Here is a 72,089-nt window from a genome sequence, read left to right on the forward strand (position 1 = left end):
GACTGAAAAGACACAGCTTAAGAACTACTGCCCCATATCATTACTTAATGTGGATTACAAAATTTTTGCAGACATTTTGGCCAAGAGATTGAAAAAAGTGTTGATGGAAGAGATTCATAAAGACCAAGCGGGCTTTCTCCTGGGTAGACACTTGTCTGACAATTTGAGGAATATAATTGATATTTTGGAAAAACTAGAAGTGAACATAAATACTAAAGCAGTTTTGATATTTGTGGACGCGGAGAAAGCCTTTGACAACATTTCTTGGAGTTTTATGAAGAAGAACCTACAGGGAATGGGGGTAGGCCAAGGCTTTGAAAACGGTATAAGTGCAATTTACTCAGAACAAAAGGCTAAATTAATTGTAAATAATGTGGTGACGGAAGAATTTAAGATAGAAAAAGGAACACGACAAGGGTGCCCAATCTCCCCACTGCTTTTTATATCGGTCCTGGAGGTCTTGCTGAACATGATTAGAAGGGACCAGTTGGTTAAAGGTATACAGGTCGGAACTAAACAGTACAAATTGAGAGCATTTGCAGATGATTTAGTATTGACGTTACAGGAGCCAGAATCTAGTACTAAAAGGGTTTTAGAACTGATTCAAGAATTTGGTCAGGTTGCAGGATTTAAATTGAATAAGTTAAAAACTAAGGTTTTAGAGAAAAATTTAACACCAATGGAGAGAGAGAGGTTTCAGAATGTGACAGGTTTAACAGTGGTTAAGAAAGTTAAATACTTGGGGATTAACATGACAGCAAAAAATGGGAATTTATTTGAAGATAACTATGAAAAATGTTGGGCTGAAGTGAAAAAAGATTTAGAAATCTGGTCAAATTTGAAGCTTTCACTGCTGGGCCGTATTGCTGCGGTAAAAATGAATGTATTGCCTAGAATGTTGTTTTTGTTTCAAACATTGCAAATTGTGGACAAAATGGACTGTTTCAAGAGGTGGCAGAGAGATATTTCTAGATTTGTCTGGCAGGGCAAGAAGCCTAGAATAAAATTTAAAATACTAACAGATGTAAAGGAGAGAGCTGGATTTGCCCTGCCAGACCTTAAACTTTATTATGAATCAGCAGCTTTTTGCTGGTTGAAAGAATGGCTGCTTCTTGAAAACACTGACATTCTGGATTTAGAAGGTTTTAACAATGTATTTGGATGGCATGCATACTTGTGGTATGATAAGGTCAAAGCACATAAAGCATTTAAAAACCATATTGTCAGGAAAGCTTTATTTAATGTTTGGATAAGATATAAGGATTTATTGAAAAATAAAACCCCAAGGTGGCTGTCACCGATGGAAGCGAAAGCCTTGAAAAAGCTCAATATGGAGGTCAAATGGCCAAAATATTGGGAAATTTTGGAACAAGAAGGAGACAAATTGAAATTGCAGAGTTTCGAGAAACTAAAAAACAAAGTGAGAGATTGGCTTCATTATTATCAGATAATGGAGGCATATAAGTTGGATAAGAAAATTGGCTTCCAGGTGGAAAAATCAAAATTAGAAACAGAACTGTTAGAACCCAAAACTAAGAATTTGTCAAGAATGTATAACTTGCTGTTGAAATGGAATACTCAGGATGAAACGGTGAAATCTGCTATGATTAAATGGGCACAAGATGTTGGACATAATATTATGTTTGCTGACTGGGAACAGTTATGGACCACAGGTATGAAGTTTACGGCATGTAATGCCTTAAGAGAGAATATTATGAAAATGATATACAGGTGGTACATAACCCCAGTCAAGCTTGCAAAAATCTACCATTTGCCTGATAATAAATGTTGGAAATGTAAAGAAACTGAAGGTACTTTTTTTCACCTTTGGTGTACGTGCCCAAAGATTAAGGCTTTCTGGGAGATGATATATAATGAATTTAAAAAGGTATTTAAATATACCTTCTTGAAGAAACCAGAGGCCTTTCTCCTGGGCATAGTCGGCCAATTGGTGTTAAAAAAGGACAGAACTTTCTTTATGTATGCTACAACAGCAGCAAGAATACTCTTCACAAAGTATTGGAAGACACAAGAGCTACCCACACTGGAGGAATGGCAGATGAAAATGATGGACTACATGGAATTGGCGGAAATGACTGGCAGAATCCGTGACCAGGGAGAAGAGTTGGTGGAAGAAGATTGGAAGAAATTTAAAGATTATTTACAGAAATATTGCAAAATTAATGAATGTTAGAGTGATGTTGGATTGAAGTTAACTGGCTTCTAGCTGTACAGGCTTCAAAGTTATAAATATATCAAGATTAAGGATTAGGATTAAAAAGGTTAAAAGAATGGAAAAATTGGTTTTTAATAGGTAAAAACTTAATGTTACAATATATTAAGATTAAGGATTGGGATTAAAAAGGAGGGAAAGTAATTGCTGGACTAACAAACTGAATTGGAATACAAAAGAGGGAGGTATGAGGAAGTCTGGGAAACAAGTAAATCTAAAAAAAAAGTTATGAAAAGACGGAATTGTTTTTAACTGTTTTTCTTTTTTCTTTTATCTTTTTGTATTTTGTATTGTGTACTTTTCTTCTTTATTTTCAGATTTTTCTTTTTTATCAATGTGATTTTATTCTTTGTGAAACTTCAATAAATATAAATTTAAAAAAAATAGAAGGAGTGGTGGGGGAATTGTCAAGTAAAATTAAAGATTTGACGGTTAGATCTAAAACAACAGAAGAGCTAGCTAAACGAACTCAGAAAGAAGTTAAGGAAAATAGAAAAGAGACAGATAGAATAAAAGAGGACCTGGTTGAGGTCAGTAAAATGCAAGAACAGACCTGGGACAATATGGCTCTGATGGATATGAAGCAGAAACAAAAAAAATTAAAATTCAGAAGTGTTGTAGAAGAGCCAAATGAGGATATTAAAACAAAAATGATTAAGGAATTGGCAAGATGGATGGATTTGAAGGAAAAAGAAATTGAGTACACAATAGAGAATGTGTTTAGAATTAAGGCGAGTTCTGTAAAAGCCAAAACCAAAAAATTACCTGGAGACTGTTTGATAATTTTTAACTCATTAGAGATGCAGAATGCAATTTTGAAAATGAGTTATAATAACAGGTTATTAATTGATGGAAGACCAATTATCATATTTAAAGAGATCCCGATTAGATTCCTTCGAAAAAGAGATGGATACAAACAACTGGTGACTTCATTGAAGAAAAATGGAATCCAACATAGGTGGGAGTTCCCTGAAGGAATCTCTTTTTATTACAAGGATAAAAAATTCAGATTAACAGATCTACAAGAGGTGAAGAAATTCTCCAGAAGATATGAGAAGGAATTAGGCAAGATGGAAGGAAGCCTTGTTGAGCCCAGATTTACCAGAGCAGACCTCTATGGGGAAGCTGAAAACAAAAAGAAGAAAAAGAAAGCACGAAATAAAGAAGAAGAGGAAGAAGAAGGAGAGGGAGAGGAAGGAGAAGGAGAAGAAGAGGGAGAAGAGGAAGAGGACGAACAGGACATTAGCAAAACCACTAGAATTTAACTTTCTCTCTCTACAAATTAAAGAGAGAAATGACATTGAAACTGATTACTTGGAATATTCATGGGTTTAATGAAAAATCTAAATGAAATAAAGTCGAACACGTTTTGAAAACAAAGAATGTTGATGTAATCTGTTTACAGGAAACTCACATTGCTAAAAAACATAGACATGTCTTGATTAATAGAAGACTGGGAAAAGAGTTTGTAACCTCCGATGTTAATAAAAAAAGAGGGGTGGTGTTATATATAAAGGAGAGATTAGATACTAAATTGATTTCCAAAGATGATGAGGGGAGAGTGATTGTGGTGCAAATTTCATTACAGGGTGAGAAGATAATTCTTGTGGGAATATATGCCCCTAATGGAAATAAAGCTGAATTTTTTGGAAAATTAGAGGAAAGATTGATGGAGTTTATAGATCAGAAAATAATTCTGATGGGGGATTGTAATGGGATGGTTAGCCCAGAAATGGATAGAATGTCAAAGAGAAAAAATATAAATGAGGGTAAACTCCCCAAAAATTTCTTTGAATTGGTTGAAAACTTTGGTTTAATAGATACCTGGAGGTGGAAACACCCAATTACAAAACAGTTCACCTTTTTCTCGGAACCTCACCAAAGCTCGAGTCGAATAGACTATGTTTGGGTTTCTAAAGAACTGGTTTCCAGAGTAAATAAAATTGAGATCACTCCATGAACTCTATCAGACCACAATTCGATTTATCTGGAATTAAAAGGTAGAGAACAATCCTCATTTAGATGGAGGATGAATGACACTTTATTTGAGAACCCAAAAATAGTAGCGAAAGTGAAAGAGACAATTAAGGATTATTTCAAATGGAATTTACATAAAGAAACCAGTCTGGACACTGTATGGGACGCGAATAAAGCTGTCATGAGAGGTTTCCTAATCCAGCAAAATAGCCATAAAAAGAAAGAAAGAGAAAGAAAAAAAGAAGAAATTCTGGTTCAACTCATGGAAAATGAGAAAAAATTGATAATAAAACCAAAAGATGAACAAATTAAACAGACTATTAAAATGCTACAAACTCAGTATTCCATGTTGGTGAATAAAGAAGTGGAATGGAAAGTAAAATTAATGAGACAAAAAATTTTTGAATCAGCAAATAAAACTGGGAAGCTTCTGGCATGGCAGCTGAGAAAACGGCAAAGTCAAAATTTATTTTAAAAAATCAGGATAGGGGGAACAGCTGACGGAAGATCCAAAAGAAATAAGAAGAGCCTTTCAAGGATTCTATAAGGAACTTTACAGGAAAGAAAAAAAAGATATAAAAGAGATAGAAAGATATTTGGAAATTTATAAAGGAAAACAGATATCATTGGAGGAAAGAGAACAATTAAATGCCCCAATAACTAATCAAGAAATCCAAAAGTCAATAAAGAAGATGAAACAAGGCAAAGCCCCAGGACCGGATGGGTTAACCTCTAAGTATTATAAATCACTTGGTGAGCAGCTAGTACCAGTTCTAGGGGAAGTAATGAATGCTATTTTACAAGGAAAAGGGAAAATACCAAACTCCTGGAAGGAGGCTTATATAACGTTGATCCCCAAACAAGATACGGACCATCAGAGTGTTAAAAATTTCAGACCGATATCATTGTTAAACAATGACTATAAACTTTTTGCGGCTATCTTGGCCAACAGATTGAAGACAATATTAAATGATTTAATTCATAAAGACCAGGGAGGTTTCTTGCCAGGTAGGCAATTGAAGGATAATGTGAGACATATTATTAATATATTGGAATACCTGGAAGTAAGAAATGATAAGCCAGCCGTACTGATGTTCATTGATGCTGAAAAAGCACTTGATAATGTATCCTGGTCATTTATGAAGAAGAGTATAGAAAAGATGGGGATCTGTGGCACCTTTTTAAAAGGAATTGAGGAAATTTACTCAGAGCAGAAAGCAAAATCAATTGTGAACAACACCTTAACAGACTCATTTGACATTACAAAGGGCACCAGACAAGGGTGCCTACTATCTCCGCTGCTTTTTATCAGTGTATTAGAAGTACTAATAAATTGCCTGAGAGGAAGAACAGAGATAAAAGGGGTCAAAATAGGCACCAAAGAATTCAAACTTAAGGCCTACACGGATGACTTGGTATTAACCTTAGAAGAACCTCAAGAAAGTGTAAAAATAGCATTGGAAGAAATGGGAAAATTTGGGCAATTGGCAGGATTTAAATTGAATAAGACAAAGACGAAAATGTTAGGCAAAAATTTAGAAAAAAGTGAAGCAGAAAGGTTAGAACAAGAAACTGAAATCAAGGTGGTCAAAAAAGTTAAATATTTGGGAATTTGGATGACGGCGAAGAACATAAACTTATTCAGTGACAATTACCAACCAGTCTGGAAGGAGATTAAAAGAGATTTAGAAATATGGGACAGACTAGAGCTGTCAATGACTGGAAGAATGTCAGTGATCAAAATGAACTTATTACCGAAAATGGTATTTTTGTTCCAGACAATCCCGATAATAAGAGGTTTAAGACAATTTAAAGAGTGGCAAAAGATTCTCTTTCGCTTTATATGGCAAGGGAGAAGACCAAGGATCAAATTTAAAATATTGACAGATAAGAAAGAAAGGGGGGGGGGGTTCGCTGTACCTGATCTGAAACTCTATTATGAAGCGGCGTGTTTATGTTGGATAAAGGAGTGGATAACCCAGGAGAACCCAGATCTGTTAGATTTGGAGGGGCACAACAATAGATGGCACTCCTATCTTTGGTATGGTAAGGCAAAAGTGCATAAAGGTTTACAAATCATGTGATAAGGGGTGCTTTATTTGAAGTCTGGGACAGAAACAAGAATTTGTTGGAAAGGAAACACTGTGGTGGGTGTCACCAATTGATATGTTAACAGTTAAAAAATTGAACATAGAAGGGAGAGGGGCCACCTATGAGGAGATTCTGATGAAGGCCGAAAAAGGTTGGAAATTGAAGCCTTATGATTGTATTGCTGGAAAATTGACAGGATGGTTGCAATATCATCAAGTCAATGATGTTTTTAAAGATGACAAAAAATTAGGATTTGAAGACAAAAAAATCGAAATTTCAAATGGACATTATAGTAAGTAGGTCTAAGCTACTTTCAAAAATGTATAATCTCCTATTAGAATGGAATACAAAAGACGAACTTATAAAAGAAGCTATGATAAAATGAGCTATTGATCTAGGACACAACATAGACTACGATGTATGGGCCAAACTCTGGAATGAGAGTATAAAATTCACCGCTTCTTCTGCCTTAAAAGAGAATTTTATGAAGATGGTCTATCGTTGGTATCTTACTCCCACCAAATTGGCAAAAATGTACAGAACTAGTAGTAAAACTTGCTGGAAATGCAAGGAAAAGGATGGCGACTTCTATCATATGTGGTGGTCATGTAATAAATTAAAAGAGTTCTGGGAATCGATTTATAATGAGTTTAAAAAGATGTTTAAGTATTGTTGTTGTTGTTTAGTCGTTTAGCCGTGACCGACTCTTTGTGACCCCATGGACCAGAGCACATGTTTAAGTATAGCTTTCCCAAAAAGCCGGAAGAATTCTTGCTAGGTTTGGTGGGAGAAGATATTAAGAAGATTGATCAAAGATTATATCTGTATGCAACAACAGCAGCTAGAGTTCTGACAGCTCAAAAGTAGAAGCAACAGGAGATGCCGACAAGAGGAGAATGGCAGATAAAGCTGGTTGAATAGGCTGAGACGGCTAAATTGACACACAGAATTCGCAATCAGGAGGAGACAAAGTACCAAAAAGAATGGTGTACATTTTTGATTTATATAAGTGAGAACTGTACAAATTTGAAAACGTTGGCAGGATTGAAGTAAATCTTATGTCATGTTGTAATATGTAATCAAAGAAACTGTGAATTATAGAATAGAATAGGAAAAATGATGGAAGGGAAGGATGGAAGTCAACAGCTCTACGGAGCATAAAGTAGGATATATGTAATAAGATATGATGTTTTATTGGTGTTGGTGGGTGTTGGTGGGTGATCTTTAATCTCAATAAAAATTATTTTAAAAAGAAAATAAAATTGTGTTTTTACTAAGAAAGAGTTAACTCAAACTTTCGTGGAACCAGAAAAAACCTGAGTCCCCCTAAAAAAAGGAGGCAAAGCTTGCTGGCTCTCTTTAACAGTGAGATCGAATTGTCTGCCTCAACATTCAGTCTGACCTGTTACATGACTGAAATGTGTCCCAGTATATGACTGTCATTGATTAATCTCCCCCAGGAATTTCAAAACGACACTTTAAGAAGGATCTGAATTTGTAGAAGAGGGAGAGGCCACAACAAACTTTAAAGTAAATGCCTTAGAATATTTACATGGTTTTGCAGAAGAAAATATGCTGCACTCATTGACTGAGTCTTAAAGAATTCCTGAAGTATTAGCTTTGGTGGGGGTTGCGCAGCACATCTGCTCTGGCACTCCCCATTTTACCTCTAGTGGCGAAATGGGATAGACCACTCTTGACAGCAAGGCAGCCCAAAGTCTGCCATTCTTCTCTGGTAGGGACTTTATCTTCCTTCCATTTCTTTTTTCTCCCCATTTTACCTTAAGTGGAGAAATGGGATGCACCACCCAAAGTCGGCTAATATTAATTGATTAAAATTGGACCTGAAAGTCTGGCCAGGGATTTCACCCCTGCCCGCTGCCAAAGCTATCTCCCATCTCCAAGCACTATTATTTTGCCAAGAAATGTTGCTTTTGGTTAAATGATACAACACACATGATTAACCATATATATTTATTTTGGACATGATTCAATGACCTGTTCGACAGTGGAATTTGCTGCCAAGGAGTGTGGTGGAGTCTCCTTCTTTGGAGGTCTTTAAGCAGAGGCTTGACAACCATATGTCAGGAGTGCTCTGATGGTGTTTCCTGCTTGGCAGGGGGTTGGACTCGATGGCCCTTGTGGTCTCTTCCAACTCTATGATTCTATGACCTCATTTGCACCTGAAAGTCAACTACAGCCTGTCTTTAAGGAGGAGCTTCTAGACTTCTAGAAAGAAAGCCTGGGTGTCCTCAGGCTGAGACCTCCCCTGCTTCAACCACTAGGCCTCCAATTTCCATAAATGGTGGCTTCTTCTGGGCTACAGTTTCTCTCAGCTACAGCTCATTGGAATCCTCGTCCATTGCTTCAGTGCACTTAAATTGAGTGATCTCAATTCCTAATGATTCAAGACCAGTCTCCAGCAACCCCTCAGTGTAGTCACAGAAACCAGCTGTTCCACAGCCTCGGAGAGCGCCTAGGATGCTGCTTCCCCCTGTTGGGAAAAACACACACATATATTTTTGGAATCCAAAACCCACTCCCTCAAACAGAAGGGTGGGCAACCTTTCTCAGACCAAGAGCCTTTTTCCAGTCTGGGTGACCTTCTGGGAGGTCCACATGCCAATGGAAACATATGTAAAATTCACCTTTACACTGCAGGCTATTTTATACATACATTCAACCCCCCCTCTCTATACTCCCTCCAGGTAACCAAGATTCAGGGGCAACAATCCAGCCAGGCCAAAGCATACAGGTAGGGTATGAAGTGGGGCTTGTGAGGGGTGTGGCCTATGGAGAGGAGGTGTGTCTAAGGAGGATCCCAAAGCCCAGAGAGAGAGAGTCCTAGAGGAATGCCTTTGGCCCCTGGGCCTGTGGGTCTCCATCCTACCCCTCCCCCCCAATTTAAAGTGCAAATTTAAAGATGTATTTTTATTTAACAAAATCTATGCTTTAAATGTATAGTACAGATGGGGCACTAGCTGCACTCCATCATGCAAGACTCACCGAAGTTCAGGCGAGCCCCAATGTAGAAGCATTGATCCTCCTCATTTCTGCAGGTGACGGTCTCATTGCCCTCACACTCGTCTGAATAGATGGAGAAGCAACTCGAGCACTTCAGCCCATTGAGCTCCCTCGTCTCACTCTCAGGCACTGGAAAACAATCACCACACCACACCAACATTGCAATTAGTCAATGTATTTCTTTTGCAGATGCAAACCACAACTTGCTGTATGTGAGGGGTGGGAATTGTGCTTCCCCTTCCAAGATGGATGCGTACCACCTTCTAGCACTTCTGCAAGTGGAGTGCTTCAGCCATGCTCCATTCATCCAGGGCTACATTAAGGCATGATGCAAGAGATTTCTGACTGGGGCCACATTCACAGCAAACATTTCAAGCACAGGGATACCACTTAAAGCAATTGGGCTTAGCACTGAGCACCACTGGGGGGCATTCTGAGAGACAAAATGGTAGCCATGGATGCACACAAATGATGATAAAATTCTACAAAATGGCCCTCGTAGAGTGGTAAAGAGAAAGAAAGCTCTTAGTAGTTTTATCCTTAAAAAACACTTCTGGGACAACATGTGCTTAGTTTTGGTAAAATCATGATTTCACCTAAGAAAAAATGCCAGCTAATAAGAGCTATTGTGTGGGGTTTGTTTGCTAATCCATAGCTCTGTGAGGGGAATAGGGGTTTTCCAATTAACTCTCCTTACCAGAGCTATAACGAGTGCCAACAACTGCTGGACAAATCACCAACTAATACGCTCCACGATGGCTATCAAATTTTACCTCAACGCCGGCTTCAAGGAAGGAAACCAAGGCGCAAAATGAACACTCAAGCCCTTCAAGATCTCATTAAGTGGGATTGCTTCCAAAGGACTCTTAAGGACCATCTGCTTTCAGAATTCCCTGATAAGATCGAGGAACACTGGACCAAGCTAAAAACATCCATTATTGCAGCCTGTGAACAAACTATTGGATACCAAACCAAGGAACACCAGAACTGGTGTGCTGTTATTCCTATCTTCCTCTGCACCTGAGGGTCTCAGGATGCAATTCATGGTAGCTCACTAAGCCAGGCTCCAGCTCAGTGCAGCTTCCAGCTTTGGGTTTCTTCGTTCAAATCCCAACTCTAGCTTCTGTCTCTAGTTTGAAAAGGATGGTGATACAGGCCTGCGTCAGCAGCTGGTATATGCCAGGAGCCTAGCCGGGGCTTACAGATTGAACCTTCGTATTAACTGTTTCAGTGAGGGCCACATTTCCTTCTAGGCAAGCTTCTCAGGGCCACATGACAGTGACAGGGCCTGTTGTGAAAGTGAGTGGAGCAACAAATGTAATTTTTTAAACTTTTTATTCTTTGCACCACCTGGTTGTTCTCCCCTTTGTGTAGATAGTGTTCCTCTATAGCTTAGTAATTAGGTGGCACTGGAGCCCATTGCATCTAATACATCTTTCTTAGCATTTGCTTTAACCTGAAGATATTAATTCCCTGAATGCAAACCTAAAAGAAATCAGTTCCTTCCTCTACAAGAAGGACAGAGGACTGTCCCACAAATATATCTCTACAAATGCAAATGCATCAAAGAAAATGGGTCACTCTAGGTTTGGGGGCTAGAACTCTGGGCAACCAATGAACCAGTGAAGTGTAGTGGTTAGAGGGTTGGACTAGAATCTAGGAGACCAGGGTTCAAATTCCACTGTAGCCATGACACTTGCTGAGTGGCCTGGGGCCAGGAACCATCTCTCAGCTTAACCTATTTCACTGGATATTTTGAGGCTAAAATGGTGAGTGGGAGCTCAAGCTTTTTGGAGGAAAGCATAGGATGTAAATACCAGAAGCAGCTGTCAGAGAGGAACTGTAAAATTATGGGAGGGGTGTTTCTAGCACTAAGGTAAAACTGTGATGCTCCCTTGTAATTTTTGCTAATAGATGCTGTATGTTATTCAGGTAATCTTCTTACTGGGATTTTGGGTTTTGTTCTATTAGTTCCAGCCACCCCCATACTATGGCTCCAATGCTTCCCTTCTGGTTCCCTCTGTCAGTGGCTCCTCCCTGTCCCACCAGTCTGAATTAGGTTTGAAATCTTCTTTCCTAGTGTCACCCTCAGGCACCTCCTGGAGTGTCTGGCTGGCACCACTCCTCCTTGTCTAGCCAGTCCTTGACATCAGGATACTGCCAAAAACTTGTTTGTCTTTCTTTGACCTCTCTCATTGCTTGAGTTTTGTGAGACCAGCTTTCCTGATGATGATACTTACTTTCAGGAGGTCCGCTGTTGCACATATCTGTCTTGCAGCAGGAGAGCTTGCTCTGGGTGTACAGTGATGAGGTTATGGAGACACTGACATAGTCTGCATCGCACAACTCTGTATTGATGCAGGACTTGAAAACCACTCTTGACCCGAAAAGTGCTATAAAAGAAAGAATTGGAATAGGAAATAACTAGACCTGGGGTTAGGGCTGGTCCACCCATGAGGCAAGGGTTGATGGTCACCTTGTGGGCAGGATCCAGAGGGGCAGGGGATCTGACCACCAAGAAAAGCATCGCCTGATGCTGCTGCCTTTGAAGCTGTGGTGTGATCCTTGGAGGCAAGATCTGCCACCTCCTCGTCAGTTCCTCTCCCCCAGTTGAGCCACCCCATGTCTCTGTTGTTCATGACAGGGACCTTGGAGCTCCTTCCTTTTTCTTTTTTAATATAATGTTTATTAAAATTTCTTTTCCCCTTTATAACAGCCAAATAAAATTTCTTCATCACATATATGTTTGCTCAAATTGAGCATTGACTACCTCCCATCCCCCTCCCTGACTTCCATATGCAATCACTTTTATTTCACATTTCTAAATCACCCTATTTACTTTTCTCCATACTTAAAAGACTTACTTCTAATATTTATAAACAGGTATCAAATCATAACCAAACAAAATATTTTAAATCAATCCTGCAAATGTTTTAAAATGTTTGCAATGTCTATTCATATATTGTACAAATCTACTCCAGTCCTTTTCAAACAGTTCGTCTCGCTGGTTTCAGATTTCCCCCATCGCAAGTTTAAAAGGTAAAGGGACCCCTGACCATTAGGTCCAGTTGTGACCGACTCTGGGGTTGCGACGCTCATCTCGCTTTATTGGCCGCGGGTGCCGGCGTACAGCTTCCGGGTCATGTGCCAGCATGACTAAGCCACTTCTGGCGAACTAGAGTAGCGCACGGAAACGCAGTTTACCTTAACGCCAGAGCGGTACCTATTTATCTACTTGCACTTTGACTTGCTTTCGAACTGCCAGGTTGGCTGGAGAAGGGACTGAGCAACGGGAGCTCACCCTGTCGCGGGGATTCAAACCACTGACATTCTGATTGGCAAGTCCTAGGCTCTGTGGTTTAACCCACAGCGCCACCTGCATCAAATACCACCTCGGAGCTCCTTTCTGAGGCTCCCTCTGCCTCGCTGGTGCCCGTGCAGGCACACTGCCTCTTTCCTTGTGGGGTGGTCATTCACAAAGCGCAGGCTGCAAAGCCACCCTACCTGTGCCTTGCAGGGCTGCCTGCACTGCCTGGCTGCCTTCGACTGGCAGAGTGGCTTCCGTCTCTCCTTCTGTGCTGAAAAAGCAGGCAGGTGGCAGCCAAGGCTGTCTCTCGCCGGAGCCTGTACTCCACCCAGGCTCTTGTAGCTGGGGAGGAGGAGCACTTTAACTGAGCCCCTGCCCCACTACTGGCTCATTTGGGGTTTCTGCAAAATTGCTTGGCTGAGGCGAGGGCAGCGGTGTGCTCTTAACCCAAGCAGTTTAAGGAGGGAGGGGAGGAATTATCTTTATAAGCCTCGTCATGCAGCTTGTTTCTCCCACTGCTGGTAGGAAGGACAGAACACGATGGTGATTTCACTCAGCGATATATCTTTCATGAAACTGCCACCCCTCCTGAGTCCCTCTGCCTCCAGCTCCAGGCTGCAGCTTGTTTTCTTTTTCCTCAGTGTGCTGGGTGCTGGAGGCAGAGGGAATCAGGATCGGCATGGTTTCCCCCACCGATTTACTGCTGAGTGAAGCTGTCATCACGGTCTGCCCCTCATACCGGTCCTGGGGTGATATATCAATAAATTGCCCAGGCCGAATCTTCAGTCACCCTTTCTTCCATGTCTGCGGGGTGGGGAACATTTTATGGTTTGCCTCAGGTATCCAATTGTCTTGAGCAGGCCCTGCTTGGAGCAGAAAGAGATTTCTCCAGTTTTATCTATTTGTTGAATGTGAGTCAGGACTGGAGAACCTTTGGCTGTTTGGAGAACCTATTTAAGTTACATTATAGTCCAAAGGCTATCCTCATCAGGAAATAAGGATTTGTTTTAAGTTTTTCTTGTGTGCTATAACTCCCTCCAGGGACGTGGGTGGCACTGTGGGTAAAACCTCAGTGCCTAGGACTTGCTGATCGTATGGTTGGCGGTTCGAATCCCCGCGGCAGGGTGAGCTCCCGTCGTTCGGTCCTAGCTCCTGCCCACCTAGCAGTTCGAAAGCACTCTTAAGTGCAAGTAGATAAATAGGTACCGCTCTATATCGGGAAGGGAAATGGCGTTTCCATGTGCTGCGCTGGTGCTGGCTTGCCAGCCGCAGCTTCGTCACGCTGGCCACGTGACCCAGAAGTGTCTGCGGACGACGCCGGCTCACTGCCTCTAGAGCGAGATGAGCACACAACCCTAGAGTCGGACACGACTGGCCAGTACGGGCAGGGGTACCTTTACCTTTACCTTTATAACTCCCTCCAAGGTATTTCTTAAAAAATCATTTAACCACATCAGTTAAGAAACATGGATACATATGCTATAATGTTATTGTTTTAGTTAAATAAATTGTTTAAATTGTTATTAATGAAATGATTATTTTTTCCTTCCAATAAAGTACAGCAGAAAAGTTGTCCAAATATAAACAGTTAGTTTATTAAACCTCACAAAAATTTCATAATTATCTGTCAATGTATTTCTAATAGTATAACCAAATCAGTAATTTTTGATATAACTGTAAAAACCACTCTGAAAATTTATTATTCCAAAAACGAAACCTTCATCTCGTAAATATTAAGATTATACCAGCAAGAATGAGTCTTTCTGTAAAAAAAAATAAAATTAAATCAAGTCTTACTGACTTGTGATTTAAATCGTGATTGAAACCAAATCCACCCTATAACTGGAGCAATGAGTGTCGATGCTGGAGCTCATAAAGGGAGCATGTACCACAAGCAATTAGGAAGGGGCAATATGTCAGTGTCAGTTTCTCTTGGTTTCTTATTTTAAATTCATTTCTCCACATTTTCATATCAGTTTCCAACTCCTCATCCCCACCATCAACATTTAGTGTGAATGTAATTTTTACTCTTAGGCCCTATCTGCAGGGTCATACTGATTTAAGCAGTCATGGTTTCCCCCTGGGGGGGGGGGCAGGATGTTTGTTGACTATATTGGCTGTGAATCCTGGCAGACTAGCTCTCTCCCTTGCAGGTCATTTTTCACTTGGCCTGGGAGATGGGAACCTGACAGACTCCAACTACAAAAGCTTGTAGGTTATTGTATGCATACTTTACCTTAGTATGTGCATTTGTCTATAGATTACATGGCTGGACAACTGAATTGCAAAAATGGGAGAAGGATGGCTTTGTTTTGCTCTGCCAATTGAGTAAACACACCTTTAAATATGAACTGACTTGAATTTCTTCCCTGCTCCTACAGGAAATGCAGAACCTAGAACACTACTTTATGAAAAGTCATGTTCCGTGGCTTGTGGCTAAGATATGGCCTTAGAAAGTGAGTCAGGGGGTTTACGTTTTGGTAATCAAAGGGGTTGAAAGTTCTTCTCACTTACACAGTTTGCCTTCTCCACTAGCAGACAAGCAGGACTGGTCACTGGACTCGTCACACTCCTCAGTGGTGGCATTTCTGCAATCTTTTCCTTGACTGAAACAAGACTCACATATCAGAGATGCCACTGCAGACAGGGGAAAAATGGGTTTAGAAAACAAGAGGCTAGACTAGATGGACCATTGTTCAGCTACATAATGCTTTCTATATATATTCCCTCTCTAGTTCTTAAACTCTGAATGGGGGTGGGCCTTGCATAGACCAGAGAATGATTGTGGAAAAGGACTCCTGCAGTCTGAGGGAGAGGACCAGTAGAGAAGGTGTGGGGAAACCTTTAACCCTCCCGAAGTTGTTGTACTACAACTCCCATCAGCACCAGCAAACATGACAGACTCTGGTAAGCACATCTGGTACCCCTGTGACCTGACTCCACTCAGAGATTGGGGTGGCATTTAACACCAGGAAACTTAAAGTTTGCACGGGGGGGCAGGGTAATTCCGCTCCAAAATATGAGAAGAATAGTGCCTATACATTGCCTCCTATCATAAACTTCTACAAATGCAAGAAACTTACTCTTTGCTTTAAATATGAGCTAGGATTCTGGTTCATCGAAGAGTGAACTACTGCCTTTCTCGCTCCCCCAATGTACTTGGGGATGCCACAGCTCTCTGTACGCATTTGGTTAAATAAAAATTGAATATTGGTAACAAAACAATATAGCATTGAGGATCCTTTGTAATCCGGCCTTGTGCTTTATTCCTCTCCCTTTCAAAGGAACCACAAGTCCTGGTTCCTTCCTCATCGTGCTTTAATTGCTGACACCCCCCCACCTCGTTCCTTCCTGGAAACATGACGAACAGACCAGCGGCTGTGGTTCTGCTCACCTGGAGGAAGCAGGGCCAAGAGGAGGCAGGAGATCAGGAGTGTCTTAATCATTCTAGAGAGCTGAAAAGGCAGGAAGGAGTTCGAGAACAGCACTGGGCCAAGCAAGGAACTGATGCATGAAGAGGCTTAGTTGGAGGAATTTATAGAGGATTGCAAGGAGTACTTTGCCAGCACCCAGGAACAATGGATTCAGGACAGTGTCATAAATTGCTAGAATTCTAATTATGCTATACCATAATGTAAAGCACAGTGTTGAAAACCAATTAAATCTCTTCCCCCTTCCAATAACTCCAAGGACACGTCCCTCCTAATCTGTGCCAGCCTCAATTTCTCAAGCCTGGATGTGGGGAAACGGGTCCCATCAGGTTACAGCACTGAAATTGGATTAGGCTTCTGGAAGCCAAGGCAGTTTCCCTGACAATATGAACTTTTTTGAAAGGGGGACAAATGTCTGTCCACAGTTTCCTTTGTGGTACAGTAATAAAATGCACAGTGACCCGGATCCCCTCCCTCCCATTAAATGCACTTGTTTGGGGTAAAGAATTGGTCCACTTGCTCTTTAAAATAAGTTGATTAGAGTTAAGAGAGTCCCATGGACTGCAAAAAGATCAAACCTATGCATTCTGAAGAAATCAGCCCTGAGTGCTCACTGGAAGGACAGATCCTGAAGCTGAGGCTCCGATACTTTGGCCACCTCATGAGAAGAGAAGACTCCCTGGAAGAGACCCTGATGCTGGGAAAGATTGAGGGCAGAAGAAGGGTACGACAGAAGACGAGATTGTTGGACAGTGTTCTCGAAGCCATTAACATGAGTTTGACCAAACTGTGGGAGGCAGTGGGTGACAGGAGTGCCTGGGGTGCTCTGGTCCAGGGGGTCATGAAGAGTTGGATATGATTAAAGAACAACAGAGTTAAGAGCAGGTGGGGGGGATTGTAGGTCTGTGTCCAGAGGAGATTGCAGATTTAAGGGACTATCTTTTACTGGGGTTGGATATACACAAGCACAGCTCCACGTCCTTTGCTTTGGTTTCTCTTGTGATGCTGATGAAACTCAAAGACATCGTGAATGATGTGGATTTGGCATTTGGACAATGAGAGATGGAGAGTGGCAGCACCACAGATGTCCTGGGAGAGTTTTCTTGCTGCAAAGTTAGTACAGTGGTACCTCGGGTTACAGATGCTTCAGGTTACAGACTCTGCTAACACAGAAATAGTACATCGGGTTAAGAACTTTGCTTCAGGATGAGAACAAAAATCAGGCGGCAGCAGCTCGGTGGCAGAGGGAGGCCCCATTAGCTAAAGTGGTACCTCAGGTTAAGAACAGTTTCTGGTTAAGAACGGACCTCCGGAATGAATTAAGTTCTTAACCAGAGGTACTACTGTATACTATATCCAATTGCTGACACAGCTTAATTAACACAACTTAACAGCATCTGCTATACTGTTTCACAGCTGTAAAACTAGGTCATGATATTTACTCTGGCCTTTAAAGAGATACACATCTTGTAAAACAATAAGGAACCTTAACATTTAAATAAACCATTCAACACAAAGAGGTTAGCTCAAATGTATAAGAATGTACCTAATAAGTGTTGGAAATGTAAATATTGCAAGGGGTCATTCTGTCACATGGGGTGGACCTGCAAGGAGGGTAAGGTCTTTTTGGAAATGTTATATAATGATTTTTAAAAAATCAAAAATCAGACTGATTTTTCCAAGAGTCCAGAACCCTTCTGGCTGGGGATATTGATGAGCAAAATTCCAAATCAAGGTATCTTTATGCTCACAGCTGGAAAGTTGTGAGAATACCCTGAAGTAAGTTCTTAACCTGAGGTACCACTGTATTATGTATATATTTGTGTAATATATAATGCTGCTACATAATTTACTGTAAGCTTAGATTCTTCACATTGTTTCTTCTAAGAAGAATGGGACTCCCAGATGTTGGTAATCACAATGGAGGGGGTCGTGAGAGTGACATTGGGCTCATGTCCTCTTCCTTCACCATCTTCTTCTTCATATTATAAGAGGGAATTATTATAAGATGATGTACCGATGTTGTTTCACTCTGAAGAGCTTAGATCGAATATATAAGAATGTACCAAAAAATGTTGGAAATGTAAGAATTGCACGGGGCCATTCTGGCACATGTTGTAGACCTGTAGGAAGGCTAAGGTCTTTTGGGGCATGATATATAATGGGGGGTGGGATTCAAACTGACTTTTCCAAGAGTCCAGAACCCTTCTGGCTGGTGTTATTGGTCAGCAAAATTCCAAACTCTGTTTATGTATGCAGCTACAGTGGCAAGGGATCTTTATGCTCAGAGGTGTAAAGTTGTGAGAATACCCTGAAAGGAAGAATGGATGGTGAAAGCCTTAGAATATGCAGAGATGGCAAAGGTAAAGCAGGAGAGGCTGCTAAAACGTAGGCCCTTCCCCACATCATGCATTGCATCTGAGGGTCAAGCAGAGGGCAAGGCCTCCCTGGGCGGCATGGAGGGGGGAGTGCAAAGAGTCTAGATTTCGCTTCTACCCCAAAAATATTTTATGTTTGTGTCCAATGTTGCCACTTTCTAAAATTTATTTATTGGTGCATGCTTTTCTCTCGTAAATGTACCAAACCTGAAATAAAATAAAACTGGGATAATGGGGTATTCTCAGGTCAGTGGAGGATGTACGTGCTGTGTCCTGTTCGTGAAGTGGTTGTGGAACTTGCCATTCTTCTGATAGAAAATGCTGTGGGGGGGGGGGCATGGGGTGGGGGACAAAAATGGGGGGAGTGTCAGTTGTGGGGAGTGAGAAATGTCCATGTTTTCATCTGAGGAATGTTGGAGGGTATGCAGTGGCTCTTGAACATCAATATGAAGCTGTTGGGAAGAGTCAATTGGAGTTTTGGAGTGAAACTCTGGATTGGTTCTTGGATGCCATGGTGCATGACAGCCAACAAACTGAGCTTGAACCGTGAAAAACTGGAGGCCTTATGAATGACCGCTCCCCACTTAAAACGGGGGGCGCCTTTTGCATGGACGCGCGCAGCCCCTAGATCTGGAGCGGCTCCAACAGCATAGGCTTGGTTTGCCTTCCCTCAGGTGGGATACCTGGAGGTCTCCGTCTACCTCAGTCAGTTGTCCAATCCCACCTGGGGGAAGCGTTGCCAAGGAGACCAGGCCAGGTAGGGGAGGGATTACCTGCCCACACAATAGAGGGAGGATCTTACCTGGGAATCCTCACTTGGCTCCAGAGCTTCTCCCACCCTACCCACCCTCAGTTAATGTCTTATTTGCAGGTTAACTTTTCTTCACAGGTTTTGCAGGTTAACTTTTCTTCGCAGGTATGCGGGCGCTGCTACGTTAAGGTCGCTGTTAAAGGGCCGGAAAGGAATTTCCCTGCATTGGCAGGTTTCGCCTTTCCTGTAGCAAAACGTCACAACTTTGGCGGTATCAGGCCTTGGGCGAAATCCTTTAGTCCATCTTCCTCTTTGCTGCAGCGATACCAGGGTTCCCCGTTAAAGGGGTTTCTGAAGGGAGGCTTTGACCGTACGCCGAAAGGTCGTCATTGCTCTCCCCTGCGGCGGCGGCGTAACGGGGGCGGCTATCTCTGCTTGAACATATGTTCTCCAGAGCCGGCCCATCCCCCCCCCCCACACTGGATAACCCTGATGCTCCCTAGGTTCCCGGCTGGGGACTGGGGAGGGAGAACGCCCAGTGCCTGAGCCAAGGTCTACCCACATTTGAAATTTAATAAAGTTGTGGCCAATTTAATCCCATAGCACGTTGTCATAAGTCGTTATTCCACATGACGGGGGGACCGCGCGGGATCTGGGGACTCCGCCTGTCCACGCAATGAGTGATTTCTGGGTCAATTGCTTGGCAGCCTGGACACAGTGGTTCATGCACTGGTAACTTCAAGACTTGATTATGCCAGCATGCAGTGGGACAGTGGGACTGTCTTTGTATCAGGTCCAGAAGCTGCAGCTATTGCAGAACACAACAGCCAGAGTGCTCATAGCAGCAGACTACTGCCTACGTGTCACTCCGTTGCTGAGACAGTGGCACTGGTTGCCAGTTTGCTGCCACATCACATTCAAGGTGCTTATGTTTATTTCCACTGATCCCTGAGCAATGTGAGCCAAAAGTGCCTTGAGGAATGCACAAACCCTTATGCTACACCTCAAGTAGTGAGATCCTTTAACTGGGGCAATTCTTGTAGCTCCCTACACACCTGAGGTTTAGTCAGCTTTCCATTCACAGGAAGCCTTTAGTGCAACAGGAGAGAGAAAAGTTTTTATTCCTTTCTCACAGTACTAGAATTTGTGGGCAGCCAAGGACAGTGAATGTTGGAAGCTTTGAGAAAGATGGAAGAAAGTACAGTGGTACCTCTGGTTACGAATGGGATCTGTTCCGGAGGCCTGGCCGTATCCCGAAATCTTCGTAGCCTGAGGCACCTGTTCTCCTCATGTGTGCAGTGCCGTGGAGCACTTCTGTGCATTCGTGAGGTGCGTAGAGCGCTTCTGCGTGAGCTCGAGTGGCAAACCCACTTCCTGGTTTGCTACGTCCTCAACCCAAATGTTACGTTACCCAAAGGCCATGTAACCCGAGGGTCCACTGTACTGTTTGAAATAGCATATGGTTAAACTCTGGAATTAGCTCTCAGGAAGTAAAGATGGGCAGCAACGTGGATGTGTTTGATTGAGGATTAGAAGAAACTGATGGAGGATAAGGCTATCAATGGCTACTAATCAATTTGGTCATGTTCTTCCTCAAGCGTTGGAGACAGTATTCCTGTGAATGTCAGTTGGTGGGAATCACAAGCGGGGGGACAGGATGGGACCAACTTGTGTTGCTGTCCAGTCCTGCTTTGAGGCTTTGCACAGGCATCTTGCTGGCCATTGGGACAACAGAGTTCTGGAACAGCTGGACTGGTTCAGCAGGCTGATGCAAGCTGTGCCAGTTGAAGCTTGTGGGAAAGCTAACATTAGCCCAAATTTTGATTGCCTCAAAGTGGTGCTCACCCAGTGTACCTGCTGAAGACGAGGGGATTCACAATGTACCTGCTGAAGAAACATGGTTTCACAATTTCTTTCTAAAATCACCAAGCTGTTCATTTGGCTGAGTAAGGGAAGCCAAAGGAGAATGAAAATCGGGAAACTCTGGAGGCCTTGAGTAATCTATACCAGGAGTGGGGAACCGCTGACCTGGGGGCCAAATGCAGCCACTGCGTGCCCCTCCACAGGGCCTATGAGGGGGGGGGTAGTACATCGTTCTTCTGTTTGGGATCACAAGGGGGACATCAGAAAATGTTTGCCTATATTGTGTGAAGACTAGCATTTATATTTTTGTAAGACTACATAGAATGCCATGAGGCCTCTTCCTCCGTCTGCTTCCTCATCTGCTAACATACCCCTGCCTACTTCTCCCCATGGATCTAGAGACGTGGCGCTGAAGTCCTGGTAAAAGATAGCGTGAGTGCTCAGAGTGAGAGGTGAATGAGAAGGTGGACTTTCCTTGCCTCTCCTGCGGGTGATGTGCTCCGCCTTCTGAGAGGACTGCCACCCGCCTGTGAAGTGTGGGATATTTACCATGCAACCAAACCAACAATGCATGTTTGCTAGATAGGCAAATGACAGGAGCTGAAGCCCTCTGAGTTTCTTCCTGTAAGTTTCCAAGAATGAACTCTCACTGTTATGTACTGAGTTGAGTATGATCCAAAATAAAGCAGTGTGATTGGTCCTAGAACAAAAGGATCCAGAATGCAGCAGTCTGTTTGGTCCGCAGGAGCCACCCAATCCAGCTCCAGGTGGAAGTGAATCCGCAACCTGATTGGCCTACAGGAGAATCCCAGAATTAGCCAATCACGTGGGGCCCATTGTGTAAATAATGTATATAAAGCAGACAGTTGGGGGGAACTTCCAGTCCTCGCTACTATGAGCTCAGGATGAGGTAGTGGTGGGAGAAGGCAGGAACCCCTGGACCTTCGTGGCCCAGGACCCAGTGTATGCAAAGAATTTGCGGGCAGGCCCGGCATGGGTACCCGCCACAGTCACCAGGGTCATTGGCCCCGTGTCGTACGAGATGCTAACGGAGGGGGGGCAATGTTGGCACTGCCACTGCAACCAGCTACAACGATGATTCCCAGGAGAAACAATTCCCAGGAGGAGGACAGGTCAGAGGGGTCCCAAGGGAACAGTGGGACAGTGAGGCGCGTAGAGCAGGAGGGGCTGCAGGGGAGGCAGAATCAGTAAATACAGAGAGGACCCGCGAGGTCGAAAGGACACCGGAACCAGAGCCATGACTGAGCGAGCCGGTTGCGCCAGACCAAACGGCCCCATCACAGCCAGCATCCTCGGAACACGAGCCAGAACCCAAACCCCTGACCAGGGAACACCCTAGGCCACAACGCATACATAGGTGGCTAGCATACGTTGAGGACTATGAATGCAACCTCCCGGGCAGGACTGGAACTTAGAGGGGAGGGGTGTTATGTACTGAGTTGAATAGGATCCAAAATAAAGCAGTCTGATTGGTCCTAGAACAATAGGATTCAGAATGCAGCACTCTGATTGGTCCACAGGAGCCACCCAATCCAGCTCCTCTGGACAAAGCTGCTGTATCTGTTACTCTTCAAGAAGTATTCTGAATGAGTATATGTTATCTTTACCTTTTTCAAGCAAGAATCTGTGTGATTATTGTTTTAAGGGGGGGGGGGAGGAAAGACTTTTTAAGTAGCCAGGGGATACACTCTGCTGAACTTACAAACATGAGGAAGGGAGGATAATATCTAATAAATACAACTTTTCCGAGCATCAATACACATCTCTACTTGAAGGGCAGCAGGTGATGGCATGACGTGATGTCATACCATCATGTTGTGCTTGTGTGTGGGGGGCACCCACATACTGGGGCTCAGGTTAGTGCCTCTGGTCACAGGTGTCTCCTCCTCCTCCTGCAACAGGCCACTCCCCTTCTCCTCCCCCCCAAAAAAAACCCCAGGAGAGGCATGAAAAGGGTAGAGGTGAGTTCAGCTGCACACAGTCTCAGTCAAGGAAAAAGCCCTGGAGAGGAGACTTAGACAGATGCGAGGTGTTTGGGGATCTTTCGTCTTGGTAATTGATTTCATGGAGTCAGACCCACAGGAAATGATGTTGTGTTCATTAGGCCTGAAACTCTGTGAAAATTGTGTTTTTACTAAGAAAGAGTTAACTCAAACTTTCGTGGAACCAGAAGAAACCTGAGTCCCCTTAAAAAATGGAGGCAAAGCTTGCTGGCTCTCTTTAACAGTGAGACCGAATTGTCTGCCTCAATATTCAGTCTGAGCTGTTACATGACTGAAATGTGTCCCAGTATAGGACTGTCATTGATTAATCTCCCCCAGGAATTTCAAAACGACACTTTAAGAAGGATCTGAATTTGTAGAAGAGGGACAGGCCACAACAAACTTTAAAGTAAATACCTTAGAATATTTACATGGTTTTGCAGAAGAAAATATGCTGCACTCATAGACTGAGTCTTAAAGAATTCCTGAAGTATTAGCTTTGGTGGGGGTTGCGCAGCACATCTGCTCTGGCACTCCCCATTTTACCTCTAGTGGCGAAATGGGATAGACCACTCTTGACAGCAAGGCAGCCCAAAGTCTGCCATTCTTCTCTGGTAGGGACTTTATCTTCCTTCCATTTCTTTTTTCTCCCCATTTTACCTTAAGTGGAGAAATGGGATGTACCACCCAAAGTCGGCTAATATTAATTGATTAAAATTGGACCTGAAAGTCTGGTCAGGGATTTCACCCCTGCTCGCTGCCAAAGCTATCTCCCACCTCCAAGCACTATTATTTTGCCCAAGAAATGTTGCTTTTGGTAAAATGATACAACACACATGATTAACCATATATATTTATTTTGGACATGATTCAATGACCTCATTTGCACCTGAAAGTCAAGTACATTCTTTCTTTAAGGAGGAGCTTCTAGACTTCTGGAAAGAAAGCCTGGGTGTCCTCAGGCTGAGACTCCCCTGCTTCAACCACTAGGCCACCAATTTCCATAAATGGTGGGTTCTTCTGGGCGGTGGTGGTTTGCCTTCTCTCAGCTACAGCTCATTGGAATCCTCGTCCATTGCTTCAGTGCACTCAAATTGAGTGATCTCAGTTCCTAATGATTCAAGATCAGTCTCCAGCAACCCCTCATAGTAGTCACACAAACTAGCTGTTCCACAGCCTCGGATAGCGCCCCTCAGACTGCTTTTCCCTGTTGGGAAAAACACACACATATTTTTTGAATCCAAAACCCTCTCCCTCAAACAGAAGAGTGGGCAGCTTTTCTCAGACCAAGAGCCTTTTTCCAGTCTGGGTGACCTTCTGGGAGGTCCACATGCCAATGGAAACAGAAGTAAAATTCACCTTTACACGGCAGGCCATTTTATACATACATTCAAACCCCCCTCTCTGTCCTCCCTCCAGGTTAACAAGAGTTCAGGGGCAACAATCCAGCCAGTCCAAAGTATACAGGTAGGGTATGAAGTGGGGCTTGTGAGTGATGTGGCCTAGGGAAAGGAGGTGTGGCTAAGTAGGATCCGAAGGGCCAGAGAGAAAGAGTCCAAGAGCCTTTGGCCCCTGGGCCTGTGGGTTTCCATCCTGCCCCCCCTCCAATTTAAAGTGCAATTTTTAAGATGTATTTTTATTTAACAAAATCTGTATACCGCTTGTTTGCAGTAAAAACTGCTAGGGGTTTACAAGAAATATTTATATTAGCAGTTAAAACCATTAAAACATTTAAAACTCATTGGAATGAACAGCAAAAGGGAATAGAGAATGTGCCTATCTGAATGGGCTTTTAAGGTGTTGCTGGGGGGTGGAAATGGAATAAAGAGGCATAGGGTTCCAGAGAAGAACCGCAGAAATCACTAGCCCCTTCCCTGTATTCTCCTCCTCCTCCCACCTCCCTGCGCACACATCCCTCTTCCTTGGGCTCCTGCCCATCCTCTTACTCTGTGAGGGCAACGTAGGTCTCCTAATAACTTTCAGCACCCTTAATAAACAAAGTATCCTAGCATCTTTTAGAGGAAGCCATGACGGCTCAAAGTGGTGTGATACTGCTTTAACTGCATAGTACAGATGGGGCTCTAGCTGCACTCCATCATACAAGACTCACCAAACTTCATGCGACCCCCAACGTAGAAGCATTGATCCTCCTCATTTCTGCAGCTGACGGTCTTCAAGCCCTCGCACTCGTCTGACAAGATGTTGATGCAACTCGGGCACTTCAGCCCATTGGGCTCCCTCGTCTCACTCTCAGGCACTGGAAAACAATCACCACACCAACATTGCAGTTAGTCAATGTATTTCTTTTGCAGATGCAAACCACAACTTGTTGTATGTGAGGGGTAGGAATTTTACTCCTTCCAAGATGGATGCCTACTTCCTTCCAGCACTTCAGCCATGCTCCATTCATCCAGGGATACATTAAGGCATGGTGCAAGAGATTTCTGACTGGGGCCACATTCACAGCAAACATTTCAAGCACAGGGATACCACTTTATTTATTTATTTTTTAAAATAATATTTATTATTTTTCCAAAAACTTAGACACTAAAAAGACAATACAATACAACACATCAAATTGACAAGACAGAACAAAAACAATAAAATAAATCAAACAATTTCATTATCCCATCTTTTATTCACTTGTTTCCACGACCTCCTCACACCTCCCTTTTTTTATTCCACTTCTGTTAATTATTTCAGCAATTCCTTTCCATCTTCCTCTGTTTTCTATCCTATAATTATCTTAGTTCATTCTAACCTTATTTTTCCTTTAATGCTCTATTAACCTATCTGTACTTAATTCCTTATAACATTTCTACTAAAGCCATATAACTTCATTCCAACATTTTTCTAACATTCATTAATTTTACAGTATTTCTGTAAATAGTCTTTAATTTTTTCCCAATCTTCTTCCACCGACTCTTCTCCCCAGGGATACCACTTTAAGCAATTGGGCTTGGCACTGAGCAGCATTGGGTGACATTCTGAGAGACAAAATGGCAGCCACAGATGCACACAAACGATGATAAAATTCTACAAAATGGCCCTCTTCCTTAGAGTGGGAAGGAGAAAGAAAGCTCTTAGTAGTTTTATACTTTAAAAACACTTCTGGGAAAACATGTGCTTAGTTTTGGTAAAATCATGATTTCACCTAAGAAAAAATGCCAGCTAATAAGAGCTATTGTGTGGGGTTTGTTTGCTAATCCATAGCTCTGTGAGGGGAACAGGGGTTTTCCAATTAACTCTCAACACCCTTAAAAATCTAACACTCCCAGAATTCTTTGTCCTCGTGTTGTTATAGTTTTTACAATAAAAGCTTACACCAGGGTGTTGTGAATGCTAAGGCGAACCATAAAATGGTGCCTCCTCCCACCAAGGAAGGAGGGGTGAGTGAAGATCTACATCAGGAACAAGGGAATGTGAACATCTGGTGATATATGAACATCTGTGAACATCTGGTGATGGTGATACAGGCCTGTGTCAGCAGCTGGTGTATGCCAGGGGCCTAGCCGAGGCTTACAGTTTGAACCTTCGTATTAACTGTTTTCATTGAGGGCCACATTTCCTTCAGGGCAAGCTTCTCAAGTCCACATGCCAGTGGCAGGGCCTGTTGCGAAAGTGAGTGGAGCAACAAATGTATTTTTAAAAAAACCTTTTATTCTTTGCACCACCTGGTTCTCCCCTTTGTGTAGATATTATTCTATGCACCAAATGAAGGGAAATCGGAATTCTTCAAAAAGCTACATGAAATCTTGATGGACTATTTGGATTACAATATGATTTTGATGGGAGACATGAATGGTGTTGTATCTACGAATATGGATAAGGCGCAAAGACAAACAATCACCAAGGATGGAAGATTACCAAAAACATTTTTTGACATGACTGAAAATTTGGACTTAATTGACATTTGGAGAATGAAGAATCCTCTGGGAAGAGAGGGAACTTTCTTCTCGGAGGCAAAAATGACATGGACAAGAATCGACCAAATCTGGGTAACTAGAGGACTGGTTCCAAAGATCAGCAAGGTTGAAATTTGCCCAAAGACCAGCTCTGACCATAATGCTGTGAAGATGGAAATGAAATTAATGCCAACTGGTTCCTTCAGATGGAGGATGAATGACTCTCTGTTTAGGAATGATGAATTTATTAAAAAGGCCCAAAAAACTTTGAAAGATTATTTTGAGATAAATATGAACACTACAGTGGAAAAAAGAGTAATCTGGGACGCAAGTAAAGCCATAATGAGAGGTTTTTTGATACAACAGAATGCAATTAAGAAGAGAAGGCAAAATGAGAAAAAAGATAAAATTTTGGAAAAAATAAAGGAAGGAGAGAAGAAACAGAGGGTGAAACCAAAGTCCCAGGAGATTTTAAAAGAAATAAAGCTTCACCAAGTACAATATATGAAAATGATGAACCAGGAAATAGAATGGAAGATTAAACAGATGAGACAAAAGACATTTGAATCGGCAAATAAGTGTGGGAAACTGCTGGCTTGGCAATTGAAAAAAAGACAAAAATTAAATACTATTACTAATCTGGAAGTGGAAGGAAAGAATATACAGAATCCAGCTGAAATTAGAAGGTGCTTCCAGAGGTATTTCAAACAATTATACACACAAGAAAAGCAGAATGAAATGGACATCAATAAATTCCTGGAAATAAATGGACTACAAAAAAATTCTCAAGAAAATAAATTAATGCTTGATTATAAAATAACGGATCAGGAAGTAGAAGGGGCCATTCAGAATATGCAATTAGGTAAATCTCCAGGACCGGATGGACTGACTTCTAGATACTACAGAACCTTGAAAGAATGGTTAATACAACCATTAAAGGAAGTCTGTAATGAAATATTGGAAGGGAAAAGGGCACCTGAGTCGTGGAAAGAAGCATGTATTACACTTATACCAAAATCAGAGTCTGAAAAGACGCAACTTAAAAACTACCGTCCCATATCACTGCTTAATGTGGATTATAAAATTTTTGCAGATATTTTGGCTAAAAGATTTAAAAAGGTGTTAGCAGAAGAAATTCATAAAGACCAAGCGGGCTTTCTCCCGGGCAGGCATTTGTCTGATAATACGAGGAATATAATTAATATTCTAGAAAAGCTACAAGTGAAGATTAATACTAAAGCAGTTCTGATTTTTGTGGACGCGGAGAAAGCCTTTGACAATATTTATTGGAGATTTATGAAGAAGAATTTATCGGGGATGGGGGTTGGTAAAACTTTTGGAAATGGTATAGGTGCAATTTATTCAGAACAAAAGGCTAAATTAATTGTGAATAACGTAGTGACGGAAGAATTCAAGATTGAGAAAGGAACACGACAGGGCTGCCCAATCTCTCCATTGCTTTTTATTTCGGTCCTGGAGGTTCTGTTAAATATGATTAGAAGGGACCAATTGGTTAAAGGTATACAAGTGGGAGCTAAACAGTACAAACTGAGAGCATTTGCAGATGACTTAGTATTGACTTTACAGGAGCCAGAATCAAGTACAAAAAGAATATTAGAATTGATTCAAGAATTTGGCCAGGTAGCAGGTTTTAAGCTGAATAAGATGAAAACTAAAGTTCTGGAGAAAAATCTGAATGTGATTGAGAGAGAGAAGTTTCAGAGGGAGACAGGTCTGACACTGGTTAAGAAAGTGAAATATTTAGGGGTCAATATGTCTGCTAAGAATGTGAATTTATTTAAGGATAACTATGAAAAATGCTGGACTGAAGTGAAAAAAGACTTAGAAATATGGTCAAATTTGAAGCTATCGTTGCTAGGCCAAATTGCTGTGATAAAAATGAATGTATTGCCAAGAATGTTATTTCTGTTTCAATCACTGCAAATTTTGGACAAAATGGACTGTTTCAAGAAGTGGCAGAGAGATATTTCCAGATTTGTCTGGCAGGGCAAGAAGCCTCGTATAAAATTTAAGATTTTAACTGATGCTAAAGAAAGAGATGGATTTGCCCTGCCAGACTTAAAACTTTACTATGAATCAGCCGCTTTTTGCTGGCTGAGAGAATGGATGCTTCTTGAAAATACGGATGTTTTGGATTTGGAAGGTTTCAATAATGTATTTGGTTGGCATGCATATTTGTGGTATGATAAGGTCAAAGCACACAAAGCGTTTAAAAACCATATTGTAAGAAAAGCACTGTTTAATGTCTGGATAAGATACAAGGATTTGTTAGAAAATAAAACCCCAAGATGGCTGTCACCTATGGAGGCAAAGGCCCAGAAAAAAACTCAATATGGAGGCCAAATGGCCGAAGTATTGGGAAATTTTGGAACAAGAGGGTGACAGATTAAAATTACAGAGCTTTGAAAAATTAAAAAACAGAGTGCGAGATTGGCTCCATTATTATCAAATAATGGAGGCATACAATCAGGATAAAAAATTAGGTTTTCAAGTGGAAAAATCAAAGCTGGAAACAGAATTGTTAGATCCTAAAGTTAAGAATTTGTCAAGAATGTATAACTTGCTGTTGAAATGGAATACTCAGGATGAAATGGTGAAATCTGCTATGATTAAATGGGCACAGGATGTTGGACATAATATTATGATGGCTGACTGGGAACAGTTATGGACCACTGGCATGACGTTTATGGCATGCAATGCCTTAAAAGAGAATTTAATGAAAATTATTTACAGGTGGTACATGACACCAGTCAAGCTTGCAAAAATCTATCATTTGCCCGACAATAAATGCTGGAAATGTAAAGAAACTGAAGGTACATTCTTTCATCTTTGGTGGACATGCCCAAGGATTAAGGCCTTCTGGGAAATGATATATAATGAACTGAAAAAGGTATTTAAACATACCTTCTTGAAGAAACCAGAGGCCTTTCCCTTGGGCATGGTGGGCCAATTGGTGCCAAAGAAGGACAGAGTTTTTTTCATGTATGCCACAACAGCAGCAAGAATACTCATTGCTAAGCACTGGAAGACACAAGACCTACCTACCAGGGAAGAATGGCAGATGAAGCTGATGGACTACATGGAATTGGCGGAAATGACTGGCAGAATCCGAGACCAGGGAGAAGAGTCGGTGGAAGAAGATTGGAAAAAAATTAAAGTATATTTACAGAAATACTCTAAAATTAATGAATGTTAGAAGGATGCTGGAAAGAAGCTATATGACTTTAGTAGAAATACTATAAAGAATGAAGTATGAATAAATTGACATTGGGTAAAGATGTAAATTTAAGTCTAAATTGCGTTAAGATAAATTATGGAACTAAATTTGAGAAAGAGGGAAAGGACTTGCTGGAATAATTAATTGAACTAGAATACAAAAAAGGAGGTGTGAGGAAGTCGAGGAAATAAGCAAATGAAAGATAAGGATATGAAAATATGGGGTCCTTTTTATGTTTGTTTGTTCTCTTTTGGGTTTTTTAAATGCTTTTGTTTTTTCTTTTTTTTCTTTTTTGTATTGTTGATGTTTTGTATTACTGTATTCATTTTTGTTTTTGAGGCTTTGTAATTGTTTATTGCTTGTATTTTTCTTTTGTTTCTCTCTTCTCTTCTTTGTAATGTCTAAACTTTAATAAATATCTTATAAAAAAGAATAGATAGTGTTCCTCTATAGCTTAGTAATTAGGTGGTACTGGAGCCCATTGCATTGACTATATCTTCAGCTTTAACCTGAAGATATTAATTCCTTGAATGCAAACCTAAAAGAAATCAGTTCCCTCCCATACAAGAAGGACAGGGGCTTGTCCCACTCAAAATATCTCTACAAATGAAAATGCATCAAAGAAGATGGGTCACTCTAGGTTTGGGGGCTAGAACTCTGGGAAACCAATGAAGCAGTGAAGTGTAGTGGTTAGAGGGTTGGACCAGAATCTAGGAGACCAGGGTTCAAATTCCACTGTAGCCATGACACTTGCTTAGTGGCCTGGGGCCAGGAACCATTTCTCAGTTTAACCTATTTAACTGGATATTTTGAGGCTAAAATGGTGAGCGGGAGCTAAAGCGTTTTGGAGAAAAGCATAGGATGCAAATACCAGAAGCTGCTGTAGGAGAGGAACTGTGAGTAAAATTATGGGAGGGGTGTTTCTAGGACTAAGGTAAAACTGTGATGCTCCCTTGTAATTTTTGCTAATAGATGCTGTATGCTGTTCAAGTAATCTTCTTATTGGGATTTTGAGTTTTATTCTATTAGTTCCCGCCACCCCCATATTATGGCTCCAATGCTTCCCTTCTGGTTCCCTCTGTCAGTGGCTCCTCCCTGTCCCACCAATCTGAATCAGGTTTGAAATCTTCTTTCCTAGTGTCACCCTCAGGCACCTCCTGGAGTGACTGGCTGCCACCACTCCTCCTTGTCTAGCCAGTCCCTGACATCAGGATACTGCCAAAAACTTGTTTGTCTTTCTTTGACCTCTTTCATTGCTTGAGTTTTGTGAGATCATCTTTCCTGATGATGATACTTACTTTCAGGAGGTCCGCTGTTGCACATATCTGTCTTGCAGCAGGAGATCTTGCTCTGGATGTACATTGATGAGGTTATGGAGGAACTGGCATAGTCTGCATCGCACAACTCTGTATTGATGCAGGACTTGACAACCACTCTTGACCCCAAAAGTGCTATAAAAGAAAGAATTGGAATAGGAAATAACTAGACCTGGAGATAGGGCTGGTCCAGCCATGAGGCTCCTGCCCACCTAGCAGTTTGAAAGCACATCAAAGTACAATTATATAAATAGGTACCACTCCGGTGGGAAGGTGTTTCCGTGCGCTGCTCTGGTACGCCAGAAGCGGCTTAGTCATGCTGGCACATGACCCGGAAGCTGTACGCCGGGTCCCTCGGCCAATAAAGCGAGTTGAGCGCCGCAACCCCAGAGTCAGTCACGACTGGACCTAATGGTCAGGGGTCCCTTTACCTTTATGTGGCAGGATCCACAGGGGCATGCGATCTGACCACCAATAAAAGCATTGCCTGATGCTGCTGCCTTTGAAGCTGTGGTGTGATCCTTGAAGGCAAGATCTGCCACCTCCTCGTCAGTTCCTCTCCCCCATTTGAGCCACCCCATGTCCCTGTTGTTCATTGCAGGGACCTTGGAGCTTCTTCCTTTTTCTTTTTTAATATGTTTATTAAAATTTCTTTTTTCCTTTATAACAACCAAATAAAATTTCCTCATCACATATATCTATGCTCAAATTGAGCATTGACTTCCTCCCGTCCCCCTCCCTGACTTCCACATGCAATCACTTTTATCTTCTCATGTCTAAATCACCCTGTTTACTTTATCTCCATACTTAAAAGACTTACTTCTAATATTTATATCCAGGTATCAAATCATAACCTAACAAATAAATCAATCCTGCAAATGTTTTAAAAAGTTTGTAATGTTCATTCATATATTGTACAAATTTACTCCAGTCCTTTTCAAACACTTTGTTTCGCTCGTTTCGGATTTCTCCCGTCAGTTTCGCCAGCTCAGCGTATTCAATCATCTTTGTCTGTCATTCTTCCAACGTTGGAAGTTCCTGCTGCTTCCATTTCTGGGCTAAAAGTATCCTTTCTGCTGTGGTAGCATACATAAATATATTTATGTCTTTTGGGGAATTTTTTCACCTATTATCCCTAATAAAAAAGCCTCTAGTTTTTTTACTAAAGTTATTTTTAAAATCTTTTTCAGTTCATTATATATCACATCCCAGTAGGCTTTAATCTTAGGACGCATCCACCACATATGAAAGAAGTTCCCTTCCCTCTCCTTACATTTTCAACATACCTTATCTTGAATTCTATACATTTAAGTAAATACCACCTTGGAGCTCCTTTCTGAGGCTCCAACCGCCTCGCTGGTGCCCGTGCAGGCACACTGCCTCTTTCCTTGTGGGGTGGTCATTTGCAAAGCTCAGGCGGCAAAGCCAGCCTACCTATCCCTTGCAGGGCTGCCTGCACTGCTTGGCTGCCTTCGACTGGCAGAGTGGGCTCAGTCTTTCCTCCTGTGCTGAAAAAGGCAGCCAGGTGGCAGCCAAGGCTGTCTCTGCCTGGAGCCTGCACTCCACCCAGGCTCTTGCAGCTGGGGAAGGAGAGCACTATAACTGAGTCCCCGCCCCACTACTGACTCATGTGTGCCAGTGGTCATTTGTGGTTTTTGCAAAATTGCTTGGCTGTGGCGAGGGCAGCGGTGTGCTCTTAACCCAAGCAGTTTAAGGAGGGAGGGAGGAATAACCTTTATAAGCCTCGTCATGCAGCTTCTTTCTCCCACTTCCGATATGAGAGACAGACCATGATGGTGATTTCACTCAGCGATATATCTTTAATGAAACTGCCACCCCTCCTGAGTCCCTCTGCCTCCAGCTCCAGGCTGCAGCTTGTTTAGTTTTTCCTCAGTGTGCTGGGTGCTGGAGGCAGAGGGACTCAGGATAGGCAGGGTTTCCCCCACCGATTTACTGCTGAGTGAAGCTGTCATCACGGTCTGCCCCTCATACCGGTACTGGGGTGATATATCAATAAATCGCCCAGGCCTAATCTTCAGTCACCCTTTCTTCCAGGTCTGCGGGGTGGGGAGCATTTTATGGTTTGCCTCAGGTATCCAGTTGTGTTGAGCAGGCCCTGCTTGGAGCAGAAAGAGATTTCTCCAGTTTTATCTATTTGTTGAATGTGAGTCAGAAATGTAGAACCTTTGGCTGTCCAGAGGTTTCTACCACCCTTCTGCTTCTTGAATGGGATCAGTTCAGGAGGTTTCATGGGAAGTTTATTTCTCCACATTTTCATATCAGTTTCCAACTCCCCCCCCCCCCATCAACATTTCGTGTGAATGTTATTTTCACTCTTAGGCCCTATCTGCCGGGTCATACTGATTTAAGCAGTCATGGTTTCCCCCATGGGGGTGGGGGGATGTTTGTTGACCATATTGGCTGTGAATCCTGGCGGATTAGCTCTCTGCCTTGCAGGTCATTTTCCACTTGGCCTGGGAGATGGGAACCTGACAGACTGACTCCAACTACAAAAGCTGAGGCTGCTGAACGGAAACTTGGGTTGGGGTATTGTTTGGCTTGTTTTGTTGCTGTTACTGATATCCATCATTTCTATCTTTATTTTTAGCTCTTCTTATGAATTAGGTGACTGTTGCTTGATTTTGTTGTAGTTTCTTATATGCACACTTTACCCTAGTATGTGCATTTGTCTATTGGTTACATGGCTGGACAAGTGAATTGCAAAAATGGGAGAAGGGCAGATTCTGAAGGATGGCTTTGTTTTGTTCTGCCAATTGAGTAAACACACCTTTAAATATGAACTGACTTGAATTTCTTCCCTGCTCCTACAGGCAATGCAGAACCTAGAACACTACTTTATGAAAAGTCATGTTCCGTGGCTTGTGGCTAAGATATGCCCTTAGAAAGTGAGTTAGGGGGTTTACGTTTTGGTGCTCAAAGAGATTGAAAATTCTTCTCACTTACACAGTTTGCCTACTCCAAGTGCAGACATGCAGGATTGATCACTGGACTCGTCACACTCCTCAGTGGTGGCGTTTTTGCAATCTTTTCCTTCATTCCAACAAGACTCACATGTCAGAGATGCCACTGCAGACAGGGGGAAATGGGTTTAGAAAACTTTAGTAACTGTGTAGAGGGAATAGGTCTGAATCAGGGTACATGAACCCAACACTTTCTGCCACAAACGCCATCTTGCGAGAGGCAGCAAGGGCCACCGACTTGGATAGCTTCAAAAGCAGACTAGATAAATACATGGTTACCATCCTCAATTGATTTTTTTTTTTTTCTGGGACATTGGAGGCACTATTTGTCTGAATACTAGTTACTGGAAACCGCAGAAAGGGAGCTGTTGCACTCAGATAGATCCTGCTTTCGGGCTTCACCCATGGCACGAACAAGAGGCTAGACTAGATGGACCATTGTTCAGCTACATAATGCTTCCTATATATATTCCTTCTGTAGTTCTTAAACTCTGTGAATGGGGGTGGGCCTTGCATAGACCAGAGAATGATTGTAGAAAATGACTCCTGCAGTCTGAGGGAGAGGACCAGTAGAGAAGGTGTGGGGAAACCTTTAACCCTCCCAAAGTTGTTGCACTACAACTCCCATCAGTACCAGCAAACATGACAGACTCTGGTAAGCACACCTGGTACCCCTGGGACCTGACTCCACCCAGAGATTGGGGTGGTGTGTAACACCAGCAAACTAAAAGATTGCATGGGGTGGGGGCAGGGTAATTCCGCTCCGAAATAAAAGATTAACAACTTTGGTTGGCCCTTTGGTCAGCCCCCATGGTTTTTCTCTTCATCAAATCTGGCCCTCTTTGAAAAAATTTGGACACCACTTCTTTAAATTTAAGCTAGGATTCTGGTTTATTGAAGAGTGAACTACTGCCTCTTTTGCTCCCCCAGTGTACTTGGGGATGCCACACCTCTGTATGCATTTGGTAAAATTTAATATTGAGAACAAAGTTTCAGGAGGAAGGGGTAGAATTTGAGTGGACGATGAGGTAAGCAAACAGGAAAAAAGTTCAAGAAACATACTCTTTGTTGTAGATGAAACCTAGGATTCTGGTTTATCCAAGAGTGGGCAACTGCCCCCATTGCTCCCCCAATGGACTCCGGGATACTGCACCTCTCAGTATGCATTTGGTTAAATAAAAACAAATATTGGAAACAAACTATCCTGATTGAAGATCCCTTGTAGCTTGACCATATGCTTTATTCCTCTCCCTTTCAAAGGAAGCACAAGTCCTTGTTCCTTTCTTCTCCTGCTTTAATGGCTGACCCACCCCCCCTTACCGTAATTCCTTCCTGGAAACATGATGAACAGCCCAGCAGCTGTGGTTCTGCTCACCTGGATTCAGAAGGGTCAAGAGAAGGCAGGAGATCAGGAGTGTCTTCTTCATTCCTGAGAGCTGAAGAGCCAAGATGGAGTTCGAGAACAGCACGGAACTGAGTTTGAGAACAAGCAAGGAACTGAGGCTTAGTTGGAGGAATTTGTAGAGGATTGCAAGAAGCACTTTGCCAGCACCCAGGAACAATGGATTCAGGGCAGCGCAACAAATTGCTAGAATTCTAATTGTGCTATACCATAATATAAAGCACAGTGTTGAAAAGCAATTAAATCTCTTCCCCCTTCCAATAACTCCAAGGACACGTCCCTCCTAATCTGTGCCAGCCTCAATTTCTCAATCTTGCATGTGGGGAAATGAGTCCCATCAGGTTACAGCACTGAAATTGGATTAGGTTTCTGGAAGCCAAGGCAGTTTCACTGACAGCATGAACTTTTTTGAAAGGGGGACAAATGTCTGTCAACAGTTTCCTTTTTGGTACAGTAATAAAATGCACAGTGACTCAGATCCCCTCACTCCCATTAAATTCAGTTGCATTTGGGGTAAATCAATCTCTTCCCCCTTCCAAGAGCTCCAAGGACATGTCCCTCCTTTAACCTGTGGCACCCTCAATTTCACCACCCAGGAAGTGAAGTCCCATCATGTTACACCATAATCCATACCTAAGCAGTGAAATTGGATTAGATTTCCAGAAGTCCAGGCAATTTTGCCAGATTTCTCTGATAGTCAGAATCACGAGTTTATTTATTTTTGGTAAGTGTCTTTCCAGTTTCCTTTGTTGTACAGTAATAAAATGCACAGTGACTCACAATCTAGATTTCCTCTGTCCTATTAAATGCACTTGTTTTTGGGCTAAAGAATTGGTCCACTTGCTCTTTAAAATAAGTTGGTTACATTTAAGAGCAGGTGGGATGGGGGAATGCAGGTCTTTGTCCAGAGTAGCTTGCGTATTTAAGGGACTATCTTTTACTGGGGCTGGGTATACACAAGCTCAGCTCCACGTCATTTGCCTTATATATGCAGCTGTATTTAGATATGCAGCAACAGTGGCAAGCGGTCTTTATGCTAAGAAGTGGAAAGTTGTGAGAATACCCTGAAAGGAAGAATGGATGGTGAAAGCCTTAGAATTGTGTTTTAATATTCTGCTGGAAGCCACCCAGAGTGGCTGGGGAAACCCAGCCAAATGGGTGGGGTATAAATAATAAATGAATATTAAATTATTATTATTATTATTATTATTATTATTATTATTATTATATGCATAGATGGCAAAGGTAAAGGAGGAGAGGCTGGTACAACTGAGGCCCTTCCCCACGTAATGCATTGGATCTGAGGGGTAGGCAGAGGGCAAAGCCTCCTTGGATGGCATGGAGGGGGAAGTGAAAGGAGTCTAGATTCCCACCTCCCCATACACACACACACACACACACACACACACACAGAGTGGTACCTCTGGTTACGTACTTAATTCGTTCCGGAGGTCCGTTCTTAACTTGGAACTGTTCTTAACCTGAAGCATCACTTTAGCTAATGGAGCATTCTGCTGCTGCTGCTGTTCTCATCCTGAAGCAAAGTTGTTAAACCGAGGTAATATTTCTGGGTTAGCAGATTCTGTAACCTGAAGCGTATGTAACCTGAAGCATATGTAACCCGAGGTACCACTGTGTGTGTGTGTATATATATATATATACATATGTGTGTGTGTGTGTGTGTGTGTGTTTGTTTAATGTTGCCACCTTCTAAAATTTATTTATTAATGCATGCTTTTCTTTTTGTAAATGTACCAAAGCATGAAATAAAATAAAATTGGGATTATGAGGTTTTCTCTGGTCAGTGGAGGCTGTACGTGCTGTGTCCTGTTCGTGAAGTGGTTGTGGAACTTGCCATTCTTCTGACAGAAGATGCTGTATGTGGGCATGAGCGGACAAAAATGGTGGGAGTGTCAGTTGTGGGGAGTGAGAAATGTCCCTATTTTCATCTGAGGAATGCTGGAGGGTATGCAGTGGCTATTGAACATCAATATGAAGGTGTTGGGAACAGTCATTTGGAGTTCTGGAGTGAAGTGTCTTCCATATGTTGAAGACACCCAACTCTAGAAACTCCATAACACAAACTCTGGATTGGTGCCTGGATGTCATGGTGCATAACAGCCTATAAACTGAGCTTGACCCATGAAAAACTGGAGGCTTATGACTAAGTGATTTCTGGGTCTTGGAGATAGCTCAATTGCTTGGCAGCCTGGACACAGGGGTTTATGCACTGGTAACCTAAAGACTTGACATTGGCAGTATGCAGTGGGGCTGTCTTTGTATCAGGTCCAGAAGCTGCAGCTATTGCAGAACACAACAGCCAGAGTGCTCATAGCAGCAGGCTACTGGCCACATGTCACTCTGTTGCTGAGAAATTGGCACTGGTTGCCAATTTGCTGCCAGGTAACATTCAAGGTGCTTATGTCTATTTCCACAGATTCCTGAGCAATATGAGCCCAAAGGGCCTTGAGGAGTGTGCAATCCCTTATGCTACACCTCAAGCAGTGAGTTTCTTTGGTGGGGCAATTCTTGTAGCTCCCTACACATCTGAGGTTTAGTCAGCCTTCAATTCACAGGAAGCCATTAGTGCAACAGGACGGAGAAAAGCTGTTATTCCTTTCTTATAACACTAGAATTTGTGGGCAGCCAATGGCAGTGAATGCCAGAAGATTTGAGAAAGATGGAAGAAAGTACAGTGGTTACGAATGGGATCTTTTCCGGAGGCCTGGCCATACAGTGGTGCCTCGCAAGACGAAATTAATCCATTCCGCGAGTCTCTTCGTCTTGCGGTTTCTTCGTCTTGCGAAGCATGGCTATTCGTGGCTTAGCGGCTTAGCGGCTATTAGCGGCTTAGCGGCTATTAACGGCTTAGCGGCTTAGCGGCTATTAGCGGCTTAGCGGCTTTAAGAAAAAGGAAACAAACTCGCAAGAACTCGCAAGACGTTTCGTCTTGCGGAACGACTCAAAAAACGCAAAACCCTTTCGTCTTGCGAGGCATTCATCTTGCGGGGCACCACTGTATCCCAAAATCTTCATAACCTGAGGCCCCCTTTCTGCACATGCGTGCGGCGCTGTGGAGCACTTCTGCTGAAGAAACATGGTTTCACAATTTCTTTCTAAAATCACCAAGCTGTTCATTTGTCTGAGTAAGGGAAGCCAAAGGAGAGAGAAAAACGGGAAACTATGGAGGCCTTGAGTAATCTATACCAGGAGTGGGGAATCACTGACCTGGGGGCCGAATGCAGCCACTGCATGCCCCTCCACAGGGCCTAGGAGATGGGGGGCGGAGGTAGTACATCCCTGTTTGGGATCACAAGGGGGACATCAGAAAATGTTTGCATATATTGTGTGAAGACTAGCATTTATATTTTGACTACATAAAATGCCATGGGGCCTCTTCCTCCCTCTCCTTCCTCTTCTGTCAACATGCAGCTGCTTTCTTGACCCCATGGAAATAGAGAGTTGGCGCTGAAGTCCTGGTGAAAGGTAGTGTGACTAGGCATGGTGAGAGGTGAATGAGAAGGCGGACTTTCCTTGCCTCTCCTGTGGACTATGTGCTCTGCTCTGTGAGGGGACTGCCACCCGCCTATGAAGTGTGGGATATTTACCATGCAGCGAAATCAACACTGCATGCTTGCTAGATAGGCAAATGACAGGAGCTGAAGCCCTCTGAGTATTTTCCTGTATGGTTCCTAGAAGGAACTCTGAAAGACACTCCCACTGTGCCCCATTTGTTGAGGGTGTGGGCTTGCAGGGCAGCAGTTGAAGAAGGAGCAAAAAGGGTTTTCTTGTGTGTGTGTGTGTGTGTGTTTCTTTGCGGCTGATTAGCTGTTCTCCCTGTGCAAAGGTCAGAGGGGGCAGGGTTTCTGTTGAGGCAGGTGATTAGCTGTGGGAGGAGCTTATCAGAGCTTGCAGGGCAGCAGTTGAAGAAGGAGCAAAAAGGGTTTTCTTGTGTGTGTGTGTGTGTGTGTGTGTTTCTTTGTGGCTGATTAGCTGTTCTCCCTGTGCAAAGGTCAGAGGGGGCAGGGTTTCTGTTGAGGCAGGTGATTAGCTGTGGGAGGAGCTTATCAGAGCTTGCAGGGCAGCAGTTGAAGAAGGAGCAAAAAGGGTTTTCTTGTGTGTGTGTGTGTGTGTGTGTGTGTGTGTTTCTTTGTGGCTGATTAGCTGTTCTCCCTGTGCAAAGGTCAGAGGGGGCAGGGTTTCTGTTGAGGCAGGTGATTAGCTGTGGGAGGAGCTTATCAGAGCTTGCAGGGCAGCAGTTGAAGAAGGAGCAAAAAGGGTTTTCTTGTGTGTGTGTGTGTGTGTGTGTGTGTGTGTGTTTCTTTGTGGCTGATTAGCTGTTCTCCCTGTGCAAAGGTCAGAGGGGGCAGGGTTTCTGTTGAGGCAGGTGATTAGCTGTGGGAGGAGCTTATCAGAGCTTGCAGGGCAGCAGTTGAAGAAGGAGCAAAAAGGGTTTTCTTGTGTGTGTGTGTGTGTGTGTGTGTGTGTGTGTTTCTTTGTGGCTGATTAGCTGTTCTCCCTGTGCAAAGGTCAGAGGGGGCAGGGTTTCTGTTGAGGCAGGTGATTAGCTGTGGGAGGAGCTTATCAGAGCTTGCAGGGCAGCGGTGCGCGCCTAGCGGCGTGCGCAGTTTGATCCAACTTTTTTAGGGGAGCTAGTCTCAAACGTTTGTTGGGGGAGACCTAGGTTTTTTGTGGGGGGAGTTATTTTTCCTGTGTTCACGCTTTTTATGATGGAGGACCGCTGTAGCCACCCCCAACGACACGTTCTCAAGATGGAGGGGGAGGGAACAGCTGCAGTCGCCTGCGGTTCCTGCGCAATGTTTGCCATCTTGCCAAAGGTTGCAGGCAGCTTTACCTGCAGCAATTGCATGTTGATTGCCCTCTTAAAAGACAAAGTCCAGCAACTGGAGGAACGTGTAGCTACGCTCCAAAGAATTAGAGAGCTGGAGCTCTTCTTGGAAGCAACAGAGCACACCGTCTCCACCAAGGAGGAGACAGGGGACTCCCCTGAGAAGGAGGCTAGTTCACCAACACAGGAGCCATATATATGGAGAAACGTGACTCAAAGAAGTAGGAGGCCCAGGGTTCACTCTGATTGTTTAGAAATACACAATCGCTTTGAGGTCCTCTCCCCTAGCATGGAAGATGATGAGCAGACTCCATTTGAGGATCTCTCCCTCATTACAGTCGATCAGGTATATGAAGACGAGCAGCAAAGTCAGTCCTCAGGGAATGTGCAGGCGACCTTGGAACGGGCAGCTCACGGAAGAACCCCGACCAAACCTAAGAGGAGGCGTGTAGTGGTGATAGGGGATTCCCTACTGAGGGGAACAGAAGCAGTGATCTGTGGGCCTGACAAGATGTCTCGGGAAGTGTGCTGTCTCCCCGGGGCTAAGATCCAAGATGTAACTGAACGACTGCAAGGAATCATAAAACCCACTGACAAATACCCCCTCCTCTTGGTTCATGTGGGAACCAATGACACTGCAAGCAATAGCCTCCAGAAGATCAAAAGAGACTACGAGGCTCTGGGCAGGAAATTGAAGCAATTAAATGCACAAATTGTGATCTCATCTGTCCTCCCAGTTGAACGACGTGGCCCAGGGAGAGAGGGGAAAATAGTGGAAGTGAACAGCTGGCTTCGCAAATGGTGTAAACAGGAACGGTTTGGATTCTTAGATCACAGACTGCAGTTTCTTGAAGATGGACTTCTGGCAAGCGATGGGCTGCACCTCACAACGGTTGGGAGAAATGTTTTTGCTAAAAATCTCAGAAACCTCATCAAGAGGGCTTTAAACTGACTAATGTGGGGGAGGGAGACAGTGCTCCTGAAGGTAGGAGTCTATCAATTGATGAAGATGATCATCCAAATGTCATAGACCAAATGGAACAAACAGCACACAGACCTAGTGGTGGTAGGAAAACATCCTTAAATAAGAGACACGGAGGAATGATTAATGGACTTCAATGTCTGTACACTAATGCACAAAGCATGGGAAATAAACAAGATGAGCTTGAGCTCTTAGTACAGCAAACTAAATATGACATAATAGGCATCACTGAAACCTGGTGGGATAAGTCCCACGATTGGAATGTAATAATGGAGGGATACAATCTATTTCAGAGAAACAGACCAGACAAGAAAGGAGGAGGAGTGGCGTTATATGTCAGGGATGTGTATACCTGTGAAGAGATTCAAGATTTAGAACCTCAAAGCCAAAGTGAGAGCATTTGGGTCAAAATTAAGGGAGAGAAGAATAACAGTGACCTCATTGTGGGAGTTTACTATAGATCCCCAAGCCAAATGGAGGACATAGATGATGTCTTCCTGGAACAGATGGCCAAGCATGCAAAAGGAAGGAAGATAGTAGTAATGGGGGACTTCAATTACCCGGATATTTGTTGGATGTCAAACTCAGCCAAGAGCATAAGGTCAAACAGATTCCTCCCTGGCCTTGCAGACAACTTCATTGTCCAGAAAGTGGGAGAAGCAACAAGAGGAACAGCCATTTTAGATCTGGTCCTAACCAATGTTGATGACCTGGTTAGTGGGGTAGAAGTGGAAGGATCATTAGGCGCGAGTGATCATGCTCTTCTGAAGTTTACTATACAGCAGAAGGGAGCAGCCAAGCATACTAGGACTCAGTTTCTTGACTTTAAGAAAGCTGACTTCATAAAACTTAGGGAAGTGCTGGGTGAGATCCCATGGACAGTAATACTAAAAGGAAAGGGAGTTCATGATGGCTGGGAGTTTGTTAAGAGGGAGATAGTAAAAGCACAACGTCAGGCAATACCAATGAGATGGAAACATGGAAGGTGCCTAAAGAAGCCAGGGTGGCTATCTAAAGAACTTTTAACTGAGTTAAGATTAAAAAAGGATGTGTACAAAAAATGGAAAAGGGGGGAAACCACCAAAGAGGAATTCAAACAAATAGCCAGCTCGTGTAGACACAAAGTCAGAAAAGCTAAAGCACAGAATGAACTCAGGCTTGCTAGAGAGGTTAAAAGCAACAAAAAAGGCTTTTATGGGTATGTTCGTAGCAAAAGGAAGAACAAAGAAACAGTGGGGTCACTCAGAGGAGAAGATGGTGAAATGCAAACAGGGGACACAGAAAGGGCTGAACTCCTCAATGCCTTCTTTGCCTCAGTCTTCTCCGATAAAGAAAACAATGCCCGACCTGAAGAATTTGGAGCAAATGATTCAGCAGAGGAAACACAGCCCAGAATAACTAAGGAGATAGTACAAGAATACTTGGCTAGTTTAGATGTATTCAAGCCTCCAGGGCCAGATGAACTGCATCCAAGAGTATTAAAAGAACTGGAAGATGTGATCTCAGAACCACTGGCAGTCATCTTTGAGAATTCCTGGAGAACAGGTGAAGTCCCGGCAGACTGGAGGAGGGCAAATGTTGTCCCTATTTTCAAAAAGGGGAAAAGAGAGGACCCAAATAATTACTGCCTAGTCAGTCTGACATCAATACCACGGAAGATTCTGGAGCAGATCATTAAGCAAACAGTCTGTGAGCACCTAGAAAGGAATGCTGTGATCACCAATAGTCAGCATGGATTTCTGAAAAATAAGTCATGTCAGACTAACCTGATCTCGTTTTTTGACAGAATTACAAGCCTGGTAGATGAAGGGAACGCAGTGGATGTAGCCTACCTTGATTTCAGCAAGGCATTTGACAAGGTGCCTCACGATATCCTTGTAAAGAAGCTGGTAAAATGTGGTCTTGACTATGCTACCACTCAGTGGATTTGTAACTGGCTGACCGACCGAACCCAAAGGGTGCTCATCAATGGTTCCTCTTCATCCTGGAGAAGAGTGACTAGTGGGGTGCCACAGGGTTCTGTCTTGGGCCCAGTCTTATTCAACATCTTTATCAACGACTTGGATGATGGACTCAAGGGCATCCTGATCAAATTTGCAGATGACACCAAACTGGGAGGGGTGGCTAACACCCCAGAGGACAGGATCACACTTCAAAACGACCTTGACAGATTAGAGAACTGGGCCAAAACAAACAAGATGAACTTTAACAGGGAGAAATGTAAAGTATTGCACTTGGGCAAAAAAAATGAGAGGCACAAATACAAGATGGGTGACACCTGGCTTGAGAGCAGTACATGTGAAAAGGATCTAGGAGTCTTGGTTGACCACAAACTTGACATGAGCCAACAGTGTGACGCGGCAGCTAAAAAAGCCAATGCAATTCTGGGCCGCATCAATAGGAGTATAGCATCTAGATCAAGGGAAGTAATAGTGCCACTGTATTCTGCTCTGGTCAGACCTCACCTGGAGTACTGTGTCCAGTTCTGGGCACCACAGTTCAAGAAGGACACTGACAAACTGGAACGTGTCCAGAGGAGGGCAACCAAAATGGTCAAAGGCCTGGAAACGATGCCTTATGAGGAACGGCTAAGAGAGCTGGGCATGTTTAGCCTGGAGAAGAGGAGGTTAAGGGGTGATATGATAGCCATGTTCAAATATATAAAAGGATGTCACATAGAGGAGGGAGAAAGGTTGTTTTCTGCTGCTCCAGAGAAGCGGACACGGAGCAATGGATCCAAACTACAAGAAAGAAGATTCCACCTAAACATTAGGAAGAACTTCCTGACAGTAAGAGCTGTTCGACAGTGGAATTTGCTGCCAAGGAGTGTGGTGGAGTCTCCTTCTTTGGAGGTCTTTAAGCAGAGGCTTGACAACCATATGTCAGGAGTGCTCTGATGGTGTTTCCTGCTTGGCAGGGGGTTGGACTTGATGGCCCTGGTGGTCTCTTCCAACTCTATGATTCTATGATTCTATGATTCTACTTCCTCTTCCTTTTTGCTCTCTCATCATCATTCTTCCAGCAATGTAGAACCATCTGTTTGTCTGAGCTCCAAAGCTCAGACTCCACCATCAGCTTGACCAAAGTATGTCTTTGTAACTGGATCACCATTTTAAGCCCCTCTGGACAAAGCTGCTGTATCTGTTACTCTTCAAGAAGTATTCTGAATGAGGATATGTTATCTTTACCTTTTGCAAGCAAGAATCTGTGTGATTATTGTTTTAAGGGGGGGGGGGAGGAAAGACTTTTTAAGCAGCCAGGGGATACACTCTGCTGAACTTACAAACATGAGGAAGGGAGGATAATATCTAATAAATACAACTTTTTCGAGCATCAATACACATCTCTACTTGAAGGGCAGCAGGTGATGGCATGACGTGATGTCATACCATCATGTTGTGCTTGTGTGTGGTGGGCACCCACATTCTGGGGCCCAGGTTGGTGCCTCTGGTCACAGGTGTCTCCTCCTCCTCCTGCAACAGGCTACTTCCCCCCCCCCCAAAAAAAAAACCCCAGGAGGGGCATGAAAAGAGTAGAGGAGAGATCAGCTGCACACAGTCTCAGTCATGGAAAAAGCCCTGGAGAGGAGACTTAGGCAGATGTGAGGTGTTTGGGGATCTTTCATCTTGGTAACTGATTTCATGGAGTAAAACCCATGGGAAATGAGCTGTTGTATTCATTAGGCCTGACACTCTGTGAAAATTGTGTTTTTACTAAGAAAGAGTTAACTCAAACTTTTGTGGAACCAGGAGAAACCCGAGTCCCCTTAAAAAATGGAGGCAAAGCTTGCTGGCTCTCTTTAACTGTGAGGCCGAATTGTCTGCCTCAACATTCAGTCTGAGCTGTTACATGACTGAAATGTGTCCCAGTATAGGACTGTCATTGATTAATCTCCCCCAGGAATTTCAAAACGACACTTTAAAACGTATCTGAATTTGTACAAGAAGGACAGGCCACAACAAACTTCAAAGTAAATACCTTAGAATATTTACATGGTTTTGCAGAAGAAAATATGCTGTACTCATTGATTGATTGAGCTTTGGTGGGAGTTGCGCAGCACATCTGCTGTGGCACTCCCCATTTTACCTCTAGTGGCGAAATGGGATAGACCACACTTGACAGCAAGGCAGCCCAAAGTCTGCCATTCTTCTCTGGTAGGGACTTGATCTTCCTTCCATTTCTTTTTTTCTCCCCATTTTACCTTAAGTGGAGAAATGGGATGCACCACCCAAAGTCGGCTAATATTAATTGATTAAAATTGGACCTGAAAGTCTGGCCAGGGATTTCACCCCTGCCCGCTGCCAAAGCTATCTCCCACCTCCAAGCACTATTATTTCGCCCAAGAAATGTTGCTTTTGGTAAAATGATACAACATACATGATTTGCCATATATATTTATTTTGGGCATGATTCAATGACCTCATTTGTGCATGAAAGTCAAATACAGCCTGTCTTTGAGGAGGAGCTTCTAGACTTCTAGAAAGAAAGCCTGGGAGTCCTCAGGCTGAGACCTCCCCTTCTTCAACCACTAGGCCGTCATAAATGGTGGTGTCTTCTGTGGCATCCTCGCCCATTGCTCCAGTGCACTCTGCTTGAATGATGTCAAATCCCAGTGATCCAATATCAGTGTCTAGCAACCCATCAATATAGTCACACACACTAGCTGTTGCACAGCCTCGGACAGCGCCCAGGATGCTGCTTTCCCCTGTTGGGAAAAACACACACATATATTTTTGGAATCCAAAACCCACTTCCTGAAACAGAAGGGTAGGCAACCTTTCTCAGACCAAGAGCCTTTTTCCAGTCTGGGTGACCTTCTGGGAGGTCCACATGCCATTGGAAACATATGTAAAATTCACCTTTACACGGCAGGCTATTTTCTAGATATATTCAAACCCCCCTCTCTGTTCTCCCTCCAGGTAACCAAGATTCAAGGGCAACAATCCAGCCAGGCCAAAGCATACAGGTAGGGTATGAAGTGGGGCTTGTGAGGGGTGTGGCCTAGGGGGAGGAGGTGTGGCTAAGGTGGATCCAAAGGGCCAGAGAGAGAGAGTCCTAGAGGAATGCGTTTGGCCCCTGGGCCTGTGGGTCTCCATCCTACACCTCCCCCCAATTTAAAGTGCAAATTTTAAGATGTAGTTTTATTTAACAAAATCTATGCTTACAGATGGGGCCGTAGCTGCACTCCATCATACAAGACTCACCGAAATCCATGTTAGCCGCAAGGTAGAAGCATTGATCCTCATCATTTCTGCAGCTGACCGTCTTATTGCTCTCACACTCATCTGAAAAGATGTTGATGCAACTCGGGCACTTCAGCCCATTGGGCTCCCTTGTCTCGGTCTCAGGCACTGGAAAACAATCACCACACCAACATTGCAATTAGTCAATGTATTTCTTTTGCAGATGCAAACCACAACTTGCTGTATGTGAGGGGTGGGAATTGTACTCCTTCCAAGATGGATGCCTACTACCTTCCAGCACTTCTGCAAGTGGAGTGCTTCAGCCATGCTCCATTCATCCAGGGCTACATTAAGGCATGGTGCAAGAGATTTCTGACTGGGGCCACATTCACAGCAAACATTTCAAGTAAAGGGATACCACTTTAAGCAATTGGGCTTAGCACTGAGCACCACTGGGGGGCATTCTGAGAGATAAAATGGTAGCCACGAATGGACACAAATGATGATAAAATTCTACAAAATGGCCCTCTTCCTTAGAGTGGTAAAGAGAAAGAAAGCTCTTAGTAGTTTTATCCTTAAAAATCACTTTTGGGAAAACAGGTGCTTAGTTTGGGTAAAATCATGATATCACCTAAGAAAAAATGCCAGCTAATAAGAGCTATTGTGTGGGGTTTGTTTGCTAACCCATAGCTCTGTGAGGGGAATAGGGGTTTTCCAATTAACCCTCAGCACCCTTAAGAAACTACCACTCCCAGAATTCTTTGTCCTAGTGTTGTTATAGTGTTTACAATAAAAGCTTACATTAGAGTATTGGGAATGCTAAGGTGAACCACAAAATGGTGCCTCCTCCCACCAAGGAAGGAGGGGTGAGTGAAGATCTACATCAGGAACAAGGGGATGTGAACATCTACATCAGGAACAAGGGTGGGAGGAGACCAGAGTTCAAATCTGTACTTGAGCCACGATACTTGCTGTGTGACCTGGGGCCAGACACTGCCCCCGAGCCTGACTTATTTTCCACGGGTGTTTGAGGCTAAAATGGAGAGCATGAGGGCTCTTTGGAGGAAGGAATAGGGTTGTAAATATCAGAAGCTGCTGCAGGAGAGGGACTGTGAGTAACATCATGTGAGGAATGTTTCTAGGACTAAGGTAGAACTGTGAAGCTTCCTTGTAATATTTGCTCATGAATGCTGCATGCTGTTCAAGTAATCTTGTTATTGATACATGGTTTTTGGTTTTGTTCTATCTGCAGTCTTTCTTTTACAATGCTATGTTGTTTAATAATACAAATATCCTCTTAGAAAGCACTGTTCTGTTGGCGAAGACAGGAGCCCATGTTGCAGATGTTTGTAGAAGGCCTGGCCAATCCAGAGGTATCATACTGCCTTCTCACTCGCTGGATCATCACCTTGTTGTGATGAGTGGGTTTGCACGCTATCAAAAATGATCTTGTGAAGCTCCTGTCAGAAGTCTCTAACGGTAATAATGAATGACTTTCAACCCCCCAAATAAAGCTCAAATAAATCATCTTTCCTAGTGTCACCCTCAGGCACCTCCTGGAGTGACTGGCTGCCACCATTCCTCCTTGTCTAGCCAGTCCCTGACATCAGGACACTGCCAAAAACTTGTTTGTCTTTCTTTGACATCTCTCATTAATTGAGTTTTACGGGACCTGATGATGATACTTACTTTCAGGAAGTCCGCTGTTGCACATATCTGTATTGCAGCAGGTTGACTTGCTCTGGAGGTACAGTGCTGAGCTTATGGAGACACTGGCAAAGATTTCCTCACACAACTCTCTATCGATGCAGGACTTGAGAACCACTCTTGGCCCCAAAAGTGCTATAAAAGAAAGAATTGGAATAGGAAACAACTAGACCTAGAGATAGGGCTGGTTCATCCATGAGGCAAGGATTGATGATCACCTTATGTGGCAGGATCCAGAGGGGCAGGGGATCTGACCACCAAGAAAAGCATCGCCTGCTGCTGCTGCCTTTGAAGCTGTGGTGTGATCCTTGGAGGCAAGATCTGCCACCTCCTCGTCAGTTCCTCTCCCCCATTTGAGCCACCCCATGTCCCTGTTGTTCGTGGCAGGGACCTTGGAGCTCCTTCCTTTTTCTTTTTTAATATAATGTTTATTAAGATTTCTTTTATCCTTTATAACAACCAAATAAAATTTCTACATCACATATATGTTTGCTCAAGTTGAGCATTCACTTCCTCCCATCCCCCTCCCTGACTTCCATATGCAATCACTTTTATTTCGCATTTCTAAATCACCCTATTTACTTTATCTCCATACTTAAAAGACTTACTTCTAATATTTATAAACAGGTATCAAATCATAACCTAACAAAATATTTTAAATCAATCCTGCAAATGTTTTAAAATGTTTGCAATGTCTATTCATATATGGTACAAATTTACTCCAGTCCTTTTCAAACAGTTCATCTCGCTGGTTTCAGATTTCCCCCATCGCAAGTTTAAAAGGTAAAGGGACCCCTGACCATTAGGTCCAGTTGTGACCAACTCTGGGATTGAAACGCTCATCTCGCTTTATTGGCCAAGGGAGGCGGCGTACAGCTTCCGGGTCATGTGCCAGCCAGACTAAGCCACTTCTGGCGAACTAGAGTAGCGCACGGAAACGCAGTTTACCTTAATGCCAGAGCGGTACCTATTTATCTACTTGCACTTTGACGTGCTTTCGAACTGCCAGGTTGGCAGGAGAAGGGACCGAGCAACGGGAGCTCACCCTGTCGCGGGGATTCGAACCACTGACATTCTGATTGGTAAGTCCTAGGCTCTGTGGTTTAACCCACAGCGCCATCTGCATCAAATACCACCTCAGAGCTCCTTTCTGAGGCTCCCTCCACCTCGCTGGTGCCCATGCAGGCACACTGCCTCTTTCCTTGTGGGGTGGTCATTCGTAAAGCGCAGGCTGCAAAGCCACCCTACCTATCCCTTGCCGGGCTGCCTGCACTGCCTGGCTGCCTTTGACTGTCAGAGTGGCTTCCGTCTTTCCTCCTGTGCTAAAAAAGCAGGCAGGTGGCAGCCAAGGCTATCTCTGGCCGGAGGTTGCACTCCACCCAGGCTCTTGCAGCTGGGGAGGAGGAGCACTTTAACTGAGCCCCTGCCCCACTACTGACTCATTTGTGGTTCCACAAAATTGCTGGGCTGAGGTGAGGGCAGCGGTGTGCTCTTAACTCAAGCAGTTTAAGGAGGGAGGGAGGAATAACCTTTATAAGCCTCATCATGCAGCTTGTTTCTCCCACTGCCGGTGTGAAGGACAGACCATGATGGTGATTTCACTCAGCGATATATCTTTCATGAAACTGCCACCCCTCCTGAGTCCCTCTGCCTCCAGCTCCAGGCTGCTGCTTCTTTTGTTTTTCCTCAGTGTGCTGGGTGCTGGAGGCAGAGGGACTCAGGATAGGTGGGGTTTCCCCCACCTTTTTACTGCTGAGTGAAGCTGCCATCACGGTCTGCCCCTCATACCGGTCCTGGGGCGATATATCAATAAATCGCCCAGGCCTAATCTTCAATTCACCCTTTCTTCCGGGTCTGCAGGGTGGGGAACATTTTATGGTTTGCCTCAGGTATCCAGTTGTGTTGAGCAGGGCCTGCTTGGAGCAGAAAGAGATTTCTCCAGTTTTATTTATTTATTTGTTGAGTGTGAGTCAGGAATGGAGAACCTTTGGCTGTCCAGAGGTTTCTACCACCCTTCTCCTTATCGAATGGGACCAGTTCAGGAGGTTTCATGGGAAGGAATTCATCAATGAAATAAGTTTTGTGGCCGCCAAGGTGGATGACAGAGTGGATTAAAACCAATTATTATTTTTTAAAAAATCAAAATAATCAGATTTTAAAATTTAAATCAGAATTTTTAAAATTTAAATTGGACTTTTAAAATTTAAATTGTATTTTTTTTAAAAAAATGCTTTTGGTGGAAAAATCTTTCTAAAGATAGTTTTCTATTTAAGTTGCATTATAGTCCGAAGGCTATCCTCATCAGGAAATAAGCATTTGTTTTAAGTTTTTCATGTGTGCTATAACTCCCTCCAATGTATTTCTTAAAAAAACATTTAACCACATCAGTTAACAAACATGGATACATATGCTATAATGTTATTGTTTTAGTTAAATAAATTGTTTAAATTGTTATTAATTAAATGATTACCTTTTCCTTCCAATAAAGTACAGCAGAAAAATTGTCCAAATATAAACAGTTAATTTATTAAACCTCACAAAAATTTCATAATTATCTGTCAATGTATTTCTAATAGTATAACCAAATCAGTAATTTTTGATATAACTGTAAAAACTACTCTGAAAATTTATTATTCGAAAAAGGAAACCTTCATCTCGTTGTAAATATTAAGATTATACCAGCAAGAATGAGTCTTTCTGTAAAAATAAATAAATTAAATCAAGTCTTACTGACTTGTAATTTAAATCGTGATTGAAATCAAATCCACCCTGTAACTGGAGTAATGAGAGTCGATGCTGGAGCTCATAAAGGGAGCATGTACCACAGGCAATTAGGAAGGGTCAATATGTCAGCCATGTTCAGGGAAGTTTTTAACGTGTGATATTTTAGTGTATTTTTGGTTTCTATGGAAGCCGCCCAGAATGGCTGGGGAAACCCAGCCAGATGGGCGGTGTACAAATAATAAATTATTATTATTATTATTATTATTATTATTATTATTATTATGATGATGTCAGTGTCAGTTTCTCTTGGTTTCTTATTTTAAGTTCATTTCTCCACATTTTCATATCAGTTGCCAACTCCCCCCACCCCCCATCAACATTTAGTGTGAATGTAATTTTTACTCTTAGGCCCTATCTGCAGGGTCATACTGATTTAAGTAGTCATGATTTCCCCCTTGGGGGGGGGGGCAGGATGTTTGTTGACTATAATGGCTGTGAATCCTGGCAAACTAGCTCTCTCCCTTGCAGGTCATTTTTCACTTGGCCTGGGAGATGGGAACCTGACAGACTGACTCCAACTACAAAAGCTGTTGTACGTTATTGTATGCACACTTTACCCTAGTGTGTGCATTTGTCTATTGATTACATGGCTGGACAACTGAATTGCAAAAATGGGAGAAGGGCAGATTCTGAAGGATGGCTTTGTTTTGCTCTGCCAATTGAGTAAATGCACCTTTAAATATGAAGTGACTTGAATTTCTTCCCTGCTCCTACAGGCAATGCAGAACCTAGAACACTACTTTATCAAAAGTCATGTTCCGTGGCTTGTGGCTAAGATATGGCCTTAGAAAGTGAGTCAGGGGGTTTACGTTTTGGTGATCAAAGAGGATGAAAGTTCTTCTCACTTACACAGTTTGCCTACTCCACTGGCAGACAAGCAGGACTGGTCACTGGAATCGTCACACTCCTCAGTGGTGACATTTCTGCAATCTTTTCCTTGATCGAAACAAGACTCACATGTCAGAGATGCCACTGCAGACAGGGGGAAAATGGGTTTGGAAAACTTTAGTAACTGTGTAGGAGGAATAGGTCTGTGTCAAGGTACATGAACAGAACACTTTCTGCTCCAAACGTCATCTTACTAGAGGCAGCAAAGGTCACTGACTTGGATAGCTTCAAAAGCGGACTAGATACATACATGGTTACCATCCTCAATTGATATATTTTTTCTGCAATATTGTAGGCACTATTTGTCTGAATACTAGTTACTTGAATATACATAAAGTGAGCTGTTGCACTCAGATCTTTCTTAGGGGCTTCCCATAGGACCCATGGCAAGAACAAGAGGCTAGACTAGATGGACCATTGTTCAGCTACATAATGCTTTCTATATATATTCCTTCTGTAGTTCTTAAACTCTGTGAATAGGGGTGGGCCTTGCATAGACCAGAGAATGATTGTAGAAAAGGACTCCTGCAGTCTGAGGGAGAGGACCAGTAGAGAAGGTGTGGGGAAACCTTTAACCCTCCTTAAGTTGTTGTACTACAACTCCCATCAGCACCAGCAAACATGACAGACTCTGGTAAGCACATCTGGTACCCCTGTGACCTGACTCCACTCAGAGATTGGGGTGGCATTTAACACCAGGAAACTTAAAGTTTGCATGGGGGGGCAGGGTAATTTCGCTCCAAAATATGAGAAGAATAGTGCCTATACATTGTCTCCTATCATAAATTTCTACAAATGCAAGAAACTTACTCTTTGCTTTAAATATGAGCTAGGATTCTGGTTCATCGAAGAGTGAACTACTGCCTTTCTCGCTCCCCCAATGTACTTGGGGATGCCACAGCTCTCTGTACGCGTTTGGTTAAATAAAAATTGAATATTGGTAACAAAACAATATAGCATTGAGGATCCTTTGTAATCCGGCCTTGTGCTTTATTCCTCTTCCTTCCAAAGGAACCACAAGTCCTGGTTCCTTCCTCATCCTGCTTTAATTGCTGACGCCCCCCCACCTCGTTCCTTCCTGGAAACATGACGAACAGCCCAGCGGCTGTGGTTCTGCTCACCTGGAGGAAGCAGGGCCAAGAGGAGGCAGGAGATCAGGAGTGTCTTCATCATTCTAGAGAGCTGAAAAGGCAGGAAGGAGTTCGAGAACAGCACGGGGCCAAGCAAGGAACTGATGCATGAAGAGGCTTAGTTGGAGGAATTTATAGAGGATTGCAAGGAGTACTTTGCCAGCACCCAGGAACAATGGATTCAGGACAGTGTCATAAATTGCTAGAATTCTAATTATGCTATACCATAATGTAAAGCACAGTGTTGAAAACCAATTAAATCTCTTCCCCCTTCCAAGAACTCCAAGGACACGTCCCTCCTAATCTGTGCCAGCCTCAATTTCTCAAGCCTGGATGTGGGGAAACGGGTCCCATCAGGTTACAGCACTGAAATTGGATTAGGCTTCTGGAAGCCAAGGCAGTTTCCCTGACAGTATGAACTTTTTTGAAAGGGGGACAAATGTCTGTCCACAGTTTCCTTTGTGGTACAGTAATAAAATGCACAGTGACCCGGATCCCCTCACTCCCATTAAATGCACTTGTTTGGGGTAAAGAATTGGTCCACTTGCTCTTTAAAATAAGTTGATTAGAGTTAAGAGAGTCCCATGGACTGCAAAAAGATCAAACCTATCCATTCTGACGAAATCAGCCCTGAGTGCTCACTGGAAGGACAGATCCTGAACCTGAGGCTCCGATACTTTGGCCACCTCATGAGAAGAGAAGACTTCCTGGAATAGACCCTGATGCTGGGAAAGATTGAGGGCAGGAGAAGGGTACGACAGAAGACGAGATTGTTGGACAGTGTTCTCGAAGCCATTAACATGAATTTGACCAAACTGTGGGAGGCAGTGGGTGACAGGAGTGCCTGGGGTGCTCTGGTCCAGGGAGTCACGAAGAGTCAGACAGGACTAAACGACTAAACAACAACAGAGTTAAGAGCAGGTGGGGGGATTGCAGGTCTGTGTCCAGAGGAGATTGCAGATTTAAGGGACTATCTTTTACTGGGGTTGGATATAAAACAAGCACAGCTCCACGTCCTTTGCTTTGGTTTCTCTTGTGATGCTGATGAAACTCAAAGACATCGTGAATGATGTGGATTTGGGATTTGGACAATGAGAGATGGAGAGTGGCAGCACCACAGATGTCCTGGGAGAGTTTTCTTGCTGCAAAGTTAGTACAGTGGTACCTCGGGTTACAGATGCTTCAGGTTACAGACTCTGCTAACACAGAAATAGTACCTCGGGTTAAGAACTTTGCTTCAGGATGAGAATAAAAATCAGGCGGCAGCAGCTCGGTGGCAGAGGGAGGCCCCATTAGCTAAAGTGGTACCTCAGGTTAAGAACAGTTTCTGGTTAAGAACGGACCTCCGGAATGAATTAAGTTCTTAACCAGAGGTACTACTGTATACTATATCCAATTGCTGACACAGCTTAATTAACACAACTTAACAGCATCTGCTATACTGTTTCACAGCTGTAAAACTAGGTCATGATATTTACTCTGGCCTTTAAAGAGATACACATCTTGTAAAACAATAAGGAACCTTAATATTTAAATAAACCATTCAACACAAAGAGGTTAGCTCAAATGTATAAGAATGTACCTAATAAGTGTTGGAAATGTAAATATTGCAAGGGGTCATTCTGTCACATGGGGTGGACCTGCAAGGAGGGTAAGGTCTTTTTGGACATGTTATATAATGATTTTTTAAAAATCAAAAATCAGACTGATTTTTCCAAGAGTCCAGAACCCTTCTGGCTGGGGATATTGATGAGCAAAATTCCAAATCAAGGGAGCTTTATGCTCACAGCTGGAAAGTTGTGAGACTACCCTGAAGTAAGTTCTTAACCTGAGGTACCACTGTATTATGTATATATTTGTGTAATATATAATGCTGCTACATAATTTACTGTAAGCTTAGATTCTTCACATTGTTTCTTCTAAGAAGAATGGGACTCCCAGATGTTGGTAATCACAATGGAGGGGGTGGGGAGAGTGACATTGGGCTCATGTCCTCTTCCTTCACCATCTTCTTCTTCATATTATAAGAGGGAATTATTATAAGATGATGTACCGATGTTATTTCACTCTGAAGAGCTTAGATCGAATATATAAGAATGTACCAAAAAAATGTTGGAAATGTAAGAATTGCACGGGGCCATTCTGGCACATGTTGTAGACCTGTAGGAAGGCTAAGGTCTTTTGGGGCATGATATATAATGGGGGGGGGGATTCAAACTGACTTTTCCACGAGTCCAGAACCCTTCTGGCTGGTGTTATTGGTCAGCAAAATTCCAAACTCTGTTTATGTATGCAGCTACAGTGGCAAGGGATCTTTATGCTCAGAGGTGGAAAGTTGTGAGAATACCCTGAAAGGAAGAATGGATGGTGAAAGCCTTAGAATATGCAGAGATGGCAAAGGTTACAGCAGGAGAGGCTGATAAAACTGAGGCCCTTCCCCACATCATGCATTGCATCTGAGGGTCAAGCAGAGGGCAAGGCCTCCCTGGGCGGCATGGAGGGGGGAGTGCAAAGAGTCTAGATTTCCCTTCTACCCCAAAAATCTTTTATGTTTGTGTCTAAAGTTGCCACTTTCTAAAATTTATTTATTGGTGCATGCTGTTCTTTCGTAAATGTACCAAACATGAAATAAAATAAAACTGGGATTATGGGGTATTCTCAGGTCAGTGGAGGATGTACGTGCTGTGTCCTGTTCGTGATGTGGTTGTGGAACTTGCCATTCTTCTGATAGAAAATGCTTTGTGGGGGCATGGGGTGGGGGACAAAAATGGGGGGAGTATCAGTTGTGGGCAGTGAGAAATGTCCATGTTTTCATCTGAGGAATGTTGGAGGGTATGCAGTGGCTCTTGAACATCAATATGAAGCTGTTGGGAAGAGTCAACTGGAGTTTTAGAGTGAAACTCTGGATTGGTGCTTGGATGCCATGGTGCATGACAGCCAACAAACTGAGCTTGAACCATGAAAAACTGGAGGCCTTGGGTCTTGGAGATAGGTCAATTGCTTGGCAGCCTGGACACAGTGGTTCATGCACTGGTAACTTCAAGACTTGATTATGGCAGCATGCAGTCTTTGTATCAGGTCCAGAAGCTGCAGCTATTGCGGAACACAACAGCCAGTGTGCTCATGGCAGCAGGCTACTGGCTGCGTGTCACTCTATTGCTGAGACAGTGGCACTGGTAGCCAATTTGCTGCCAGGTCACATTCAAGGTGCTTATGTTTATTTCCACTGATTCCTGAGCAAAGTGAGCCAAAAGTGCCTTGAGGAGTGCACAAACCCTTATGCTACACCTCAAGCAGTGAGATCCTTTGACTGGGGCAGTTCTTGTAGCTCCCTACACACCTGAGGTTTAGTCAGCCTTCAATTCACGGAAGCCTTTAGTGCAACAGGAGAGAGAAAAGCTTTTATTCCTTTCTCACAGTACTAGAATTTGTGGGCAGCCAATAACAGTGAATGTTGGAAGCTTTGAGAAAGATGGAAGAAAGTACAATGGTACCTCTGGTTATGAATGGGATCTGTTCTGGAGTTTTGGCCGTATCCCGAAATCTTCGTAACCTGAGGCACCTGTTCTCCGCATGTGTGCAGCGCCATGGAGCAGTTCTGTGCATGCGTGAGGTGCGCAGAGCGCTTCTGCGTGTGCTCGAGTGGCAAACCCACTTCCTGGTTTGCTACGTCTTCAACCCAAAAAATACGTTACCCAAAGGTAACGTAACCCGAGGGTCCACTGTACTGTTTGAAATAGCATATGGTTAAACTCTGGAATTTGCTCTGAGGAAGTAAAGTTGGGCAGCAACGTGGATATGTTTGATTGAGGATTAGAAGAAAATAATGGAGGATAAGGCTAACAATGCCTACTAACCAATTTGGCCATGTTCTTCCTCAAGTGTTGGAGACAGTATTCCTGTGGATGTCAGTTGGTGGGAATCACAAGTGGGGGACGGGATGGGGACAACTGGTGTTGCTGTCCAGTCCTGCTTTGAGGCTTTGCACAGGCATCTTGCTGGCCATTGCGACAACAGGGTTCTGGAACAGCTGGACTGGTTCAGCAGGCTGATGGAAGCTGTGCCAGTTGAAGCTTGTGGGAAAGCTAACATTAGCCCAAATTTTGATTGCCTCAAAGTGGTGCTCACCCAATGTACCTGCTGAAGACGAGGGGATTCACAATGTACCTGCTGAAGAAACATGGTTTCACAATTTCTTTCTAAAATCACCAAGCTGTTCATTTGGCTGAGTAAGGGAAGCCAAAGAAGAATGAAAATTGGGAAACTATGGAGGCCTTGAGTAATCTATACCAGGTGGGGAACCGCTGACCTGGGGGCCAAATGCAGCCATTGTGTGCCCCTCCACAGGGCCTATGTGGGGGGGAAGGTAGTACATAGTTCTTCTGTTTGGGATCACAAGGGGGACATCATGAAATGTTTGGCTATATTGTGTGAAGACTAGCATTTATATTTTTGTAAGACTACATAAAATGCTATGAGGCCTCTTCCTCCGTCTGCTTCCTCTTCTGCCAACATGCCCCTGTCTACCTCTCCCCATGAATCCAGAGAGGTGGTGCTGAAGTCCTGTTGAAAGGTAGCATGAATGGGCAAGGCAAGAGGTGAATGAGAAGGTGGACTTTTCTTGCCTCTCTTGTGGGCAGTGTGCTCCACCTACTTAGAGGACTGCCATATGCCTGTGAAGTGTGAGATATTTACCATGCAGCCAAACGAACAATGCATGTTTGTAGAGAGGCACATGACAGGAGCTGAAGCCCTCTGAGTTTTCCCCTGTAAGTTTCCAAGAAAGAACTCTGAGAGACACTCCCACTGTGTCCTGTCAGGGGGAGGACATAGGCACTTCCTCTCCATCTTTGCTCTCTCATCATCATCCTTCCAGCAATGTAGAACCATCTGTTTGTCTGAGCTCCAAAGCTCAGACTCCATCATCATCTTGACCAAAGTATATCTTTGTAACTGGATCACCATTTTAAGCCCCGCCCCCCCGGACAAAGCTGCTATATCTGTTACTCTTCAACAAGTATTCCGAGTTAGTAAATGTTACTTTTCCCTTTTACAAGCAATTATCTGTGTGATTTTTTTTTTAAAGGGGTAGAAAAAGGGGAAATACCAGGAGAATCCATTCTTTCTCCAAGAATCCTGGATTATTTAACTAAAAGATGCTTCTAGAAAACCTAAGTTTGAAATTGTCCCACAGCAAATTACAGTTTCACTTCAGTAGGAGGTTTATACTTCCAGCATATGACTTCTGCAATGAGGAATAATATGATTCTATGTACCTGTGTACTTTTAGAATTATAGAATCATATATCGCTATATATCCCTGAGCATAAATAGCATTGAGGTTTCAGATCTCCTCCTTGGTTGCCCATACACAAACATTGTAGTTCCAGTGCAATATTCATTTTCCTAATGTACATTGTAGATGGTTACAATCAGGATCACCAACCGTGTTTGAAAGAGAAAGCAAGGAGAATGCAGGTGTCCTGCCTGAAGCACTTATTGACTCCGACATTCAGATTATGCGTCAGGGTATACAGGGTATACAGGGCGGCACTTCCTGTTTTGTCTCAAGCAGCGAAACGGAAGGTGCTATCCCTGCCATTATATGGACCTTATGTTTCACATTGTTTAGTTGGAGAACTGCACCACAAAACTTGAGGAAGTATGAATTTAAAATGCAAATGGAATGGAATTTCTCCAGCATTCTTACATCTGGAAGGCCACAGGTTCTGCACCTGTTCTAAATGTTCCTTCTCTTTAATTGTTGAAGGTTGTGCAGCCCCCTTTACTGCACACAATCCAGTTTATAGATGTCTTTCTCACAATGAGTTAGTATCCCATGGGTGGCAGAGAAATGGTGCTCTCGCCATCTTCCAGTGAGCTCTCGCTAAAATCTCATGAGATTTAGCCAGAACCTGCTGCCGCCATGCCACTTTGTGCTGTTGCCACGCAACCTAGGGAAGGGATGCTTTGGTGGGGGTTACACAGCACAGCACAGCAGCTGTAGCACTCCCCATTTCACCTCAATGTAATGGTGACAGAAGAGAGACAACAATTAACTCAGGTTTATTGCTCAAAACACACAAATCACTCTGGAGCTCAGTCACTCAGCATCTGCTTCCAAATTAGCTGTTGCCAAGTCTGAGTTCCACCCCTTCCTCTTCCTCTTCCTGTTCCTTGGAAAAAATGGAATAAATAGGCACAGGGTTCCAGACTAGAACCCCATAAATCACTAGCCCCTTTCCCTTATATCATCCTCCTCTGCCCACCTCCCCACCAATACACCCGTCCTCCTTGGTCTCCTTCCCATCCCTGACACTCTGTGAGGGCAACATGGGTCTCCTAATAACTTTCAGCACCCTTAATAAACTAAGTATCCTAGCGTCTTTTGTGGGAAGCCATGACTCTTCAAAGTGGCGTGATACTGCTTTAAATGCATAATGCAAATGGGGCCCTAGCTGCACTCCATTATCCAAGACTCACTGAAATTCATGTGACCCTAAAGAGGTCTTACAGGTTATGTGTCCATGTTTAATGTTGCTGCTTAAAAAAAATTCTTTATTGGGGCATGCTTTTCTTTTTGTAAATCTACAAAAGAATAAATCAAATGAAATCGGGATTAAGGGCTTTCTCAGTACAGTGGAGGATGTATATGTGTATCCTGTTGGTGAATTGGTGGTTCTATCTTCTGATAGAAACTGCTATGGGTTGGGTTGGGGGGGACAAAAATGGGGGGGGGTGTTGAGTGTCAGTGGGGAGTGAGAAATGTCCCTATTTTCTTCTGAGGAATGCTGGAGGGTTTGCAGTGGATATTCAACATCAAGCTGTTGGGAACAGTCTTTTGGAGTTTTCGAGTGGTCTCATCCATATGTTGAAGATACCCAACCCTAGAATCTCCATTCTGCAAACTCTGGATTGCTGCTTGGATGCCCTGGTGCATGAATCATGAATCATGAAAAACTGGAGGCCTTGTGAATGAGTGATTTCTGGGGCTTGGAGATAGGTTAGTTGGTTGGCAGCCTGGACACAGTGGTTCATGTAGTGGTAACTTCAAGACTTGATTATGGCAACATGCAGTGGGGCTGCTCTTGTATCAGGTATGGTGGCTGCAGCTAATGCAGAACACAAGAGCTACACTCCTCAAGGCAGCAGGCTACTGGGAAAATGTCACTACGCTGCTGAGACAGTTTGTTGCCAGGCCACATTCAAAGTACAGTCAAACCTTGGTTCTTGACCTGCTCCACTGCTGAACGTTTTGGCTCCCAAATGTTGAAAACCCGGAAGTAAGTGTTCCGGTTTTTGAACGTTCCTCAGCTTGTAAGAGGCAATTGGAAGCCCCACCTCAGAAATCAAACGTTCCGGAAGTCGAACAACTTTCCGGAACCGATTACATTTGACTTCTGAGGTTTGACTGTACTTCCTTGTATTTCCAAAAATTCCTGAACCATGTGAGCCCAAAATACCTTAAGGAGTGTGCAGTCCTTTAAGTTCCACCTCAAGCACTGAGATCCTTTGATGGAACAATTCTTGTAGCTCCCTACACCCCTGATGCAGCCATCAATTCAGACCAAGCCTAATATTAGGACCTGAGTGCAAAAGCAGGCTTTCCACACCTGTGATTCCCAGCAGTTGATAGAAGCATACTGCCTCCAACAATGTGAGAAAAACTTAGCTTTTCTGACTAGCACCCCTGTTTTTAGGCTTTTCACAGGCACCTGTTTGGCCATTGTGAGAACAGGGCCTGGTTCAGCAGGCTGATGTAAGCTCTGGCCAGTTGAAGCTCATGGGAAATCTAACATTAGCCAAAATCTTGATTGCTTCGAAATGGTGCTCACCCAGTGTACCTGCTGAAGACGACTGGATTCATAATGTACTTGCTAAAGAAGCAATTCCACCCCCCCAAAAAAAAATCACCAAGCTGTTCATTTGGCTGAGTAAGGAAAGGCAAAAGAGAGAGAAAATTGGAAGACTATGGAGCCCTTTAGTGAAACCTCTGGCCTGGGGTCCAAATGCAGCCACTGCATGCCTCTCCACAGGGCCCAGGAGAGGGGGGGGTCAGATGGTACATCATACCTCTGCTTGGGGTCAATAATACAATAATTTATATATACCCCACCCATCTGGCTGGGTTTCCCCAACCACTCTGGGTGGCTTCCATCAGAATATTAAAAACAGAATAAAATCTTCAAACATTAAAAACTTCCCTAAACAGGGCTGCCTTCAGATACAGTGGTACCTCGGGTTACAGACACTTCAGGTTACAGATGCTTCAGGTTACAGACCCCGCTAACCCAGAAATAGTACCTCGGGTTAAGAACTTTGCTTCAGGATGAGAAAAGAAATCGTGTGGTGGCAGTGCGGCAGCAGTGGGAGGCCCCATTAGCTAACGTGGTATCTCAGGTTAAGAACAGTTTCAGGTTAAGAACAGACCTCCAGAACGAATTAAGTTCATAACTAGAGGTACCACGGTAGTTGTTTATTTCCTTGACATCTGATGGGAGGGTGTTCCACAGGGCGGGCGCCACTAATGTAAGACTATATAAGACTATATATTCCTTTGCCCACTTTCTCTTCTGTCAACATGCACCCACTTACTTCTTCCAGGCAACCCAGAGAGCCTGCCTTCAGTCACAGAAGGGTGATCCAAAGAGGTGGTGCTGGAGTCCCAGTGAAAGAGTTGAAAAGGAGGGCTCGTCTTGGCTCTCCTGCAGGTGACATGCGCCACCGACTGAGGGGGTTGCCATTGGTATGTGAAGGGCAGCAGGTGCTGGCACTGACAGTGATCTGTCTTCAAGCAGAGGAGGACGAAGCAGCTCATTGCTGCCATTATCATCATGAACAGACAAAGAACTGACTACATCTGGTAAACTTAGGAGAGTTGTTGTTTGCGTGGATTCAAATTATATTGGTAAAAGTATAATAAAAGTAAAACACAAAAAGAACCACTCAACCAAAAATCTTCTGACAGAAGATATTTCCCAGTGCTCTGTTTTATTGATACTGTCAATAGAAAATAGCATAATTATTCAATGCCGTGTTTTTTAATTTGGGCCTTTTCTGACCCCTGAGCACAACTCAAATTATTTTGGGAGCTCTTGTTGCATTGAAAATCGTGTTTCAAGACACATCTGCATTAATTAGACTAAGTGGGTTAATCAGATAGAAGGAGTACTAAACTGTATTAATTGGACTGAGTTTACTAATTTGGACTGAACTCTTTTAAATTAAGGCACTGGTCCCTTCGGAATAACTGTTTATATGGTTTTTGGAAACATGTTAACAAAAGTGGGCTATTGGTTATATTAGATTTAAAAACAAGACTTAGTCAATAAGAGAATATAACATAGATAAGGAGTCCAAGGAAGAAGGGGTTCAAATTAAAATATAGAGAATTGGGGATAGCGGTTGAAAAGGGACACCTAGTGGTATATTTGCAATAGACAGCTTGTTGGTTGGATATTAGAGGAAACAGCGTTGAAGCTCCCTATATTTAGGAATTATCAGAGGTGGACTGTAGGCCCCCTAGGGGTAAAACTATATACTGCACCAGGAATTTTGGTTACAGCTTGAAAAATATTTTAATAATTTAAGGAAGTGGGTTCAAAATGTCAGGGAAAAACAGTAAGAAAGCAGGTGGAATGCCGGCAGAAAGGAGAGCATCATGACAAGAAGAAATCAAAGATCTGGATGCTCTGTGGTGGAAGATAAAAGAAGAATTCAAGCAAAGTGATCAGCTCCTAGAAAAGAAGTTAGGGGAGGTGCAGGAAAGGTTAGACAAGAAAATAGAGGGGGCAGTCAGTGAACTCTCAACTAAAATAAAAGACCTGACAACTAGATCAAAAACAATAGAGGAATCAACTAAGAGAATCCAAAAGGAAGTGAAAGAGAATAAAAGAGAGACAGATAAAATCAAAGAGGATTTAGGAGATTTGAGTAAAAGTCAAGACCAAGTTTGGGACAGCCTAGCCATGCTCGAAATGAGAGGCAATTAAACCTAAAATTCAGAGGTGTAGGTGAAGAGACAAACGAAAATATCAAGGTCAAAATGATTAAAGAGTTAGCTAAGTGGCTGGGTATGAAAGAAGAAGAGGTTGAATTCACTGTGGAAAATGCGTTCAGAATAAAAGTTAAATCCCTACAAGCCAAAACAAAGAGGTTACTGGGAGACTGCTTATTGATATTTAACTCTTTAGAAATGAGGAATGTGATATTGAAGACAAGCTACCAAAAAAAGTTGACAATTGACGGCAGACCGATAATCATATTCAAAGAAATACCGACTAGGTTCTTACGAAAAAGAGAGGGATATAAACAGCTGGTGAGGGTCCTGAAAAGAAATGGTATACAGCAGCATTTCCCAACCTTGGGCCTCCAGCTGTTTTTGGACTACAACTCCCATAATCCTCAGCTAGCAAGACCAGTGGTCAGGGATGATGGGAATTGTAGTTCGAAAACAGCTGGAGGCCCAAGGTTGGGAAACACTGGTATACAGTACAGGTGGGAGTTCCCGGAAGGGATCTCCTTCTATTATAAAAACAAAAGATTTAGGCTGACAGATATACAAGAAGTGAGGAAATTCTCAAGGAGATATGAGAAGGACCTTGGAAGGATGGAGGATAAAATCGGGGAAAGGGAGTCAGAAATGGAGGAGAGAAAGAGGAGGAGGGACAGAGAGGAGGAGATAGAAGGAAGAGGAAAAGAAGAGGACGAGGACGAAATAGAAGAAGAAGTAGAGGGAGAAGAAGAGGAGGAGGAGGACTTAGAAGACAAGACCACTCGATTTTTTTTTTTTTTAATTTCAACTGTAACTTCTTTTGATAGTTAACTCTAATTAGATAATAATGACATTAAAATTAATATCATGGAATGTGAATGGTTTGAATGAAAAATCTAAGAGGAATAAAATTGAAAATGTATTGAAGAAAAAAAATCTGGACGTAATCTGTTTACAAGAGACCCACATTGCTAAAAAACATAAGCATATTCTGAAAAACAAAAGACTAGGGGAGGAGTTTATTAGTTCTGATGAGTGCAAAAAAAGAGGGGTTGTCCTTTATGTGAAAGAAAAATGGGAACCCAAATTAATCTGTAAAGACGAGGAGGGGAGGATACTGGGAGTACAAATTAATGTTCAAGGGGGAAAATTGAATGTGATTTCTATCTATGCTCCTAATACTAATAAGGCAGAATTCTATAGAAAACTGGAAGAGAGACTGATCGAATTAGATGGTCAAAAAACAATTGTACTAGGTGATTTTAATGGAGTGGTTAAAACGGAACTGGATAGGTCATCAAAGAAAAAGAAAGGTAACCAAGGGAAATTGCCAAAAACTTGGTTTAATTTGGTGGAAAACATGGATTTAATAGATGTTTGGAGGGGAAAAAATCCAAGTACAAAACAATTCTCCTTTTTTTCGGAACCCCATCAGAGTTGGGCAAGGATAGATCAGATCTGGGTCTCAAGATGTATAATACCAAGAATCGTAAAATGTGATATGCAGCCAAGAACTCTGTTGGACCATAACTCCATTAGTTTAGAAATAAAGGGCAAAACACAGAGCGTTTACAGATGGAGGATGAATGACTATCTCTTTGAGCTCCCTGAGGTAATTGAAAAAGCAAAGGCCACTTTGGAAGATTACCTTAAATGGAATTTAAATAAAGATACCAACATTGATATAGTTTGGGACGCAAGCAAAGCTGTCATGCGGGGTCATTTAATACAGCAAAGCAGCCTTAGAAGAAAGTTAAGAGAGAAAAAGAAAGAAGACATCTTAAACCATATAAGAATATGTAAGGAAAATCTAATGAAAAAACCTAAAGATGAACAAAACAAACAAGCCATTAAGATGCTACAAACCCAATATTCAATATTGGTTAACCAAGAGGTAGAATGGAGAATAAAATCTATGAAGCAGAGATATTTCGAATCAGTGAACAAAACAGGGAAACTCCTGGCATGGCAGTTGTGGAAAAGACAAAAACAAAGTGTAATAAATAAGATCAAAGTTGAAGGACGGCAAATAGAAAATCTGGAGGAAATTATGAGAACATTTCTTAAATACTATGAAAACCTATATAAAAGAAAAAATGAAGATCCAGACAAAATAAGAAAGTATTTTGAAGATTATAAAGGGAAACGCATAGGTGAAGATGAAAAAATACAGCTGAACAAACCAATTACGAAAGAAGAAGTAAAAGAGGCGATAAATAAGATGGAGCTGGGCAAAGCCCCAGGCCCAGATGGGTTATCAGCCAAATATTACAAAACACTGGGGGATAAACTAATCCCGGTGCTATGTGATGTGATAAATAGAATTTTGCAAGGAGGGAACTTACCAGACACGTGGAAAGATGCACATATAACCTTGATTCCCAAGCCTGATACAGACAGCTTAAATATAAAAAATTACAGACCTATCTCATTGCTGAACAATGATTATAATTTTTTTGCGGGAATAATGGCAGACAGACTCAAAAATTGCTTAAAAGATGTCATACATAAAGACCAAGCCGGATTCCTCCCAAATAGACAGTTAAAGGACAATGTCAGACATATTATAAATATCATAGAATACCTAGAAGTTAAAAATGAAGTACCAGTGGCCTTACTGTTTATAGACACTGAAAAAGCGTTCGATAACGTTTCATGGCAGTTTTTGTTAAAGTCTATGGAGGAAATGGGGATAGAGGGCAACTTCATAGAAGGTATAAAGGCGATCTACTCTAACCAAACAGCTAAATTAATTGTTACCAACAATCTGACAGACACATTTAGCATTATGAAAGGAACAAGACAAGGTTGCCCTCTCTCCCCTTTACTATTCATAATGGTTCTAGAGGTCATAGCGAATAAGGTGAGATACACGCCAGAGATACGGGGCATTAGAGTCGGAACAAAGGAATATAAGTTGAAAGCTTATGCAGATGACCTAGTGTTATCATTAGAAGAACCACAAATAAGCGTCGGTAAAGTGTTGGAACAGTTAGATGAATTTGGTAAGGTATCAGGTTTCAAACTAAATAAAACAAAGACTAAAATGTTGGTGAAAAATATAGATAGGAATACAAAAGAGAACATAGAACAGGAATGTGGAATTAAGCTCTCAAAAAAAGTCAAATACTTAGGTATATGGTTAACTTCAAAAAATATCAATCTAATTAGTGATAATTATACACCTATGTGGAAAGAGATTAAAAAAGATCTGGAAATATGGAATAGATTAAAACTTTCATGGTCTGGAAGGATGGCGGCAATCAAAATGAATATCCTCCCAAAAATGCTGTTCTTATTTCAAACCATTCCGGTGATTAGGGGATCTGTGATTTTTAAGGAATGGCAAAAAAGTCTTTCAAAATTTATATGGCAAGCAAAAAGGCCAAGAATTAAATTTCAAATATTAACAGACAGGAGGGAAAGAGGGGGCTTTGCTGTGCCAAACCTAAGATTATACTATGAGGCCTCCAGCCTATGTTGGCTTAAAGAATGGATTACCCTAGAGAATTTAGATCTGTTATAAGGCTTTAACAATAGATATGGTTGGCATGCTTACTTGTGGCTCAATAAAGGAAAGGTCCATAAAGGATTCTCCAATCATATTTTCAGAGGAGCATTGCTTGAAATTTGGGAAAAAAATAAGAAACTTTTAGAAAAGAACACTCCTTGGTGGCTATCCCCGACAGACATTCTAACAATAAAAAAGGTAAATATGGAAGCGAAAAGGCTAACGGAAAAAGGTTGGAAGATTAAACCATATGATGAACTGAAAGACAGACTAACAGGCTGGTTGCAATACCATCAGATAAATGCACTTTGGAATGAGGATAAAAAATCGAGGATGAACGAGAAAAAATCAAGATACCAGACAGAGGTACTAGAAGAGAAAACCAAACTGTTAGCTAAGATGTATAATTTGTTGTTAGAATGGGACACAAAAGACGAAGAAGTAAAGGAGGTACTGACAAAATGGGCCATGGACTTAGGACATAATATAGAGTACGAAAAATGGGAGAGGTTATGGAACAGAGGAATGAAATTCACAGGGTGTGTCACATTAAGGGAAAACCTAGAGAAAATGATGTATCGTTGGTATATCACACCGGTAAAATTGGATAAAATGTATAAAAGCGGAAACAAAATGTGTTGGAGATGTAAGCAGAAGGAGGGGGATTTTTACCACATGTGGTGGGCGTGTGACAAAATCAAAAAAAAATGGGAGCTCATTTACAGTGGTGCCTCGCAAGACGAAATTAATCCGTTCCGCGAGTCTCTTCGTCTTGCGGTTTTTTCGTCTTGCGAAGCACGGCTATTAGCGGCTTAGCGGCTATTAGCGGCTTAGCGGCTTAGCGGCTATTAATGGCTTAGCGGCTTAGTGGCTTTAAGAAAAAGGAAACAAACTCGCAAGAACTCGCAAGATGTTTCGTCTTGCGAAGCAAGCCCATAGGGAAATTCGTCTTGCGGAATGACTCAAAAAACACAAAACCCTTTCGTCTAGCGAGTTTTTCATCTTGCGAGGCATTCGTCTTGCGGGGCACCACTGTATAATGAATTAAAAAAAAAATTAGGTACACCTTTTCAAAAAAAACCAGAGGCACTCCTCTTAGGAATAATTGGGGATGAAATCAAAAGAAAAGACCAAAACTTATTTCAGTATGCGACAACGGCAGCTAGGATATTAATAGCTCAAAAATGGAAATCAGTGGAAATTCCCATGATTACGGATTGGCAAACAAATTATTCAAATACGCAGAATTGGCAAGAATGACAAACAAAATCAGACACCAAAAAGAAACAAAGTTTAATGAAGAGTGGAGTAAATTTTTGACCTATATTGAGAGTAATTGTGGTAAATTAAAAACTACAGCAGGCTTGTTATGTGTAAATTTTTGACATAGAAACTGCAGGAGAAGAAAAAATGTAAGAAAACCGCAGCAGGAGGGGAGGGCGGTCACGATGCGTGTTAACGCAGTGTAAATAAGTGAATGACACTAAACACTGATAGATAAGAGTGTTCATTGTCTATTCTTATATGCCTTTCCCCCCCTTCTGTTATATGTTTTCTGTTTTTTTGTGAAAATCTCAATAAAAAAGTAGAAAAGAAAAGAAAAGAAAAGAAAATCATGTTTTTGCCAAGAAAGAGTTAACTTCAACTTTGAACTATTTAATTAAGTGACCGGCAGGCTCTATGACACAGACATATGTGGAAGTGAATATGGAAGGTGAGAAGAGTAGACTTTGCCATGGGAAGTATCACAGGCAAGTTTCCATCTCGAAAGGAAATAGAAACATATATTATGAATGGTCACTTCTTTCTGCCTCAAACATTCCCCAAAGATACCTGCATTCTGAAATTTCAAAGCAATAATAGAGAATTACAGGCAAGAGACTGGTTTGTGTGGTTGATCATATCGAATTGATGATTCAAACAATGGAAACTTTTAAGGACTCAGTGAACTGCTCTCCAGGCAGGACCCCATCCTTTAGGGACATGTGCCAAGTGTAGAGGAGTCACAGAAAAGGCGTGAGTGGCTTCAAGTTCATTATCTGTCCCCTGACTCACAAAATGATTTATTACAGAATGCTTGAATTTTGTGAAACAGCACATTTTGCTTGAAAGGCAATCTGCAAAGTACTTTGCATTAATATTATTCCACAACAGATTCTTCCCATATTGAACAAACAACAATTCTTTTGAGATATGTACTTTTGAAAGAAACACAGTATGCAATTCAAGAGAAATTTCTCAAGTTTGCAGACAGTAGCAAGAAAAGGGGGGGGGGGATAAATTGCTAGTTGATAACAAGGAATGGAACACTGAAAGAACATGCTATTACTCGCCCTGATTGTAGAGCTCAGTCATATTTGACAATGGGGTCAAATATGACTGAAAAAGACAATGGTGCACAAGCAAAGCTACAAGAACAATGATCAACAGCATTTTTTCCACCATGCGGTTGACACACACTCAACAAATGTGGAAATGATGCTGTTGAATGCATACCTGAAACAATTACCTTTTTTTGGGAACAATTCAAACACTGTGTCACCTGTTCAATTCCAGTCCTAAGTGGAGGGAATTTCAGGAACAGTAGCTTCTTCAGAGAGGTCATTTAGCAAATCTAAGTTAACTAAGATAACTAAGTTAATTAAGAATTATTAAAAGTCTACAATGTCTCAGGAACATCTTGTGGATTTGGCAAGGCTAAGTATTCATTGAAACATTGCCAGAACAATTAGCTTCCATGCTGTGATTCAAAAGTTTTTACAAAAAAGGCTCAACAAATTATTTTTCTAAAGTAATTCCCCCCATAAGTCTATGTGTCTGCCTATCTATCTATCTATCTATCTAGCATCTATCTATCTATTTATCATCTTTCTGTGGCTCCTATATGCCTCTGTATCTGGAGTTTCATGAAATCAAAAGTGGGGAAACTTTGACAAACTATGCAGCCCCTTTATTATCTTCATGGACTATATATATTTCATTTTTAAAATTTATATCCCACCATTCCTAGCAAAGGAGTGCAGGCTGAATGCTTAAATGCTTTTTCACGGTGTTCCTCATGGAAGATTCCTATGTAAGCTTAGGTGTTACTGGATAAAGAAGTCGGATCTGGAACTCAGCTAGACTGATAAAGAAAAAGTGATTTATATGCGTTGTATGTGCAATATAACACTGTGCCACCAAACGGCAACGTGGGGTCCCATTTTTTTCTGACCTGTTTTCCTTGTTTAAATTTACAATGCTTTAAAGTGAAACACTTCTTTGTTGTATCTAGATCCAGCCCTGGTTATAGATCAGCAACTTGTTAAAGAGCAGGAAGCAGGATAAATAGATGGTATTCATAGGGAAGAGGTATTAGAAGTTGGATACTGAAAACAGTAGCAAACCAACCCAGCTAATAAGTTCAAGCCTCCAAGGAGCAGTGATTCAGCCTTCAAATGCCTGGGTGAATAGGGATTTTAAAGATTCCTCCTGAAAATCAATAATGAGAGAGGAAGATGCACTTCACCGGAGAGGGCATTTCTCATCATGGGTTTAGCCCTCATTTAGCCCTTCAGAAAACAGCCCACTTTGGTTTGAAACAGTATGGTGTCTGTTTGGGCTGCAAAGTCAAACCTGATTTGGAAAAACAAGGCATTCTCCATTCACTCTTTTGTACAAATAAAACCTTTCTGTAACTAATCTTTTGGCAGCTCTGTCCTCAAATAATGTTATATGTTTTGGTGAAAGACTCTCCTAACGCATCTAGATCCAGTAAAGGGTTGGAATTTAGGCAAACCCCTAAATTCCTGGGTCTAGTGGTGGCTGGAAGTTTAAACTATTTTTTCCTGTGTGTAGGAAACCAACTGACAGAAAAACCATAGAGGAGTAAACACTGGAATGGCTGAGCCATTAACCCATTAAGAAGGCCATGAATTCACTAGACCACAGAAAAGCCCTCCCAGAGGTGAGAGACAGCAGAGACAAAAGGCCCGTGTTTCAGGAGGGAGAGACAAAATTCCAGTGGGAGTTGAGGTAAGTGAACAGGAAAAAAGTGCCCCTTTTGCAAGCTGGAGTGGCAGGGGTGGGGGGTAGAGCAAAAGGCAGGCAATCTGTTTCATGCTACAGAGAGGGTCAGATGTGATGTTTTCTGGGGTCTCTTGGGATCTGAGGCTGCATCAATGAGAGGAACAGGACCCACGTGGGATGTGAATGCTCTGCACTCGCTCCATCTAGGCTCAGGTTTTATACTGTAATTTCCTTGTATAAGATGCCCCCGTGTATAAAATGACCCCTATTTTTTTGAACCCAAATTAAAAATCAGGGCAAAGGCCAGACCCAAGCCCGGGCTGCTTGCATCAGAGCCCACACCAAACCCGAGTCCAGGCTGCCCACAACAAATCCAGAACCCAAACCCCAGTGCATTCATCATCTGTGTATAAAACAGCCATCATGGAGAGTTTGCTGGTTGTGATGGAACCTAGGTAGGAAAAAACCACCCATCTGGACGCGGAGAAAGCTTTTGACAACATTTCTTGGAGTTTTATGAAGAAGAACCTACAGGGGATGGGGGTAGGCCAAGGCTTTGAAAACGGTATAAGTGCAATTTATTCACAACAAAAGGCTAAATTAATTGTAAATAACGTGGTGGCGGAAGAATTTAAGATAGAAAAAGGGACACGACAAGGTTGCCCAATCTCCCCATTGCTTTTTATATTGGTCCTGGAGGTCCTGTTGAATATGATTAGAAGGGACCAGTTGGTTAAAGGTATACAAGTCGGAGCTAAACAGTACAAGTTGAGAGCATTTGCAGATGACTTAGTACTGACGTTACAGGAGCCAGAATCTAGCACTAAAAGGGTTTTGGAACTGATTCAAGAATTTGGTCAGGTTGCAGGATTTAAACTGAATAAGTTAAAAACTAAGGTCTTAGAGAAAAATTTAACACCGATTGAGAGAGAGAGGTTTCAGAATGAGACAGGTTTAACAGTGATTAAGAAAGTGAAATACCTGGGGATTAACATGACAGCAAAAAATGGGAATTTATTTAAAGACAATTACGAAAAATGCTGGGCTGAAGTGAAAAAAGATTTAGAAATTTGGAGAAGAGTCGGTGGAAGAAGATTGGAAGAAATTTAAAGACTATTTACAGAAATATTGCAAAATTAATGAATGTTAGAAT

At 42.6% G+C, this 72,089-nt stretch overlaps 2 protein-coding genes and 1 long non-coding RNA gene across 3 annotated transcripts; all 3 read right to left on the reverse strand.

Moving 5' to 3' along the window:
- Positions 1 to 24,036: 24,036 nt before the first annotated feature.
- LOC308484435 (phospholipase A2 inhibitor NAI-like) lies at positions 24,037 to 36,133 on the reverse strand. The gene is made up of 5 exons (XM_081019397.1): positions 35,874 to 36,133; positions 34,482 to 34,604; positions 31,500 to 31,652; positions 25,169 to 25,315; positions 24,037 to 24,265 (listed from the first exon to the last, which is right to left on the reverse strand). Exons 1-5 carry the CDS (start codon positions 35,923 to 35,925, stop codon positions 24,108 to 24,110), a joined length of 633 nt encoding a protein of 210 aa, XP_080875523.1. The 5' UTR covers positions 35,926 to 36,133; the 3' UTR covers positions 24,037 to 24,107.
- A 7,250-nt stretch (positions 36,134 to 43,383) lies between these two features.
- LOC308484640 lies at positions 43,384 to 44,275 on the reverse strand. Its single transcript, XR_013990068.1, has 2 exons — positions 44,225 to 44,275; positions 43,384 to 43,428 (listed from the first exon to the last, which is right to left on the reverse strand). It is a non-coding gene; the product is annotated as an uncharacterized lncRNA (long non-coding RNA).
- A 1,955-nt stretch (positions 44,276 to 46,230) lies between these two features.
- LOC308483158 (phospholipase A2 inhibitor gamma subunit B-like) lies at positions 46,231 to 52,545 on the reverse strand (the record flags this gene model as incomplete). Its single annotated transcript, XM_081016742.1, has 5 exons — positions 46,231 to 46,436; positions 46,936 to 47,082; positions 48,604 to 48,756; positions 52,255 to 52,377; positions 52,488 to 52,545. 5 exons carry the CDS (start codon positions 52,543 to 52,545, stop codon positions 46,231 to 46,233), a joined length of 687 nt encoding a protein of 228 aa, XP_080872868.1.
- Between the last annotated feature and the right edge of the window lie 19,544 nt (positions 52,546 to 72,089).

This window comes from Podarcis pityusensis, assembly GCF_964106645.2.
Source record: "Podarcis pityusensis genome assembly, chromosome: 8".
Lineage (NCBI taxonomy): Eukaryota > Metazoa > Chordata > Lepidosauria > Squamata > Lacertidae > Podarcis > Podarcis pityusensis.

What these genes read in the sequence shown, in the direction of transcription:
- LOC308484435 (XM_081019397.1), bottom strand. Translation starts at nt 35,925, where the DNA reads ATGAAGAAGACACTCCTGATCTCCTGCCTTCTCTTGACCCTTCTGAAT. An exon ending in ACTTGGAGTAGGCAAACTGT is followed by an intron (nt 31,653 to 34,481) that starts GTAAGTGAGAAG and finishes TTTCTTTTATAG; the next exon opens with CACTTTTGGGGTCAAGAGTG. An exon ending in TGGGGGTCGCATGAAGTTTG is followed by an intron (nt 24,266 to 25,168) that starts GTGAGTCTTGTA and finishes TTTTCCCAACAG; the next exon opens with GGAAAAGCAGTCTGAGGGGC.